Consider the following 72,089-nt stretch of genomic DNA (forward strand, 5'->3'; position numbering starts at 1 on the left):
TTTTACTTGGAACCATAACGTCCCTTTAACAAAGTTTTTTCACTGAATTTCATAGGTTTTTAGTAGCGCAACTTAACCATAACGTCCCTTTAACAAAATGTGTTCATTGAATTTCATAGGTTTTTATTAGTGCAACTTAACCATAACGTCCCTGTAACACATTTTATTTTTACTGAATTTCATAGGTTTTTATTAGTGCAACGTCACCATAACATCCTTTTCGATAGATGAAGACCACTAGCATCTTAGGTCCTCAAAGTGGTAACCCTGGGTGGTAAAAAAAGATTTTTTTTTTAGGAAGGAAAATCTTTTACCAAGATGGCCACCATGGAAAGAGAAGGCGGGGTGTATAAAGAGAACACAACAGGGCATCAGCGGGGGGTGGGGGGGAAAGGAGGGAGACACGGGGCATGAGCGGGGGGTGGGGGGGAACAGTAGGGAGATGTGGGGCATGAGCGGGGGGTGGTGGGGAACAGGGGAGACAAGGGGCAGGGGGCGGGGGGAAAAGTAGGGAGACACGGGGTATGAGCAGGGGGTGGGGGGAACAAAAGAGAGACACAGGCCAAGAACGGGGTGTGGGGGGAACAGTAGGGAGACACGTGGGCATGAGCGGGGGGTGGAAGGGAAAAGGAGGGAGACACGGGGCATGAGCGGGGGGTGGAGGGAACAGGGGAGACATGTGGGCATGAGCGGGGGGTGGGGGGAACAGGGCACACACGGGACATGCACAGGGGGTGGGGGGAAAAGGAGGGAGACACAGGGCATGAGCAGGGGGTGGGGGGAACAAGAGAGGGACACAGGCCATGAGCGGGGGGTGGGGGAACAGTAGGGAGACACAGGGCCATGAGCGGGGGGGGAACAGGGGAGACACGTGGGCATGAGCAGGGGGTGGGCGGAAACAGGGGAGACACGTGGGCATGAGCGGCGGGTGGGGGAAAAGGAGGGGGACACGGGACATGAGCAGGGGTGGGGGGAATAGGGCACACACGGGGCATGAACGGGGGGTGGGGGAACAGGGCACACACGGGGCTTGAGCAGGGGGTGGGGGAACAGGGCACACACGAGGCATGAGCAGGGGTTAGGGGGGAAAAGGAGGGAGACACAGGGCATGAGCGGGGGGTGGGGGAACAGTAGGAAGACACGTGGGCATGAGCGGGGAATGGAGGGGAAAAGGAGGGAGACACGGGGAATGAGCGAGGGGTGGGGGGAACAGGGAAGACACGTGGGCATGAGCGGGGGGTGGAGGGGAAAAGGAGGGAGACACGGGGCATGAGCGGGGGGTGGGGGAACAGGGGAGACATGTGGGCATGAGCGGGGGTGGGGGAGAACAGGGCACACACGGGGCATGCACAGGGGGTGGGGGAAAAGGAGGGAGACACAGGGCATGAGCAGGGGGTGGGGGGCAACAGGAGACACACAGGGCATGAGCGGGGGCTGGGGGGTACACGAGGAAGACACAGGGCATGAGCGGGGGTGGGGAGAACACGAGGGAGACACGGGGCATGAGTGGGAGTGGGGGGAACACGAGGGAGACATGGGGCATGAGCGGGGGTGGGGGGAACACGAGGGAGACACGGGGCATGAGTGGGAGTGGGGGGAACACGAGGGAGACATGGGGCATGAGCGGGGGTGGGGGGAACACGAGGGAGACATGCAGCATGAGCGGGGTGGGGGGAACACGAGGGAGACACAGGGCATGAGCGGGGGTGGGGGAAACATGAGGGAGACACGGGGCATGAGCGGGTGTGTAGCGGTACACACGGAAGACACGGGGCATGAGCGTGGGGTGGGGGGAACACGAGGGAGACACAGGGCATGAGCGGGGTGTGGGGGGGGTACAGGAGGGAGACACAGACCATGAGCGGGGGTGGGGGAACAGTAGGGAGACACGGGGCATGAGCGGGGGAGTGCGGAGAACAGTGGAGACACAGAGCTTGAGCAGGGGGTGGGGGGAACAGGGGAGACACCAGATATGAGCGGGGGGTGGGGGGTAACACAAGGGAGACACAGGGCATGAGTGGGGGGTGGGGGGAACTGGGCAGATACTGGGCATGAGCGGGGGGTCGGGGGTACAGGAGGGAGACACGGGGCATGAGCGGGGCTGGGGGAACAGGAGGGAGACATGGGGCATGAGCGGGGGGTGGGGGGTAACACGAGGGAAACACAGGGCATGAGCAGGGGGTGGGGGGTAACACGAAGGAAACACGGGGCATGAGCAGGGGGTGGGGGAAACACGAGGGAGACACGGGGCATGACCAGGGGTGGGGGGGCAACAGGAGACACACGGGGCATGAGCGGGGGTGGGGGGAACAGTGCAGATACTGGGCATGAGCGGAGGGTGGGGGGTACAGGAGGGAGACACGGGGCATGAGCGGGGGGTGGGGAGGAACAGGAGGGATACACACGGGGCATGAACGGGGTGGGGGTACACGAGGAAGACACAGGGCATGAGTGGGGGGTGGGGGGCAACAGGAGACACACGGGGCATGAGCAGGGGTTGGGGGTACTTGAGGAAGACACAGGGCATGAGTGGGGGGAACCTGAGGGAGACACGGGGCATGAGCGGGGTGTGGGGGTTAACACGAGGGAAACACGGGGCATGAACGGGGGGTAGGGGGAACACGAGGGAGACACGGGGCATGAGCAGGGGGTGAGGGGCAACAAGAGACACACGGGGCATGAGCGGGGGTTGGGGGGTACATGAGGAAGACACGGGGCATGAGCGGGGGGTGGGGGGAACCCGAGGGAGACACAGGGCATGAGCGGGGGGTGGGGGGAACACGAGGGAGACACGGGGCATGAGCGGGGGTGGGGGAAACATGAGGGAGACACGGGGCATGAGCGGGGGTGGGGGGTAACACGAGGGAAACACGGGACATGAGCAGGGGTGGGGGGAACACGAGGGACACACGGGGCATGAGCGGTGCGGGTGTTGGGTCGCAACAGGGCAACAGGAGACACACAGGGCATGAGCGGGGGTTGGGGGAACACGAGGGAGACACAGGGCATGAGCGGGGGCTGGGGGGCAACAGGAGACACACAGGGCATGAGCGGGGGGTGGGGGGGTACAGGAGGGAGACACAGGGCATGGGTGGGAGGTGGGGGGGTACAGGAGGGAGACATGGGGCATGAGCGGGGGTGGGGGGTACAGGAGGGAGACACAGGGCATGAGCGGGGGGTGGGGGAACACGAGGGAGACACAGGGCATGAGCGGGGGGTGGGGGAAAATGAGGGAGACATGGGGCATGAGCGGGGGGTGTGGGGTAACACAAGGGAGACACAGGGCATGAGTGGGGGGTGGGGTGGAACAGGGGAGACACGGGCATGAGCGGGGGTTGGGGGAACAGAGGAAACACGGGGCATGAGCGGAGGGTGGGGGGAACGGGAGGGAGAAACGGGGCATGAGCGGGTGGTGGGGGAAAGGAGGGAGACATGGGGCATCAGCGGGGAGTGGGGGGAATAGGGGAGACAGGGCTTGAGTGGGAGTGGGGGAACAGGGGAGACACAGGGCATGAGTGGGGTGGGGGGTAACACAAGGGAGACACGGGCATAAGCAGGGGGTGGGGGGAACAGGGCAGATACTGGGCATGAGCGGGGAGTGGGGGTACAGGAGGGAGACACGGGACATGAGCGGAGGGTGCGGGGTACAGGAGGGAGACAAGGGGCATGAGCGGGGGGTGGGGGAACAAGAGAGAGACATGGGGCATGAACGGGGGGCAGGGGGAACAGGAGGGAGACACAGGGCTTGAGCGGGGGGTAACACGAGGGAAATGCGGGGCAGGAGCGGGGGTGGGGGAAACACGAGGGAGACACGGGGCATGAGCAGGGGGTGGGGGGTACAGGAGGGAGACACGGGGCATGAGCAGGGGGTGGGGGGAACAAGAGAGAGACATGGGGCATGAGAGGGGGTGGGGGGAACAGGAGGGAGACACAGGGCATGGGCGGGGGGTAACACAAGGGAAACACGGGGCATGAGCGGGGGTGGGGGGAAACACGAGGGAGACACAGGGCATGAGTGGGGGGTGAGGGCCAACAGGAGACACAAGGGGCATGAGTGGGGGGTGGGGGGTACACGAGGAAGACACGTGCATGAGCAGGGAGTGGGGGCAACAGGAGACACACGGGGCATGGGCGGGTGTGGGGGGTACACGAGGAAGTCACGGGGCATGAGCGTGGGGTGGGGGAACACGAGGGAAACACGGGGCATGAGCAGGGGGGTGGGGGTAACACGAGGGAGACGCGGGGATGAGCGTGGGGTGGGGGCAACAGGAGACACACGGGGCATGAGCAGGGGGGTGGGGGAACACGAGGGAGACATTAGAATGTCATCTACATTTTGTATCACTGTGTACTGTCAAGTTGGATGTTTCCCAAGTCCATCTGCAGCACTTGGTTGAAAACCGAGGGTAACTCGCCATACTCCTGGGGCAAACGAGTATGTTTCAACTTGATCCTGCGATAGGTAAACAAGGTCAAATACTGTGACTCTTCATCCAATGGGATTGAAAAGAAAGCATTCTTTAAGTCAATCACTGTTAAATATTTAGCTTTGAACAGAATGTTACACAATATTGTGGCTGGGTTAGAACCAATGGGAACTGTGCCTCAACAATATTGATCAGGAGGCGTATCTCCTTGATAAATCTCCACAACCCCCTGTCACTTTCTTCACTGGGTTCACAGCTGTGTCACATGGGGATTCTGATGGTACTAATATTCCTTGACGCACCAGGGCAGCATATCTTCTTTCAACATGGTGCATTTTCTTACAAAATCTCTGAGCAATTGCAATAGTCTGTTTTGTATTCTTGGAAGTCACGCTAATAATATTTGTACTCCGAAAAGGATTACTCTGGGTCTAATGGCACACCCCTTTGTGCTTTCTGACCATAAAAAGCTGTTAGGAATTCTTGCGTATTTACATCATGAACCCCTGGGGTAGAACATACTATCCTCTGGTCAGTAAATTATACTGTAATGTTTAGTCTGCTCATGAAGTCCCTCCCCAATATGTTAACTTGTTTCTTGCGGGAATACAATAATGGCATGGATATGTCTTGTTCTCCAATGGTAATGGGTAAATAGTATGTAAAAGGAACCATAGTTGTCGTCCCAAAAAATCTGTGTGTGTTCATGGCAATGCCAGACATTGGAAATGTCCCTACTCTAACAGAGGTTCGGGTCACCTCCATGTCTACTACAAAGGAAAATGTTTTGTCACATATAGATACCCAGACTCTCGGTTCCTCTTGTGGGTCTGGTGTAACTTATCGGATGGAACACACCAACTCTTTCTGTGGACTGTCCTCTTGTGGGTATATGTGCAGTCCAGTGTCAGTGAAAGGATTCCTCCCACTACTGTCACACCCCCTATTCTAGGTTTGGGTGTTTGTGGTAATATGTTCACGCTCCATGGTGCCATTGCATTCTGTTTTGCTAGTTCCTGTGTCTGTGTTACTGCTTGATGTAGCTGCATCAGCGCTTTCTGTGTATGTATTTGTGCTTGCTATGTACAGCATTGTTGTGTCTGTCCCCCAAATCTAGGCTGCCCCCCATTAACATCTCCTCCTTACGGGGCCTGAAATCTAAACCCTCTGCTTCTGGGTGAGAACCCTCACCCCGCGAAAAAATTATTATGCTCTCCCCTTCCTGCGAAATTTCCATTCACTGCTTGCTGTGCCTGTTGAACGTTAAACCCCCCCCGCTTGTCAACACTGCCCCTTCCACTGATAATTTTGACCGTTTTTTCTGAACTAATCTTGCTTCGTCAATCTTCCTGTCCTTAATTTTCTTTCTGTCTTTCTCTTGTTTTAACCCGCAATGGTGGACAATCGTCAATTGAATCTCTGCCCACGGCTTTGCTTACATTACCACAATATTTTTCAATTGTCTTTGTACTTCCTCAGGAAGCCCCTGGAATAAAATGTGATAAAATATCATTATATTTTTGTCCCATGGTTCTCTCATTTCCAACCTCCACTTTAATTGAATTTCCTGAATATACAACATCGTCAGACCTTCGTCTGCTCCCATTTTACGAGTCATAAAAGCGTTCATGTCCGAGTCTGGGTACTAAACCCTAAGTGCCCTCCATACGTTGGCTCAACATTTATTAAAGGGTGCTCCATCAGGGTCAGTATTTTGTGCCACCACTCCGGGATAGCACGCCCATGCAAAATTATGTCATCTGATCACTCTTCCAATATATCAGTAAGCAAACGTTTTAAGTCACCTACTGCTAGGATCATCATCCCAGCTGTCATTCTCTCCAATTCATAAAACCATTTACCAACCCCTGATGTCAGTGTTGGCAGTTTACAAACCAAATAATATTTGTTCATTTTTGGCCAGGGAATATATTGAGGCAGTAGCCCTTCTTTCTCTAATAAGGGGAACTGTGTAAACCCAGCACCCTTATCCAGCACAGCCATTCCCTTCATCTTTGTCACTGTGTCTGTCGTAATAATTCTCTTTCGTCCTGGTAGATCGCTTAGTCTGTATATATGCAGCATTTCTCTTCTAAACTATTTGTGCTTTCAGGTGCCTGCGATATGCAACAGGCTCTGGCCTCCTCACTGGTTCTTCCAAATCTAATCAAGCTATCTCTTTCCCTATCCCCATGCTTGCAGATGGGGCTTGAGTGGCCTCCTCCTCTCCATTTTCCTCCTTCTCTTCATCTTCAAATATAGTATCATCACTCTCATCCCCTTCATCATCTTCTCTTTCTTCAAAGTCTATTCTTCCAAGGGATTTCGTCCTATAGATTCCACTCATTACTTCCTCCAATACCTTCCTGCTCCCATCTTGCAGAGATCCTTTCCTACTCCCCATCATGCTGCTGGTACCATCCCTTCTGCTCCTGCAAAGATTGCCAACCCATCTCTGTATGGCCTCTTCTTTTCACTCATCTAGAAGATTATGTTTTTTAAGAATCTCATCCACCTCCTTATGGCACATCTTGAAGCTTCTCTCTATTTCTACCTGCTCTTGTCTCCGGCCTCTCTCTCTATCTGGGAGGGTATGTCCCCTGATAATATCATGGACTACTATTCTTCGCCACTCTCTACTTTTTTTATCTCTTGATGTCTTTCTATGTTCCCCTCTCTTTCTCCCTTTGCTTTTTTCTTTCCCTATCTGCAATTCTTTGTCTCTCCTGCCTTCTTCTCGTCTACTCTCCCTTTCTCTGGATGCCTCTCGCTTCTTCTCTCTTTATCGTTCTTCTTCATTCCTTCTTTCTTTCTTTCTCTCTCCTCTCTTTTCCATTGTCTTTCTCTCTCATCCTGTTCCTTTGGCTCTTCTTCTTTCTCCTGAATTTCTCTAACTTCCCTTTCCCTTTCTTTAAAATCATCCATAACCTTTGCATCTAGTTTGAGCATTACCTGTCCTCCTACCCACTCATTCGGTACTATCGCAAACTCATCCTTATTGCCCTGCCTTTCTTGTTCTCTCTGAAGCTCCTCCTCTGCTTCTGTCAGTCATTGCAGTGCTCATCATGTTCCATGTGCGTGGATGCTGGCCTTTGCTTATTTATTTTTTCACAACGTATAATGTCTTTACTACTATACGCACGGGGCGCATACATGGCTTGGTGCTGCTTTCAATGCCCGCAATGGATGTAATCCATGTGCTTCTGAACGTGGATCACTGCTTGGGGGAGGAGAGGGAGGAGCCATGGGTGTTATGCTTTCTTCATCATGCTGATTAAGCATCCATTCATTCATGGGTAGCTCCTCTGTCGCCTCGCCATACATTTTCACAGTTCCAGAATAGCTAGTCAATTCTGCAACTGTTTTCTTTTATAAATGGCATGTAAATATGTATCCATGTGTTGCAGTTCTGATTTGAAATGATTGCCCTCCTACGGCCAAGGCGTAAACATTTTGCCCGCAGTATCATGAACCCATTGGGTGTGGCACTAAAGAATGTTGTCCTTGTACTGGTGTAATTCTACCCCCAACTCCCCCGTCCCCTCTCCTGCCTCCTTTGCATCAAATAACACAACATTTGCAACTAAATTCCACTATGTTTCCCATTCCTGATACCTTACTCTTTTCTTGCCTACTCTCTCAACTAGTATCCTCATACCCGGCGGCGGTTATATCCATTACTAACTGTCTCCAAGCATCCAGCCCCATATTACTCTGTTCTGGGTCATGACTGACTGATTCTTGCCAGGTCACAGTCTCTGCGTTCATCCATTTCTGGAGATCTGCCCACCACACCCGTATCCCAGGCCCCTTATTTGCTTTCCACCCCATCGCTATCCTGCGTTTTGCCAGTATATAGGCCAGATCTTTTAACTTATTCACATGTCTAACTTTCTTGGGTCTTGCAAAGCCACCCAACAGGCAGGCATTTGGGGGTCCGGTGTCTAGGGTAATATCTGCCAGTGCCAATGCTTGAGCTATCTCATCCCAGAATTGTCTAATCTTCCCACAGGCCCAGAACATGTGTACCAGATCTGCATCGATTAATCCACACTTCGGGCAGGACTGTGCTGCTGCTATTCTTCCAGGGGTCAGGTATGCCCTGTGTGCCACATACAATTGAATCTGCTGCAATCTGGCATTTCTGGACTCCTTCTTGTGATAGGCCATTTCCCTGCCCCAAATCTCATCTGACAATTGTTCTTGCAATTCAGCCTCCCAGCTCTGCCTAACCCGCTCCATCCCACCTCCCCAGCCTGACCATCAATAACTTGTATATTCTCAAGACCTTGTGTCCTCCCTCTGAAATGTCGTAAAGCGTCTCTAGCTTTTCATCTTCTTGTAAACCCTCTTCTACCGTTGGCCATTTCAGCCTAATTTGTGTTAGCAGGCAGGTGTATGCGAGATGTTGTCCCAAATGTATCCCTGTGTCTGCCATCAGTTCCCTAAAGTCTAGAGGCACCCATTCTTTCAGCACATCTCCCACTGTCACCACTCCCTTGGGTTCCCAATGCTTCCTCACATTTAGCCTTGTCTGCTTATCTTCCTCATACAGTGTAACCAGTGGGATCTGTGGACAGTATGTTGCCGCTCTCCCCAGCAGCCAGCAACCACAGCACCACATCGATCTCCTCAACTTCAATAGCAAGGGCGGGCAGGATTCGCGAGGTGCAGTGGTCCATATCACTTCTTTGAGAAAGAACAGAGCTGCCGCTGTCTGCAGCAAACGTGACTCCTGTGTCTGTTCATCAGACAACCATTTGGTCACAAATTGCAGTTTGCTAGCGACGAATTATACCCCAAAATTGGGTGCTTTTATTCCTCCCTGCTCATACAAATTCTGGAGCTTCTGAAATGCCACCCTGCATCTCGAGTCATGCCACAGGAAGCTCCTACATTTCCCGTCCAATCTCCCGAAAAAAGTTTTTGGGATAGCATACGGGACATTGGCATAACAGTGAAGGAGTCTTGGTAGCATCACCATCTTTAACAGAGCTGCTCGCCCCATCATGGACAATGGCAGCCTAGCCCAGAAAGACATGGAGTTCTCGATTTTGTCCACTGCTTTCTGCGTGTTCTGCTTATGCTCGGTTTTAGGATCATGGTATATATCTACCCCCAGGTACCTGAACATGTCAACCTGCCATCTAATCGGTAGTACCGGCAGTGTGCGATTGGGCTGTCCAGCGTATCCTCCCAGAGGAAACAGGCTCGACTTCTGCACGTTGATTGTAATACCTGACAAGGCTGCGTAGCGCTCCAACACATCTAGGATATATTGCAGATTAACCTCTGGCTGCTGCAGATACAGAAGCATGTCATCCGAGTACAGTGAAAGCAAATGCCCACCTCACGGTGTAGCAATAACCGCTTCTATATATTCTTCTCGGAGATAGACCGCCAATGGCTCCAATGCCAAAATAAAGATCATCGGGGACCACGGGCAAACTTGCTTTGTGCCCTTACCCAGCTGCCATTGTTCCGAGACTATTGTGCCTGTTTTAACCCTCGCTATCGGCTTGTTATATAGTAACCACACCCACTTGACATACGTAGGGCCCATGCCAAACCTCTCCAACACTGCTATCAGCCAAGGCCACCTGACTGAGTCAAACGCCTTGACCGCATCCAGCAAGGCCACAGCCATGTGTTGTGTGCTGCCCTGGGTAAAGTCTATTATGTGGTGCAGTCGTCTCAAGTTACTCAAGATATGTCTATGTGGAACATATCCTGTTTGATCCAAGTGTTTTAGCTTGGCAATGTCTGGTTTAAGCCTGTTGGCCAGTAGAGCTGTGAGGATCTTCCCGTCTTGATTCAGCAGTGACAGGGGCCTATATGGGCCACAGTCCTTAGCCGGCTTGCTGGGATTCAAGAGGGGGATAATTATTGACTCTCTAATCGACCCAGGCAGTCAGTCTATGTGCAATGCCTCGTTAAGCATTGCCAGCAATGGGGCTATTAACTCCACTCTATACTCTTTATAGAATTCGCCAGGCAGTCCGTCTGCTCCCAGGACTTTACCTGTCGGCAGCTCTCGTATAACCTGTTCCAGTTCCTCTACAGTTAAGGGGGCCTCCAGTTTAAGTACTTCATCTGCATCTAGCTTGGGGAGATTGATCTGTGACAATGCTTCCTCAATCTCGGACATCGGGCATTCTGTGTTTTCCTCATATAGCTTCCTATAATACTTGTAAAAACATTTATTCACCCCTTCCTGCATCACGCACAGTTTCCCACCGCTCCCCACTATTCCTCTAATCATTTCCCTCTTGGTTTCGCTCTTGTGAAGCCAGGTCAACAGGCGCCCTGGTCTGTCTTATTCTGCATGTTGTCGATCCACATATTTCCTGTAGCTCAGCTTGCTAAGCCTATCCCAGTGTTCCAAGCATTCTTTCTGCAGGCGGGCAACCTCTTGAGCACTATCTTGGGACCTATTCTCTGCTAACTCTGTGGCTTCCAGTTTAGCCTCTGCTTTACTTAGGTCTCTCTCAATCACATCCTGCATCCCTTTAGACTTGCCATAGCTGCCCCTCGCACCACCACTTTAAAGACCTCTCACAATGTGCCCGCTGACTCCACACTACCTGTGTTATGTATAAAATATTCCTTCATCTCTCCCCTCAGAGTCTTGTGAAAGCCTGTATCTTTGAGCGCTTCAACCCTAAGCCTCCATGTGGGGATCCTAGCCTGGGGGGGAAGAAGCTGCCACGCAACCACCAAGAGCGCGTGATCTGAAAGCACTCTCGCCTTATATTCTGCTCTTGTAAACTGCCCCAAAATGTCCTCCCAGTGAACACATAATCGAACCTTGTGTAATGATTCTTGGGAGCAGTGTAAAGGGAGTATACTCTCTCCTGGGGATGTACCGCCCTCCATACGTCAGATAGCTTAAATGCCTGTAGTAACATACTCGGGGCCTTAGCCGCCGGAGCTGGATGCGTGTATTTATCATCTGATCTATCCAGCACAGGGTTAAGTGTACAGTTAAAATCCATCCCAGATCAATGTGCAGTCCCTGTAGGGGCTAATCTTGGAATACAGTGATCAGAAGTATGCTGCTGTGTCCTGATTCGACGCATACGTATTGAGGACACAAATCTCCCTTTTCTCCACCAACCCCTGTGGCACTACCATCCTACCCTCCTCGTCTAGGGAGGTATTAAAGACTCTAAATGGAAAAGTCGGCGCCACTCACATAAGGACCTCCCTGGAGTATGCTGAGTATGGTGAGCCAACCGTCATCCCACTCCACTTCCGTGTCAAGGTATTTAGATTTTCTTTGGTGAGGTGCTTTTGTTGCAATATGACAATATCTATCTTCTGGTGTTTCAAATAGGCCATTACTCTGTTGCGTTTTATGTAACTGTTCAAGCCGCTGACATTCCAAGAAGCTATTTTAAGTTTCCCTGTTTCACTTCGAAGTTCCATCTAATAAAACTCTCCACATGTTGCAAGCCCAGTCACCACCCTGAGTGCATCTGTAGGCCCCCTTTCCCTCATTAACTTCCCCAACTCCCTTCCTCACGACCCCACAACAACAGCCCAGCTCAGTTTCATGTGCTCAGGCCTTCCCACTTTTCACCTCCGACCTTGGATCATGTCCTGGTGCATGAGGCTCGGTGGGCAGATACATAACTGCTAGTATCTGTGCAGTCCAGTGCAAACTTGGGTGTAGGACGTTCCTGCATAGTGCAATCTAAAGTAACCACGAGTTGTTAGCTCCTGATTTAAGCAATGTTTTCCTGAGCTTCATGATGTCAAGCCTCTGCCATCCTGTGATGCTTATGGTTTTTGCCTGTGGTTACTCCTGACTACTTGGATCAGCTTTTTCTCTGGTTGACAAGTTCTGCATGTCCATCCATTTCTGTGCATCCTCAGGATTATCGAAAAAAAAGTGCACGGCCCTTATGGATCACCTTTGTCTTGGCTGGGTACAACAGCATGTATTTCTGATTAGCCGCCCGCAGTCTCCTCTTGACCACTATATAGCTCATTCGCTGCTTCTGAACCTGCAAAGTATAGTCCGGATTTCTGTTATGGTGGCCAACGCCCGTTGGATCGTTCCACCTTTTCAAAAGTGCTCAGGAATCCTTTCTCTATCGCGATAGTTAAAAATTCGGGCTATTATTGGCCTCAGCAGGGCCCCTCGTGGCGGCTTCCTTATCAGTGCACCCTTTTAACCGCGAAGCCTTGACTAAGAGCCGCCGGGGTGATTTCCTGCTGCAGCAGGGTTCCTATGTACTCCGTTAGGTTCACTCCTTCTTCTCGCTCCAGGAACCTGATAATACGTACATTATTGCATCTGGCCCTGCCCTCTGCATCCTCTGCTCTGTCCTCCAGGTTACACACTTGTTGGCGCAGTACCCTGACTTCATCCGTGTTGTCTTTGAGTCCACTTGTGTTCTCCAGCACTGACTTTTCAAGCGTTCCTGTACATTCCGCGAGAGCCCTCACATCTTGTCTGAGCAAAGACATGTCAATGCTGATGATGTCTATTTTGGCCTCTAGAGGCTCCTTTAAAGAGGCTATGGCCGCAAGGATCTGTTGATATCCTTCCACAAGCCTCTGCTCCTTTTGAGGTGTTGAGGTTGCTTGGGGTCCTCTCCACTGAGGGCGCAGTCTTGGTGCATGCTTCCAGGGTAAGCTGTTTCTCTTTACTCTTCTGATGTTTGGATGTCATGACTATTCCGTCTCTTGTCTCCACACTCGTGACAATGTTCTATGACCCTGGAGTGTCAATTCCACTGCTTGCCAATCTTTCAGTGCAGCCAAGTTGGGCGGTGCCCGCACCGCTCACTTCCTGGAAGGCTTAGCATACTTGCCAGGTGCTGCTTATCCCACTAGACGCGCTCACCCGCTGCGCACTTCACTGCATTGTTGTTAGTAGCGGGACAACCCGCTGTGCCAAAAACCGACTGACAAAGGCCCAAAGCGCCCGTCAGATTCCTGTGAGGAGCTCGCCATTATTTAGGACTGCACTTCTTGGTTCACTTGTTCTTTCCTGTGGCAGCTTGGTGTATACGGAGAAGCAGATCACCATAGGCTTGTTGTTGCAGGTCTCTTTAATTTCCCATATACCCAGGAGGTTGTAGCAAAGGGCCCTTCTGGGTGCGGCCAGCTATGCTCCGGAGTTCCATGTTCCCCTCTGGCCGAGTGACAACGGTGTCCTGCTCATGTATCTCCGCCTTGTTTGGGAGCCTGGTGCTTGTCGCATACCTCCCTGCTGCATATCCACTTCCAGGGCCCCCTTCGTCTTGTCAGCCATGGTTTGCCTTCCTTCCCGTCCACCCGATAACAGCCGCAGCTTTGTGTTACCCCTCGTTCACACCAGTAACTCAGGTGTGCTGTTATCTTGTTGCACCAGCAGCCCGGTGGGAGTCCCAATGGGGAGATTGTCCAACCCGCTGGGAGTCACGCTACTGGATGCCTCCTCCTTTATTCCGGCCCAATGGACATGTTTGGGAGCCCTTACCGTGCACGTAGTCGGGTGTGCAGTGTCCAATGCTCTGGCCAGGACACGCCTCCCCTTCCTCCTCCGGGTTGCTGCAGCTCCTAGTCAGGGGCCCCAGTTTGACTCAATCTCTCAGGCCCCCAGCAACATAGGTCTTATCTGCAGCGCTCTGTGGACCTCCTGGTGTCCTTGACTGCACTTGTGCCCAGGCCTTAATTACTGCTCATGCAGTTTGTCTCCCCAGGCTAGGATCTGCATCTCATTCCCCGTGCAGTACCTTTGTCTCAACGTCCTTGCCTTCCAAGCATGCTCCTCACTCCACACGGACTACAGCTAGGCCGGTGATTGTTCCCTGTTGCGCTGCAGTGTCACCCTTCTTTTGTAGTACGCCGCCACACACTTCTTGCACTGCTGTTGGCATTATTGTACCACTTCTCCGTCATTACGGCCAGTTGACACTGTTCTGAGTGTCTCACATCCATCTTCCAAAGTATTGGGCCGTTTCTTTGTCCTCACAATTCCGGCAGCGGGGGGTTTGCGTCCCGCTCCCGACTCACTCCGCTTCCACAAACTCATCCGTGCCTCAGCCTTATCACCCGTCCCTTCGGATAGTGTCCCACTGGGGTGGCTGCCCCACGTCCGCCTCCTCTCCACATACTTTACCTCAGCGGCTCTCGCTTTGTGCTGCCTGTGCCCGGGCCGATGTTAGGCTGTTGTGGTACCGCTCACATCTGAAGTCCTCCGCATACTCACTGCTATCCCTCAGATCAGCCGGATGGCAGACTCACTGTTCTGCTCTTTCTCGTTCATTTATTTAATCCCTCCATTTGCACGCCTTTGTGCACCATATGCGCTCCTCTGTGCAGCAAACTTTAGGTACACCGCCTACCCTAGCTGGTTTTTGTCTGCTGCCCAGGTGCCTCTGCTTGAGTGCTCACACTCTGAAATTGGTGTCCTGGAGCCTCTAATGGTGCACGCTCTGCCTCGTTGGCTCAGACCTCACTTCTGTCTCCTCTGCCAGCACCCCTTGTTCACACTCCCGGGGACACATGGCCAAGGGCGTAGGAGACACATAAAATCTGGGGGGGACAGGGGACAACCTGGGGACTTTGCTTTCTTTATTTATTGTGTTTTAGTCAAAGAACTCGACTTTTCACAACATTAAAATCAAAATAGCAGTACGTATTAAATTACAATAATCATCACTATATAAAACAAGAGAAAAGAAGAAAAGAAAACAGAATACAATTAAAGGATGCAGCAGCAAAGAACATGTCTTTATATGTTGCATTTCTGGATTTGTCATCTGACTATGAGCTCATGGTAAGAGAGAGGAAATAACAATTACTTCCAGTGGGCCACAGGTAGGACGCCAGCTCGTTGAGAGGCAGATCACCTGTAAGTGGATTCCTGCCAAATAAAGGAGTTACTGCCTTTTCTACCAACTGCAAGTTGCTACTTTTTAGTGTGGGGCAAGGAGACGTGTGTGTCTCTTGGAATGGAAGGATGGCGGTTTCAAAGAAAGAGGAAATCTTGCTTATACCTCCGAGTAAGCCCTGTTATTGGACAGAGGGTCCAGGTGTGTGATGTTGCTGCTTTGACGGTCCTCTGGGGGGTGGGGAGTACAGCAAACAAGGAGGATGATCGATCGTAAGCCCACCCCCTTATAAGCACTCCCCAGGTCCGAGGCCGGATGCATCAGGCCCCGGGGGATGCTTAGTAAGTGGGGTGTATGTGGACCCAGGGGGGTGGCCAGAGGTGCAACCCGCTATGTGGGCTGCCCCTCTAGCGCTCCTGTGGGGGCCGGCCCAGCCTCTCACGATGAGTCTGGTCCCTCTTATTCCATCTCATGCTGGCTTTAGAGCCTATCCTTTCTTTGCCTTTGTTATTCTGAATGCAGAGCTGGACTATGTTCCTTTCTCGTTTAACATTTGCTGCAAAGCCTGATCCATTTGATTCTCTCATATGTTACTAGGACGGCAGAGCATGGGTCCTCTGCCCTTTTACACTATTCAAAGAGCCCCTCTGGCCTTTCTTTGCAGCTCCCTTTTCTCACTGCTTGCTTGCTTAATACATACCGCCTTGCTTGAACACTCAACATATTCTCCCTAAGACAGCAATGGCAGCTGCAGTCTGTCTTAACTGCTATTTGTTCCGTGTCTTGAATTGGCCTCTTATTTCCGCTTTACTGTCTGCCGGGGAAAGGCATTTGCCAGTCACTGCCATAATGGTTCTACCTGGCCATAAGAGGGCAACAGCTAGCCAATATTGGAAGAACATGGGCATATTATGCCAGTGGCTGGCAAATGTCTTCCTTATGCCTACACAAGAGACACAACTCTTGCTTTGTTTCTAACAGTAATTCAGTGGATGAAGAAAGGCAAGAGCACACATATTGCTTATAAATGAAGGGGATGATGTCACACTTGGTTAAGACATTTTGATCATGCCAGGAGCTCACTTCCAGCTGCAATTAAGCGATTACCTTTCAGACTTCTGGCTTTAAATAATGTTAGTATCACCTGGAAAGCACAGAGGTTGCTCAGCAGGGTTCCCGGAGCTCGTGGGCATGGATGATTGGAGGGTATTCTTGCCCTGGTTTGGAGCCTGGCCCTTACAGCCATGATGGGGTGAGGGGCATGTAACTTTTGATCATACGCACCCTTTTAGGGTGGGCAGACATTGCCTCCTGCTTTAGCTCACTAACAGCTCTGCTTTGCAACTTTATCACACATACCTGTCAGGTGGCATGTAACTCAATGCTACTAATATTATCAGCCTCGGAAGTCTGGAATCCTTTGCCACATCAACTAGGGTACAAGGCTTGCCACCTGAGACTTACCCATGTCTGAGTCGGCATCTGTCACAGTGTGGGGAAGACACACACAGAAAGAGTAGGGCACGGTGCCCTTGTGGGTTTTTCACACTTCTTCCTCGGGGTGGGCACAATTCACTCCGCAGAGAAAGTGGCACATTCTGGGCAACATTCTCCCACTTTGACAATGTCTCCCAAAGAGCAAAATTGGCCATTTGAAATACCTCTGTCGAATTATTATTGCCCAATCCACACTGATGGGTTTAAGCACCTGTTTAATGTGAGATGGCAATTATGGGCATTTGCCAACACACTCAAGAAGCACAGGACACCCTCTTACCAGCGACATGCCATGCTCACTCATTCTGATCAGGAATTGCCATTTATCTGGGGTCAGGTTAAATGTATTTATTTATTTATTACATGTATAGCATCACGCAAAACCCACAAGCATCAAGGCGCAAAGTAAATGCATAGAGTGGACCACTTCCATTGGCGCAAGTTTTTACTTTTCTGCCACAAAATTGAAGATTTTAGTGTAAAAGGCAGGTGAAATCACATTGCTTTTCCACTGTGGAAGAGTGTAAATACCTAGGAAAATTAGCGATTATTGCCAAAATTGACAATGGCTTCCTCTGGACTCCGCCCGCTTTTACCAGGTTTCATTTCCAAGGAGATCCCAGAGGAATCCCTTTCCTTATTTCCAGCATGAGAATCCATGCTGGCAGTAAGGCTGCATTTGTCTGGTGGAGCGAGAAATACAGGAGGTCCTGGTGTGTCCACTCGGCTCCCAAACTCCACCCAGAAAATGCACGAAAATCCGGCCAATTAGAAAAAGCGGCATTAAGTGTTTTCCACCACTTTTTCTGAACCAATTGACCTGGAAAATGCTGTGTTGCATCGGAAGCTGAATGCATTCACTCCCCATATTATCCCACCAGAAGATTAAGGCAGGTGCTGAACACAGGTGTTACATATTCCTGTGTACAATCTACATTTGGAGCATTAACTCACTGAGCTACCTTACAAATGATATCTCTTCTGGGGGTTTACCGTCTTAACCCCTTAACTGCCATGGGTATTTCTGCCAAGGCCTTTTTTGGTGATTTCGGTATGTCGCCATTCAATCCCTTGTAACTTTTTTGTTACATAAGATATCTTGGCCAAATTTGGCCCCTTTTTTCCCCAAATGTAGGCGGTCGTAACATTTCGGACTTTGCTGGGGATTGTGGGTAATAAATTCTGGGGCGATTCACGCAAGTCAGACCTCTATGGATTCCCACGGGTGTCCTCTTTTCGGAAATGCATGAGGTTCCCTGTTTTCCCTGGTGGCTTCGACACCATAGGCCCAAATCTGTTTCTTGTCCACATGAGCAAAATCTGCTTGGGGTAACCAGTGAGTTAGCCTTTTCCCTTTGCGCCCAGGCAGGTAAACCCACGCATGTGAGGTACCGTTTTTGTTGGGACACCTGTGGGAATGCAGGATGTTAGGATATGTCTTGTTGGTGGCGTGTTTCGGTGCGTGTCCAGAGTGAAATGTCTGAAAATTGTGTTTTTTTCCACCAAATTTCAGGGACATTTCCCTCTCCCCACCCACCGAAACACGCCGCCAACAACAGATGTCCTACCTTCCCGCATTCCCACAGGTGTCCCGACGAAAACGGTACCTCATTTATGTGGGTGCACCTACCTGGGCGCAAAGGGAAAATGCTAACCCACTGATAACCCCAATCTAGCAATCTGCCCCCAGGGAGGGCTACATGAGATGCCCCCATCCATTTGGGGTGGGGGGAGAGGGAAACCCCCTTTCCACTAATAACATCCATGGTGGTTCAGTGGCCCCCCCACACCCACCCAAAACAAGTTATAATTTGTTTTATTTTTGTTTTGCCCCTTTCCTAGGGGCAGATGGGCACATGTGTGTGGCCATCTGCCCCCAGGGGGGCAAAACTTACTTCCCCAGGCTTGGGGGCCAGATCTGCCAATATTTGCAGTGGCCTCTCCCCCCCCCATCCCAAATGGATGGGCGGTATCTCATGTACCCCTTCCTAGGGGCAGAAATCTGCCCCCAGGGAGGGCTACATAAGGTGCCCCCACCCACTCAGGGTGGGGGGAGAGAGCCACCTCCCTTTCAAACACAAAAAATCTGGTGGTCTAGTGGGTCCCCCTGGTCCCCCTACCCAAAACAAGATATAATATATTTTTTGTTTTGCCCCTTCCCTAGGGGCAGATGGGCACATGTGTGTGGCCATCTGCCCCCAAGGGCGGCAAAACGTACTGCCCCAGGCTTGAGGGGTGGCTCTGCCAATATTTGCAGTGGCTTCCCCACCCCAAATGGATGGGGGGCATCTCATGTACCCATTCCTAGGGGCAGGAATCTGCCCCCAGGGAGGGCTACATAAGGTGTCCCCATCCACTCAGGGTGGGGGGAGAGGGCCACCCCCCTTTCAAACACAAATAATCCTGGTGGTCTAGTGGGTCCCCCCGGTCCCCGCACCCCCACCCAAAACAAGATATAATATATTTTTTTTGTTTTGCCCCTTCGCTAGGGGCAGATGGGCACATGTGTGTGGCCATCTGCCCCCAAGGGCGGCAAAACGTACTGCCCCAGGTTTGAGGGGTGGCTCTGCCAATATTTGCAGTGGCCTCCCCCTCCCACCCCAAATGGATGGGGGGCATCTCATGTACCCCTTCCTAGGGGCAGAAATCTGCCCCCAGGGAGGGCTACATAGGTGCCCCCATCCACTTAGGGTTGGGGGAGAGGGCCACCCCCTTGCGAAAATCCCCGGTGGCTAGTGGCCCCACCCGCACGCACCCCCACCCAAAACTACATTTAAAAATATAGATTTTTTTGTTTGTTTGCCCCCTTCCCTGGGGGCAGATGATCACCCATCTGCCCCCAGGGTATTGCCCCCATGCTTTGGGGGCAGGGGGGAGCCCTCCCCCCACTTCAAAAACAGATCCCTGTATGACACACCAAACATATTTTGGGGGGGATAAATGACATTACATCCCCCCACTTACAATTGTGGGGGAGATTTGTCCCCCCTGGCCCCCCATGTCCTACGCCCATGCACATGGCCAGTTCATGCCCGCTCCTCTCCTGCGGCTCACAAGTGTTTCGCTGTGCCTGGAGTCCCGAAGTCTGATCCATAGTGGCAACACAACCCGAATTCATTCCACGCTCTCATCCACCGTCGTTTTCCTTCTTTGTGGCTCAGTCCTACTATGAACCATCAGTACTCCGCGACATTCTCTTTGTTCTTCGCTGCCATTTTGGTGCTCGCTTGTTCGGGTCACAACTCGGACTTCAGACTGCTTGAGTTCCTCGATCAGAGCACCTCAAGTACTCGTACTCACACGTTGCACAGCTGTGCTCACCAAGTTCCCCCACGCGGTGTTGCAATTTCCAGGTTGTAGGCTTACAAAAACCTAATTTCTGGTGTAATAGCATGTAAGGATCACAGGAGATCTGAGAGAAACGTCCTATTACATGGCTGTGTAGCCACGCCCCCACTCCCTCCAGATCTTTATGTTGGTCTGGCACCAACTTCCTGCACGTCGAACACTTAAGTAAACAGAGAGCTGGTAGCCGATTTCTTTACTCGGCTGGTTCCCTCCTATGGTACCGCTTCTCCTTTTCTCTTTGTCTTGAGCCAGACCTCCTCAAATTCTGGAAGCTCCTCAAGACTTTCCTTTTCACCTCCTCCTTCCACCACACCTCCTTTGCTAATCCCCACAGTTGCAGAGATTGGTGTCCCGGGCCCTAATGTGTTCACCAGGGTCCTTGCCTCCCACGCCCAATCGCCATCAGCCTCTGCCCACTCCCAGCACTTGCTTTGGGCACCCACTGGCCTGTGCTATCACAGGTCTGCACTTATTTATTGGCAGTTGACCACTCTTACCGAGTGATCTCTGCTAGGCACTTAACAGCTGCTTGCACCTTACTCCCTGGCACTTCTCTCTGTGGTACTCCTAGCCCTTACCTCCCCCTCCCTCATCCCTTCTCTCTCCCTGCACTTGCACATTCTGAATGCTCACAAGGCCTAGTAGGGCCACCTCTCTCTTTCATTGTTATAGTTGCCTTTCATTCCCATGTTCCCTCCGTGTTGCCCTGTTGGTGCTTTGAAACACAATTTACTTGATGTATAAGCATGTTACAAATGCACAATAAATAAAATAAATAAATGGCAGTGTTTCCCATGATAATACATCACAATTTAACTTACCAACACTTACCAGATTTGATATTTAAATTCAAACTCTCCCTCATTTACCTCCCTTTCACACTCTTCCACAACAATACTATTTTTGCACCTAATACTTCTTCGTCTCTTTCTGAGACCACGGCTCCTTCGTCACGCAATGTTTCAGAGCAGCACCACAAACGCCACCCAACCTGAACAGCCCCACATCGCTGTTCCCTCCAAACCTTCCAAGTGACACCACAACCACCTCTCACCCCAAGAAGCCCCACCTCACTGCCCTTACACCAGCCCACACTCCTCGGTCCACACCACAACTTCATGTCTCCTGCAATAAACACCAAATACAAAACAATTTCACTTTTCACAAAACCTAAACCGTCTTACAACATGAGGCTGGTGTCAGCAACTACTACACAAATAAATACACTACGGCCGTCTTCCCAAATCCTGGTGAGGTTATCCTTTTTTTGTATTACTACCATGTAACAAGGTGCATTAGATTTACATTTACATTACAGGGTGTACCTTGTGTTCTTTCCTGGGCCTTCCCAGAAACTATCTTATCATCTTCAGTCATTTCACTTCATCACATTTCCCCAACATACAAAACAATCCCTTCCCCTCGTTTTGCAGGCCTATGTCATAATCCGTGGATCCATTGAGGGTCTTCGGTATCTGGTCTACCCTAACAGCCAGTTGCCGTCCACCCTAAGGGGCGTCCAGCACAGATCGGACAGGAATTTTCTCCAAGAGGGCTCCTTTCGACCTTTTCTCTGTTATGTGTGATTCTCTGCCCTCCACAGGTCACCTCTGTAGTATTCAGTACACAAATGGCAGGGAGGCCTCAACAATTGGAGGATTCTAACAAACCATCACCTCTGCTACCATCTGTAAAGACGGCCTGGGAAGTCCTCAAAATTTCACAGAGGTTCTGGTGTTAGACCAAGCCAAACACAATAATGGATCTAGACAAAGTATAAGGCAAACCACTTGGGTGTCAGCTTAGCTACTGTCTGAGCTATGCACAGATCTGTATTTTCTTATTTAAGCACTTTTAGTTTTCATGAAGTCTTGAGGTTTTTCATTTACTTAGAAGCGTGCCGCGGCATCCATTTTGGAAAAGATGGCTGCCCATAACTATTGCGTTTCTATGTTGATGAGCTATAGTTACGTGTCGTTCATGTTGCATTTAGCTTATACATTGTTTATGTTCATATTCTTCATGTCTTAAAGGATGCCAGGTTAGTATTCTTCACGTATAAATGCATAATTATCCTAGTGTGCGGTTTCTTAATGGTGAGTGCATATTTCGTTTGTGTCTAATGCATACACATGTAATGTTGCAATGTTAGCTTGGTTTTGCTCATGTCATCTTTACTCCATAGTGTGTTCACCTGCTCTTGTACCTGCCTGGCATAAGGGCAGTACAGTTGTCTTAGTGAGTAACGCTTCTCACCTGTGCAGTATTGGATCATGCGAGGGGCAGTAGCCAAAGATGATGTGTCCATCTGCCTCTCAACAGGAACATAAATGGTTTGGAGATGATTGCTGGTTCATTTGTGATCATCTTATTTGTAAGCAGGTTTTGCCATTACATTGTACATTTTCTCATGTGTACAACTGTGCAGCAGTGTGCTATGTCAACAAGCTGAGTAGCACTCGCTCTTGGTCTCTTTCAGAACGTGCTGCGAATTTGGAGGATTTTTGCAACCGGTTTCACATCAGGTTTCAGGTAGATTACCTCCTGGGGGCCCTCAGCTGGGCAGTCAACTGGTGCCTGTGCCAGTGTCGGATGTAAGTGACTGCCACCTCTCTGTTCCCCCATTATCAGGAGTAATAGCAGTCTAATCATTAGGACCGCTTTATTTGTCACCTCAATACTTGCTCCTGAGATTTTTCTGTTGAAGGCCAAATCCATTTGGCTAGATGACAGCAGATTTTTCTATCTTTAGGGTCCAGCCAGGCACTATGCATTTTCACCATTCACACTTAAATTGCACACCCTTAGTCAGGACCAGTTGCAGGGCACAATGCTATTCCTAGTGACTCTCTTCTGAAGGACTCAATTACTGTGTCCACTGGCTCAGCAAATGACTGTAGTGTCCCCAGTTCTACTCCTGGTTTTCTGAGAGCTTCTCCTGGACCCTATGTTTCAACCACAGCCGATGGTCGTGGAGAGGTCCCTTTACTTCAAGGCATGCCTGGTTTCAATGAAAGGTGTTCGCATTTGAGCATTTCTTAAGAGGCGTTTTCCATTACATGGTACATTTTCTCTTATGTAGAACTGCACGGCAGTGTGCTAGGTCAACAAACTGAGTAGCACTCGCTCTTGGTCCCTGTCAGAACGGGTGGTGAATTTGGGGGATTTTTGCAACCGGTTTCAGGTCAGGTTTCAGGCAGATTACCTCCTGGTAGCCCTCAACTGGGCAGTCAACTGGTGCCAGTGTTTGGAGGGGAGTGACTGCTGCCTCTCTGTTCCCCGATCTTCAGAAGTAATGGCAGTATAATCGTTCGGACCACTTTGTGGGTCACCTCAATCCATGCTCCTGAGATTTTTCTGTTGAAGGCCAGATCCATTTGTCTAGGTGACAGCAGATTTTTCTATCTTTAGGGTCCAGCCAGGCACTATGCATTTTCACCATTCATACAGAAATTGCACACCCTTAGTCAGGCCCAGTTGCAGGGCACAATGCAATTCCTAGTGACTCTCTTTTAGAAGGCTCAATTACTGCGTCCACTTGCTCAGCAAATGACTGTAGTGTCCCCAGTTCTGCTCGCGGTTTTCTGAGAGCTTCTCCTGGACCATAAGCTTCAACCGCAGCCCATGGTCCTGGAGGGGTCCCTTTACTTGAAGGCATGCCTGGTTTCAGTGAAAGCTATTGGCCTTTGGGCATTTCTGGAGAGGCTTTAGTTCTTATCAGGAAATCCTGGGACCCAATTAAAATGGCCTATGACACAGCCTAGAGAGTGTGGTATGAATGGTGCGGTTGGAGGGGTTTGGATTTTTCTCATGCAGGATTGTTGGTGGTGGTAAATTATTTGGCAAGCTTAACCCATATGCTTTCTTAACATGCTATTAATACCTACTACTCTGCTTTTTCAGCTAGACATGTGCTGGTGGAGGGTTTTTCTTTGGGGGAACACCTACTGGTTAGTAGATTTAAAGGCATCAGGCTATCCAGTCCTCCTCCTTCTTGTAAGTATTCCTTTCTTTGGAATATGAACCAGTTTCTGTCCATGTTCAGGAGCTGTCCGGTCAATTCAGGCCTGTCCTCTCAAGGCCTGACAGCCAATCATCCTCCAGCACATTGAAGCCAACAGCACCTACTGGTCAGTAGATTTAAAGGCATCATGCTGTCTATTCCTCCTCCTTCTTGCAAGTATTCCTTTATTTGGAATGTGAACCAGTTTCTGTTCATGTTCAGGAGATGGCTGGTCAATTCAGACCTGTCCTCTCAAGACCTGACAGCCAATCGTCCTCCAGCATATCGAGGCCAATAGCCTTCTTCAGTCCTACTGTCTGACTTCAGACCCAGATGCAGCACAGAAACGGCTATCACAAAGGTGATCGACGACGGCCTAAAAATACTCGACGATAACTGTCCTTGCCTCCTAGTTCTCCTTTACCTCTCAGCAGCATTCAACACAGCAGACCACCAGACACTCATCAATAATTTACATTGCCGTGTGGGGATATGCAAGAGCGTCCTCAGCTAGTTCAAATTTTATCTTTCTAATCACCAACAGTTCATACAACTGGATTCCTCCAGATCACCAACTCTACCTGCAGAGTCACACAAGCATCCATCCTGTCCCCTGTGATCTTCACTGTTTACATGGAACTGCTCAGAACCCTCCTCATTCTACACAACATCCACATCCACCAATATGCACCTGACATGCGCATCTACCTCAAGATATCATCAATCGAACACAACCACAGGCTGAAAGCCAGCCTTATATTGATCCAGTCCGGGATGGCCAGTGCTTACCTGAAGCTCAACCCCATCAAGACTGAATTCCTACTGCTGACCAACAACATGAACATCCTGACTCGGCCCTCTCGTATGAACCTAGAGGACTTCACACCACAGCTGGACACCTGCGCCAAATTCCTTGGGTCCAACATCGACAGACACCTCTCCTCCAGACAGCACATAACAAGGAAGAAAAAAACGGTTGGGTACCAACTTTCTCCACTGCGGAAAATCAAGCCCTTCATCCCAGAAAACCACTCGAGATCTGCTGTCCAAGCCTTGGTCCTCTTCCACCTGGATGGTGGCAATGCCCATTTGGAAGGCCTTCCGGTGACTACCTTGACACCCCTGAGATGTGTCCTGTATGCTGCAGCATGACACATCAAAGCACTCCACAAATTCAACCATATCACACAGACCTTCACTGAACTTCACTGCTCCCACTGCAAGCCTGTATCATCTTAATTCCTGTTGCATCATCTGCAAGGCTATCATCCTGAAGTCCCCAAGCTTGCTCAGCATCTCTGAAGGTCTGCGATCCACCACAAGTAAGGAAATGATCAGACTTGAACGCTGGCGGTGCAGGAAGAAAAGAACTAGAAGGCAGGCCTTCTTTGTCTATGCTCCAATAACCTAGTACCACCTCCCCATCAACATAAAGATTTCCCCATCGCTTCTACAGTTCAGGAAAGAGGTCAATACCTTCCGCTTCAAGTAATGGGTCCTCCTTAACACCTAGGTCTACACACCATCCACTCAACAACCCTACCAAAGACTCTGTGATCTGTTCCTCACTGTCTCTTCCCCTGGGTGCTTGTAAATCCCTGTTGCCAATTGCCCGCCCTCGCCCTCCCCTGTTAGCTCACTGCTCCCTTGTTCTCTGTTTCATTGTGTTGTTCCCCCAATGATTGTAAAGTGCTATGTTGCTTCCCAAAGCTTGGTCCGTGCTCGATAAATACCCCAATAATAATAATAATAATAATAATAATAATAATAATAACAAGAAGGTTATGCTGAAGTGCCTAATTTCCTTTAGGAGAGGGTCAGAGGTTAGGGCTTTGCATCTGCCTGGGAGGTACTTTTCCTCAGAGGGGGTCAGGTTTCATGTCCATTGCAGGACTACTCTGTTATTTCTTTCCCTTTCTTTCCAGATTTCCCCCTGCTCTGCATGGTTCGGTGGTTTTGTGCTTATGAAACCAGGACGGCTGGCCAATGAGGGTCTGCAGATCAATTGTCATTTCAGTTTACAAGCCTTTACTTCTGTCTTTTCTCCCCCATCGGCTAGGAGGTTGCATTGGGTTATGGGACAACCTGGTATAGATATGTCATTTGTAGACATACTTGTAGACAATTGACTTATTTGGTTCACAGAGACATATGGAGGGCTCCAGAGGGAGGAGATATGAGATATAATGCTGCTCTAAGAGAGGAATGGAATGCTCTGGTAATTAAGAATCATATCGTTTCCCTATTGAAAAGTTCTGGGCATGCCTCCGGTGGACGGCAAGAAATATATAACAACGAAATAGCCCCTTGAAAATGTGAGAAAAACCGCAGTTTGAGAAAGTTGTTGAGACTAAACTTGAATCTGTTTTCTTATACAGTTTGTAAACAGAAGGTCTGTGTAAAGTAAAGGAACTTGATTAAAGGTATAAAGTACAAGATCAATCTTAATGAGAATCAACGGATAGTGAGAATATTGATAAAGAACAATACTTGCTGTTTATGGTCCATACTCAATGGTAACAACATAGCTGAGGAACATGACTTAAGCTCTTCAATATCTGCTGTATCATGGAAAAGGTATATTGGGGCAAAATTCAAACTGCCTGTTGGATTCCACAACCTAAAATCTGAGATTTTGACGCATCACTATGTTGACAACATGATTTTCTCAATGGAGGACATAGTTGATGTTATCAAAACCTTGAAGCCCTCAAAAGTAGCAGGCCCGGTTGGCTTGCCTTCTTGAATACTCAAAGATGATCCGATCTTTTGGGCAGCTATTTATCCACCAAAATTATAAACATTCTGGCAACAAATTCTATTCCCAAATCGTGGCTTAACGCGATTATAGTTCCTATATTTAAAAAGGTGCCCAGAAAGATGCTTCGAACTTTAGGCCGATTGCCTTAATGGACGCATCGGCTAAATTATTTTGCGATCTTGCTATTAAAGAAGGTGCAAACCTTCATTGATCTCACCAACATATACTCAAAATTTCAAACAAGGTTTAGGAAGAATATAGGAACCTCCCTTAATGCAATTTTAATATCTCACATATTTGCCAAATCAAAAAAACTAATATGGGACCGATATATATATTGCAGCCCTTGATCTTACAAGTGCTTTTTACTCTGTGATTAGAAAAGTGTTATGGGTTAAACTTCTACATCTTGGGTTTCCAAAAAGGTTGATACAACTAATTGCTATGCTCTACAATAACGCAACTTTTCAAGTAAGAGTAAATAAAGAAGGGACTCTCACTCCACCCATTGTCACAGAAACAGGTGTAAAACAAGGCTGCAATTTCGCAGCCACTTTAATTAACCTGTACCTCTGTGATATGGATAAGTTGTGGAATGGTTTGGGTTCGTTTTCCGGCAAGACTTGGGTGTCTTAAGATACACTGGTTATGTTTTTCTGATGATATTGTTCTGTTTGATAGGACTCCATATGGACTACAGAACAAGTTAAACATATTTTCTGAATATGCGGCTCAACACAATCTGGAGGCTAACCCAAAAAGTCCCAAATTATTATTTTTCATAATAACAAAAGGATGAAATCTTATTTGTGGAATATTGCAGGAGCGAGATTAGAACAATCAAATACTATTAGATACTTAGGGTATCCTTTGGGCGGATGTAAATTCGTACAAATCCTGCGAGGGTTATTTGAAATCTAAAGCATGTCCCCTGGCATCAATGATGAAGGTTATATATGAGAAATATTGTACATTTTCGATATTACCCCTCATTGAATTTTATTTATTAAATGTGGAACCTATCATTCTTTTCAGTTTGGATATGTGTCTGTTGAATGTAGAGCCAATACTGAATAGGATTCAGGGGAATTTGTGGAAACGGACCCTGGGCTTGGCTGCCTCGATGCCTAATTCAATTGTCCGTCATGAATTGGGATTATCAACCTCAGCAGCCAGGTGGATTTGGTGACAACTATGTAGATATGCAATAATATTGATTCCTCCGAGAGACTCACTCTTTCAAGACATCAATGTGCTAATGATGGGTGGTTCATTACATTCTTTGGAACTATTCAGAAAAATAATTGACAAAACTCTAGAAACTATTGGTGTTTCCATTGAAGACCTTACAATTGGTGTGTTTAGAAACAAACAGAAATGATATGATTGGGATTGGTCTATGACCTTGGATGACAACAAAGACTATTCTACACATATGGAATACACATTGAGACCACGAAAGAGGGGGTCTCGCTCTTTATGCATCATTAAATGTCCATGTAACAAAGTCAGAAACATCTATGTGCGATTTAAGCTAAATCAGTTTCCTACTTTGGAGCACATGCAAAGGTGGGATCAGGTCCTTTCCTTAAAAGGTGACCTGAGGGGTCGATTTTGTGAATGTAAAAAACAGGTAGAATCTGTAAAACTTCTGTTGGTTTACTGTCCTCTATTTGAGGGTGATAGACGTACTCTTTTGGTAGAATATTTTCCAGAGGAAACTGATATAGCAAGAATTGTCTTCTGGAAACGGAGTATGTGTGGGAATAGTATGCGGTTATTTTGGCACTGTCTCGTCTACTATTTAAAATTGAGGGTGCATTGAGAAAGAAAAATATGAGTTTACTCACGGCTCAAGACACTGTAGAGTAATGAATGCTGTACAATAGTTATGAATTAGATGTAATAGGAGAATTATTTTAAGTTATATATAAAATCTGTTTACTTCTGCCATTGGTTTGCTGTTAAAAGCTATGTGTAAATATCGATGATGAGAAGAGATATGTAAACACTGATAGTATTTTAGGAAATGTGTTAATATTCTGGAATATCTGTTTTCTATTAGTGAAATTTAATTGTGAACTAAACAAAATCTTTGTTGTAAAAGTTTATAATGAACATGTAAACTATAAACAACTTTTAAATAAAAAAAAAAAGATATGTCATTTCTGGAACACATTTGGCCAGGGGTACTTTGACGCCCAAAGCTTTTTGCAGTGGGGCCAGGCTTGAGGACATTCTTAGGGAGGTCAGCCGGCTGGTCTAATGCTAGTACTTTCTATCCGTTCTATGTTAAGCCTTTGTGCACGTGCCTCGTTTTGTTCTGGGCAGGCTTTGAACATGTTTGATAAAGAAGCCTCCATGCCATAGAATGTGGATTATTCCTAGTTTATGACTGAGAGTCGGGATCCTATTAATGGCACAGAGGTGAACATTATCCCTTCCCTGGCGCCCTTCCTAATCGTTTTTTGGTTATGTTTTCAAGCAGATGGTTTCTTCTCAGGTCACCCATTGTTCTGCGACCTACGGTGGTATCGCCTGGTAGTCTTCTGCTTTGTGGGTGTGTCTGGCTGATCTCCTGTTCTTTTTTTCACAGCACCTTGGAAAAGTCTTGATGGTATTTCATATGAAAAGAGGACAAGTTTCACGAACACGGGCTTACTATAAGATTACCTGTTAAAGGACTGGTCAGATGACATCTCGTAATGTGAACGAGTGTTGATGCATATGCAGTTTTCTTCTGTTATTTTTCTTACTGCTCTTTTGAGAAAATAAAGAAAGTGATATGCATAACATTTGTGTCGATCCATACCAATAATAGAATCCCGACTTTCTGCCCCAAGCCAGGAATAATCAACATTCCAGCTGTAGCCTCGCATGCAATTGTCCAATTCCTTTCCCTTCCCCTCCTCACCTGAGTGGTAATCCTCCAATTCGTCTGTATTGAGACGCCGACGTGCGCAGAAATCTCTTCTTGTGGATGAAGAAACTTGCCTACCACGAGAGGAAGCCACAGTGAATGCTTGAAACAAGCAGTCCTGGGACTCCTCTCCCGTAGTAGGCGACAAGGGAAAAAGCCTTCTTGGCACAAAAAACCCTTGCGAGGCAGGAGGTCGAGACAGAAGTCCTTCTTGGGAAAGTACGAGAGACCAACAGTCGAAGAAGTGAAGATGGACGGCCACTGCGGGCTGAGGTGGCGGAGCAGAGCCGAAGGCGACGGAGACCAGGAAGCGCTCTCACAAAAAGGGCAGCTCAAGCACGGGAACCAGGAGAAAGAGAGGGAGAGAGAGAGACTGAGGAGCAGGGGAGAGCCGCCGGAACTGAAAGAGAAACTGACCCAGAACCAGAAAGGTAAAGAGAAAGAGAAGCGGAAGAACAAGAGGTATCGCAAGGAGCGATAAGGCGAAAAGACAGAGCGGCCAAGCCGCAAGGCGGAAAACTAGCGTCTCACCCAAAAGGTTGAAGCGGAAGCTGCAGGGGTTGCAACGCATTGATCGCTGGGAGAGGAGGACTTATATACTTCCCAGCGATCGCCATGTTGAAGGAAGACTGGACCGTGACTGCACGCAAACAACACAACGTGCTGGAATTACGGTCGGCGCCGGAGCCTCCATCGCGGAAGTACCCGCCAATCGGCTGGGCGGCGCATGACAGCAATGCATATTCTTGTCATCATTTGACTAGGTGCTGCTATCATATGCCAAGTGCTGTCTAATATACCTATGTAAGAATATCATATGAACAGGAAACAATATGGTATACCTCTCCTCGGCATACAAGGGCAGATGAGTATTAATCCTGGTACACAAAGCTGTACTAGGAACCTACTAAGGGGACTAGATTTTATGAGTCCTACAACTCTCTTTTTTGTCAATTCTAGGATTGTATCCTTTATTAGTACCCCAGAAAGGGGGGAGGGCGGCCTCCTAGCCAATGAGGAGGCTTGGAGAAGGGGCTTTACCACATGGTACAGACCACCTCCGAGCCTCCTCAGAGCGGGAGGCTGCCGTCTTCCCTCTCTGGTTTGCCACGTAAATGCACTTCCCCTACGCCCCTGCATCCTATCTCCCACTCCCTCCCCCTTTTCTACACATTTTGGCCCTCCCACTCCCTCTCCACTAACCTTCAGCTTCCTTGTTGGTTACCGGTGCCAGGAACTGTAGTATTACCGGCTCAGCTCTGATGTCCATAGGGCCATCATGAAAAGGGAAAAGGGATTACATTTTCCCCCATCCATGGCGGCCTTCTTTTTTTAAAAGTTTTGAAACGACAAATCTGTTGTTTCACAACTGAAACACTATTAGTATCCCGGTACAACATGCCAGAATACTAATAGCTACAAACCGCTCGCTGGGGAGGTGGGCATTACCGCATCATGTAACTATGGCCCTGGGGCATTACCTGATGCGGTAATGGGCCCCCAGTTCAGGGTTTATTGCTTAAGTATTCCTTCTGCCTTACAGTTCAGTCTTAAGATCAATCTGACTGAGCTGGGTCATGAGTGAGTGGAAGATGGTGGTGTCAGCTGGTCTGGGGAGTGAGAAATTAGGCACCCACCCTAGCATTGACCACCCTCCCTTGCCTTCTTCTGGGTTTGGGAGGCTACAGAGAAATCAAGTGTCTTTCCAGTGGTTCCCAGACAGAGCAAAAGGTTGGACTGTGGTAGCGGTACCACAGCAAGGGAAGAGAAGTCCTCAAACACATGACACCTCTCGCTCTAATGCTCTTTTGTTACCTTTCTGCTGGAACATCCCTTGGTGGACTTACTCCCTATGCTCTTTTCCAACGTAGTCACAGTGCCCACTCCACTCTTTTTCACACCTTCTCCCAGAGCAGCAAATGGGTGGCTGATCAAGCACTAGGGACAATGGGTGGGTAGCTGTGCTACCACATCTTTTCCCTCCCTGTAGCCCTCAACAAATTCCAGTTTGAGGTTGCGCTGCATGGGGAGGAACAACTGGTGGGGAGTATGGTAAGCAAACACACAGCTGAAAGGGTTGTCACTGAGACTACGGACCAAAGCCAGAGGTCATATATTGGATCCAAAGGAATGAATTCCTGAAAAGACCTCTTGTGCTCCGACAGTTAGCATCCAATCTTCCCACTAAACTCTGATTTTAAAATCTGTCCACAACAATAGTGGACAGAGTATATAGTACCACCAGACAGATCCAATCATCCCAGGAGGACTTTGTGACTCAACAGCCTTTCACATGCTACATGCACAAGATTTGGAAAGCCAGGAAAGGTGGCATTAATATCTATTGAGGAAGAGAAGGCCTTTGACAATATTAGATAAGCTTATATTTTACAGGCCTTAATGAGGTTTGATTATAATTTGATATGTATTAAACGGATTAAAAACAGTTTCAAGTATCTAGCAGCCTGGGAGACCATGGGATGGATATTTTAATAGTATGTTCATTTGCCTTATGAAGAGGCTCCTGGCAGGGTTGCCCATTATATACATAGATGTCTGCAGTCGCCTTGGAACCCATAGAATGCAGAGATGCCGGCCTAGATGTTAAAGATATTCAAATGGGCATGTTTTATAATACATTATTCTTGCACAACAAGCATATATTTTCATAGTTGGTCAGAAATTTCCCTGCACAAACACAAGTGACTTGAGTTTTAGGTGATTTGTAAAGACCAAAATTCGAAAGGTTTGTCTGCAGAACATCCTCATTGCTTAAAGGGGGGCATGTGGCTTTATCGCTCAGTCATTCTCGGCAGCCTTCACAGATGCAGGTCATAGGTGAAATAATATGATATGATATGGCATTTGTAACACGCCTATACACAAGTGTTTCAAGGTGCAACGAGGCAGGGAGGGGGGACACAGGGAAGACAGACAACGATCCTACTAGGCCAGGTGTCATTCAGATCGCGCAAGTGCATGGGTAGAAGGGAAGGGAAAGTGCAAGGGGAAAGGGAGAGGGGAAAGTGCAGTACAGGGGTAGTAGAATAACAAGATAAATAATAAGGGCCAGCTTGTGGCAAGTGCAAGGTAAGTGCAGACAAGTGCTGTGAAGGGGGGCTGTAGGGATACAGAGACAGTCCCACAGTGCAGGGGTTGCCAGGGAGGCAGTGCAAGGGGAGAGTGGCTGGGCCAAGGACCGAGATCGGTGAGAGTGACCCAGTTGCAGATTCAGTGCAGTTTAAGTCAGGAATTTAGCAGGGGAGAGGGGGAGAGAAAGCAGAAGCAAAGAGGAAGGTTTTGAGGTGCTTCCAGAACCGGAGATGGTTCTCCTCAATTTAGAGATGGCAGCTCAAGGTAGACCACGGATATTTAGACAAAGGTTAATAAACTGGAGTGAAGATAAATTAGTTGTAGGAAGGAGGTTAGGCAGTGGTAGTGAGTGACAGGGACCCAGTCAGAAAGTAAGATTTAGGGTTCGCTTTGCTACACCTGTGAGGAACATTCACTGGTTTGGAGTGGGTGAACAACACAAGTATAATCACCAGAGTTAATTGGGGGTGAGTGATGCACTAGTCAGTGTCTGTCTCTTGAAGGGAGTGGACGAGGCATGTGTCATCGGCTGATGTCTTGGGGGATGAGCGGGAGGAGCGGCTTGTGGGAGAGTCAGGCTTCCCTTATTTTTCTAGGAGAGCGCAGCAGAGATTTTGGGAGAATGGTGGCACGCCAGTCAGTGTCCATCTCTTAAAGAGAGGTGATGAGACCTGTGCCGTCGGGTGACAGCTGGAAGAAGGGGCAAGTGGAACCAGGAATCCCTGAGGGCAGATTCTGGGACAGTCAAGTTCACACGATTTAGTTGTGAGGGAGTAGCTTACCTCCACTAGTCTGCACAAGTATCCCTTTTATCTCTTGTACAGTGCTATGGGAATTGTGCAAAATGATTATAGCTACAGTAAGACAGGTACCACAGCAGTCCACGGGGCAACAATTGACCTGCAGACCAGTGGTCAGAGCATTGACTACATGGTGGTCACAGCACATTGTATGGCATTTTCACCCTCTAGCAGCCAAGAGAGGTCCCACAGAGACTCAGGGGGGTAGCAGGGATATGCAGTGCAGCACCGAGCAATACTGTGCATGCAGGGGATTCGGAGTAGAAACCACAGGGGGGATTGATATCTGGGAGAAGGTGGAGGCACAGTGGCAAAGACTTTATCATTTGAACGTATGCTTGGTTGCAGCACACAATAGATCAAATGTCCTTGCTGCCTTGAAAAATGGCAAGACAATGCAGGTCCCCCGTTTGCGAATGTGCTTCACTTTGTCGTCACATGGCTTATCAGCAATTGTGACCCTGTGAGGGAAAGGGTTGCTGTGGCCCAGAAGATTTGCTCACATTTCATCCAAAAATCTGCTTCACCATCTGCATATACACTACAGTTTAACAATGCACAACCTGAAGTCTTCAGTGACCACCTGTTGGAACCCTACTTTGCACATGTTATGAGCAGTACAATACCATCAGCGAAATCTGCAACACTGACAGCAAAGACATTTTTAACAGTGTGTCAGTGCCAGATGCTATGTAATGTTTGCTCTTTGCTATGATGTTTTGAGGAGGCCATCAAGTGGGTTAGTCATCACAAATGTATCCTTGAGTGAGGTTATCCCTCTGCTGTATCTGCTTGAGCTCAACCTGACCCACTTGGCAAGGGCATATGGCTTAAAAGATTATGCTGATGTGGCACAGCTGGTGAGGGTCATGCTTTCAATCTTGCATGGTGATCCACAGGTAGTTTGATTTCAAGATAACATTGAATACGTGCTGGCTTCCTTCGTGGAGCCACATTTCCAAGTAAAAATGGACACTTTCCATCTGCAAGTCTCAGGAGAAAGACAGCATGCACCATGGGGAGTAAACACTGCACAAATGTACAAGAATGTGTTGCCACAGGACTTGCAACATCAATTGGAGATCGCATGCAGAAGCTGGAACAACACCAACCAGCCCATATGTTCTCAAGTACATTGCGCATGTCAAGCTCACAATACACAGCAGCAATGGGGAGTACATCACAGACACCTGTCGAAAGTTCTGTGAGCAGTGGGTGTAGCATATACAGAGCAGAATCTGTGGGAAACCCTCCTCAGTGACTCAAGCGCCTTGACCAGACAGGAACAGACAGCAGACCATAAGCCGCACAGATGCCTTGAATACCAGAAATAAAAAAAATAAAAAAAGAAGGGGAAAATCTCAAAACTTACGCAGGGTTGGACAGAAAACTTCAAAACTTCAAAACTTCAAGAAACGTCAAGACTTTTTCGCTTTGCAAAATCATTGATTTGATAAATGCAAATAAAAAAATAACAAAAAAAATATATATATCTATATACTGGACACTTTATTGATGGAGAATGATGATGACCCATTATAGTATGCATTATAGTATGCATACAGCAATCGGCCTATGCAGGTTGCTTTAGACTCGCTGGCTGGGGCTTCTGTCTCTAACTGCAGGAGATGCGCTGCAGTGCCGCATGTTGAACAATGGACATTTAATAAAAATAAGCAGGGACTTCATTGCAGAAGACTAAGGAATGACATCCATCCATAGCTAACTCATCCGCTGGAATGATGATGATTTTGTCACCTGGTATATACCAGACACACAAATAGTGGATAAAGGTTTTTCATGGTTCTTGTGGTTGGGAAAGGGATATCTGTAGTGGTGACTGTGACTGAGAGGCACTGACCAGTTGCTGTCATACACTTGCCATTGACTACTGTGCAAGTAATGCTTTCAAAACCTTGTATTATCTCATGGTCGCATCAAGGTTCTTGGTTTTTGTTATCAGGCACAGTCCCCCACCAAAGTTCTTGTGCTTTTTCACAGTGTGCAGCCACCCACCACCAAGGTTCTCTGGCTCTTTCGCAGGATGCAACCACCCACCAAGATTGTCTGGCTCTTTCACAGGGAGCTGCCACCCATAAAGATTTTCTGGCTCTTACACACCTTGCAGCTGTCCACTAAATGTCTCAATGCTACCACAGTTTAGTACCTGGCAGGGGCATGGTTCCGGCCTCCCCCGCCGGATAATCAGTTAAGTGTTCCCTGCGTCCCCATCCCCCAACCCCTACCCCCCTTTTCCACATATTTAGCCCCCCTCCGACCACTGACACACTTACCTTGTACCGATGTCCCTCACCGGCGCCAGGAACAGCAGTGTTCCCGCCGCATCATTTTGTAGTTTTTTTTTTAGGTTAACTTAAAAAGAAAACACTATTAGTATCCCAGTACTTCTCTCTGGCTTCTAACAGGCCCGGGGCATTACCTGCCCCAGTAATGCCCACCCTACAAGGGTAATATTGCTTAAGTATTTAATAAAGTTCTGATGCTCACTCAAAGACTGCTGACACTCTTGAGGGTGAGGAGTCTCCTTGTGAGGCTTTTCCCTCCCATATGACTGCCTCATTCCTTCCCAGTTGCAAAATGCCTAAAGGACGGAAAGGTAGAGGAGCACCATATCACATGCTAGAAAAACCAGGTGGTGGAGTTGGCCTTATTACCAAGACCGTCTTTTAGGGAAATCCAGACCCTTTCCCCCCTCTGCCAGGATTTGAAATGACATCCCTTCCTCCTTGCACCCCTTATTAACCCTGCCACCAAGCTGCTACTTCTAGGCGATTTTAATCTAAGTAAGCTTCAATGACATTGCTGACTCCAGACCCACTGACCTCTCCTGTACTCTCGAGGCAATTAATTTGATCCAGCAGGTTAACTCACTCACCCACTCAAAAGGATGCACCCTAGACTGGCACCTTACGTTAAATACCTTAGTTAATATCATGCCTATCTCCCCAGTTCCATGGTCTGACCACTCTATCATTGAGTTCTGCCTGTCCCACGCCCATCCTACCAGCAAGCCAGCAATGGTCCTCCCACCCATCCTTTCCCGCAACTGTGGGGAGGAATGGTATCACAAGTATGACACTGACACAAAAGGTACAATTTGTAAAACCTTTATTATAGTTTCTGGGTTTGGCAAAACTCCTACTTAGCCCTATAACTAGGACGGGAATAGTCTCAACCATCAAATAATCAATAAAAACAGTCCTAGTTGAGTCTGTCAAATCAAAATAGCCTATCCTAACAAAACCTAATGTCTGCCCCATCTCTTGTACAAAAAGAGTCTAAAGGAGAATACATATGCAAAGGAAAATCAGTGTTCAAATATAAAGAATAAATGTGGCTGAGTCAGCTCTCCTCCCCACGTTAGACAGCACAGAGTAAGGTGTTCCCCGTAGGCAGGATGACACACTCTGGCTCAGGTTTGTAACAAAGGTAGTTCAAAACATGGATCGAGGCCTGCCTCCACATTAAAGTCTCACTTTCCAACTTCCAAAACACAGTTCAACAAAAAGTTCACACCGGTCCCCCTCTGTCAGGCTCAGACCACTTAAAGCAAAAGTTCACATCGGTCTCCCTCAGTCGGGCTCAGACCTTTCAAAGCAGAAGTTCAAAAACACTTGCAGGTGCTCCCTTCGGCAAGCTTAATTCATATCCTTTAGGGGTTCCCTTCCCCAAACATATTACACTTCGGTCTCCCTCAGTCGGGCTCAGACCATTTCCTGACGTCGAAGACATTCGAATGGGCGTGGCTTTCTCTGCAGATCTCCACAGGACCACTTTGACTTTTACAGTTCATTCACTTTAGCGCTACAAACATTTCACCTTTCACAGAGGCTTTCGAGTGGGCTACTTCCTTTCGCCGGACAACTCTGTTACTCAGTATCGCTGGTTTCACAGCTATCCTTATTTCAAAGTTCATTCACAGGACTGCCTTTCTTCACATCTCATCCCCACGCACTCAGCCTTAAATTGCAATAAATGTTCCAACTTCAATCTTTCCTTAACACACACCGGTCTTTCATGCCGCTTGCCAACTCGCCACCTGTGTGTGTTTCTTTCTTGTCTTTACAGTTTTTCAATTCACGAGTTATGGTTAGTTCCACAGACATGACCTCCCCTCCCTAACGCAGACGTTTACCTGGAAGGGTTGCTGGCATCCCTGAAACACAATACAGCCTGCTTGTCTGGGGTGTGGTCTTCTCCACATGTCTTTTGAGCCTTTTGGAGGCAACAACCTCCTAGGGTCATCGACCCATTGCACTCGTCCCTTAGTCCATCACTCTGCTCCAGTAGGTTTGCATTCAACCCGGAAGTTCTGCTCTTATTCGTGTTTCACCTTGCTCAAAGTGTGTCTCTAAGTTCTGCCTTTTATCTATGTGAGGAGAGCTAATTGCGATCAGATGTATGCACTTAAAGTCAAGTGCCTGGCTTTGCCTGACCCAATTAGCGGAACATGTCCAATGCAATATGTAAGGATTAGCCTTTTTTGTCTCAGTCCCCCTCTTCCTCGGCCCAGTGTTTGTGTAGAAAGGGGGAGGAGGGAGTTGGGACATCAGAGAATCCTAAAAGATAGATGGGTTAGGTGTACAGGAAAGGGGGGAATACCATGTCTCACCATTGGTTGCCTCTCCCCCACTCCACGAAGACCCCTCACCCAGGTGATCCTCCCGCACTGGTCCACCCCCAGGATCTGGATCCAAAGGCGATGGCCGAGAGGAGAGTGGTGAGCAGTGGTTATAAAGGCAGAGACTTCAGTGACAGCATTTTCTGTGGAGTATTTTTAAAGGTCTTTCCAGGATTTTAGAGTGGTGGGGCAGGAGCGAAACTGGTCTGTAGCAAGGGGGAATGTTGGGTTCAGCTGTGTGTTTCTTAAAAATAGAAATAATATTTTGTAGCAGCGAGGGGAGCTATGTGTAGAAAGGGAGGGATTGGAGATGCTAGCAAAGGAAAAGACGGTGACACATGCATGCTTTTTAATCGTTTGTGGTGCAAAGGGATCAATGGGAGCATATGAAGTGTTGGCTGAGTGGAGGATGAGTATGAGCTCAGTGGAAAGGTTAGAAAGAAATGGAATAGTGAGGAAAGGGTCAAGGCCATTTGCAGGGCATGTGAGCAAAGGGAGGAAATAAGGTAAGAATTTTAAGAGGGTTTGCAGAGTCAGGTGCACGGGGGAAGCCTAGATAGATGTTGTAGGCTATAAGAACAGATGGGGAGGGATCTCTGCACCAGCAGCATAGGTGGAGGTGCATGGTTGTGCTCAGCTGTTGAGTGGCTGGGGATATCCATGACTGAGAGCTGTGGCAAGAGAGGGAGAAGGATCAAGCAGGTTAGTGATAATTGAAAGGGGTAGCCAGTGCATTGTTGAAATCAACAAAGGTAAGCTTTCTAGAGAGAGCCAGTGGGGAAGAGAGGGTTTAGACAGAGTACTTGTCTTGGTCCATGTTTTAGACCAAGGAGTCATGTTTGAATTTTCTGATGGTAATAGATGAAGGAGGGCTGAGTGAGAGTGGGGGGATGGAGATGGGGAAGTGGCTGAGTTAGTGACCAGAAGGAAATGAGTTGATAGAGAGAGCACTCGAGGTAAGACCGGAGGATATGTGATGAGACCATGAAAGTTCCCTTGTGTGTGGGTGGAGTCCAGCTGTTGCTGATGGGCCTTAGAACTATCGTAGAGGTTGAGGTCACCAATTATGGTGCTAAGGGCATCAGATAGAGATGTATGTTACCAAGTGAGTGGTAGCTGTAGAGGATGGCATGTGGGGTTGTAGCAAGAAGTTAAACAGAGGAATTGTTGAAAGAAGTGGGAGTGAAGTCAGAGGGGGAAGAAAGGCTTATGGTGCGACCCTGGGGATCATTACGTGGGTGGTAGCACATGAGGGGGTAGATGAGGTTGGAGTGGGTAGGGTGTGAAGGAGAGGAAGGGCCAGGGTAATGTTTATAGGGAGAGTGGGGGATGGGGATGAGGAGAGAGGGGGTGGTAAAGGTGGGTGGTGAGTCAGCGTGTTGGGTAGGCAAGAGGTACTAGGCCAAAAGACCTTTTTCTTTTTTTTTGGGAAGGAAAAAAGACCAATTTAGAAAGACCGCTCCGTGACCGCAGGAAGTGTCTGATGCTGGAAATGCATTGGAGGGACAGAGCCTCCATGTCCTTGTCCTGTACTCCCTTATGATGTGTGTTCTGTGTTGTTTTCTGCACAGGAGTCCAGTTGGGACTCCTGGTAGTGCGGCTCTTCCTCTCTTTGGTCATAGTGAACAGAGACCCTTGGGATACCCTTACAGCACCCATGGGTGGGGGTACAACGCTGTACTGGTAGTGTATGTTTTTGGGCACCTGTGTGTTGCACACAGAGCAGGGTATGGGCTGGTGGCAGCTCCATGCTTAATTTAATAGGTGCTCTGAGTATCCTCCATTTTGGGATACCCAGGCCCTGCCATAGGAATCAGAGGATTCCTGATAGAAGGCAAGATGCCCCCTGTGGCCTCTTGGCTTCTAATGCCTGTTACCTTGTTTTCCCAAAGTCATGGGAAGCACTGACGCTGCCCCTTCCCCTGACTGGCTGTTGGGTGGAAGAACCATACATGGTATTGTGGGGAAGTCCAGGCCAGACTGGCTGGAGCCTTCCCAGTGACTGTATGTTGTGGGTACACCCTTGGGGTGGGACCTGAGTGAATAGAGTGTGTGACCAATATGTTATGGTTGACTGGTTTCTGTGTGTGTGAGACACAATGAATGGGACAGCCCTTCCTGAAACTGACATGAATGCAGTGTGGTGTGCTGAAAGGCTGAGAGCAGGCCCCAGTCCACATTCCTTGCTATGGGTGTCTGGGTGGAAGTGAATAGCCTGAATGCCTGTGAGCCCGATAGGCTGCATGCCTGCATGAATGCCCTTCTGTGTGATTGGCTGACTGAGCCTGGCTCAAGAAGTGTGAATGATGGACAGATGTGTATATCTGAGGACCTCTCACTTACCAATTTGTTCAGAAGCTGAAGTTGAAACTTGAAGTGTATCCTTGAAGCCCATCTGGAAGAAGAAGAATTGCTGCTGCATTTCCTTTGACGAAAACTAAAAGCTGTTGAGTCTGTCAAGGACTGATCTGAGAGAGGACCTTTCTAGGTGACCTTTCCCCGAGCTACGAGGGACCATTCTGCAAATCCTGCTGATCTTCATCGAGGCACCCTGGAATCCAGTCCCGAAGGGTTGTCGACCGGTTAAGGGGTCTGCCGAGAATCTTGAAGTAAAGCACCAGGACCTTGATCCCATCGAAGTCCATTGCCCTCAACCGGGGTTCAGAGGATTTCCATAACCGATGGAAGCCAGTCAAGTTGTGTCACACAGAAGCGGGGACACCTTGACGCCGTGCTGCTCGACGACTGGAGTGCAACGCTCCACCTTTGCCTAAGAACAGTTGAACAAAGGGCTCCCTTGTCATCACAGTCGAAGGCTTTGCCCCGTCGGAGAAAGTCAAGGTCATCAGATACCAAGGAAAGTCTGCTGGTGGGTTTCCCGCCACCAGACACTGACAAAAACATCCCGAGGACACTGACGAAGTGAAGGTCCGAAGTCCAGACCATGGTCGAGCCCCGATCACCAAAGCTATCCCGAGGTACGTGCTGAGGCTGCAGCACCGACCTACCAGAGGACCGCAGAAGCATCTCCCAAAACCTGACACCCACTGCTGGGCCTACATCCATCACTGAGTCTTCTTTGCGGCACCAAACACTTTCCTTCAAGGTGAGGTGGCCCACACACCTCATCTTGCCAGGATTTTCTCGAACAATCGTCAAAGAGCACCGTGAAGATCCAAGCTGATGTCTCAACGCCAGTGTTCCACTTTTCTTTGAGGAATCTCGATGCCCTGTGGCTCCTGCTTTAAAGGGAGTCCACCCTCGAGGGATCCGTCAATTAACTGTTGAAGAAACCCTTCTATCTCAGGTATATTGGATTAGTTGAACTTTTTGACCACGAAACAAGACTGATGAAACATTAATGGACTGGGTGTGTTAATACTTTTATTACAGGTTGCCCAGGTGGGGGAATCCTTAATCAGAATTGTATCTAAGTAGCAAAAGAAGCAGTCTGCCATTGTTTAACCTAATCTGCCTTTCTTCCTTATGATCTATGCTGTTACACCTTGCTGCATGATTTGAATGTCATTATAACTGTCAGCAGTTGATGCATTTTGAAGGAATCTAAAGCTAAGTGTGGTGCCACATAGACATTGTATATATTCGCTGTATTAAAATTACCAGAGTACACAGTGTGTTATTAATTGTGTATATATCTCTGAACCCTATTTTTATATAGAAAAACTGTGTTAGCACATAACAAAATGTGTGGACATTCCTTTGTGGGGGCTGGGGGACTCACTGTACTTAAAACCCAGCTACATCACCTCCTGAGAGCTCAAGCCTTGGTTGCTCGTCCATAGCTACCATATAGAGAACCCTGACTGGGGTGCTTTGTGCCTCTACTCTGCCATATAGAGGGCAGAAGTACAGATACCCCCCTCCAGTCTTTACAGAGCAGTCTATCTAAATCAAACTGTCATGCCCCTGCCGCACATGAGTGCACGCAGGGGCTGACAGGCTCTGTGAGCCGCAGCGGACTCGTCGCTGGAGTGAGAGGTAAGCATTGTACTGTATGTGTGTGTGAGCATGTGTGTGTATGTGTCTGTTTGGGTATTTGTGGGGATGATGCGTGTTTAGAGATGGGAAGGGGGTGGTGGGTGGGTAAATGGGGACCTCAGGGGGTTAAACCCGCATTTAATGAGAGAATGAGCAGGAGAGATTGGGGTTGGAGAAGGAGGGGTCAGTATGTAATATTTACGCATTTTAAAGCCAACCCAAAAACGGCCTTTTTTGTGTTTGGGCTTTAAAATGCAGAAATGTGACATAGAACCGGGTAAAGGTAGCAGAAGGTGAGAGGAAAAGAGTGGACAGTGACAAGAAGATGCAAGAAAGACAGGGCATGTTGTCGTGAGGGGAGTAAGAGTATAGCAGTGAGAAGGGGAGTATTTGGTGGACCTGAAGAAGCACAGGGATGAAGAGATTACCTCGCTGTCCAGTCAAGTAGGCCTATAGTGACCAAACATAAGAATACGTCTTTAGGCTGGTAGCATCGACAACAAAAATACACAGTTTAGCCCATACCGGCCAACAGTTGTGATCAGTGCTACTCTTGTTGGGGTTAGAAGTACTCAGGGATTGTGTGTGGTGGTGCTGTATGTAGAGGGTCAGGAGGTAGTAATAGTAGAGGTCAGGGCAGAGTATGTGGGCAGAATGGGCAGATGAAGGGACGCTAGGACCTTACAAGGCAAAACGGTACAAATATATGATGGTGATGGGACGCATAGGGCCAAGAATTTAAGTTTTGGCACGTGACCTTGCTGGCCAATCACTGTGGAGCCTGCCCTTACAATGGCCACATGATGTGAAAAAAAAAACGACAGGAGTGGAATATTTATTTATTTATTAATTTATAGGAGCGCACATAGCCCATGGGCGTTCCGGCGCTAGTTACATGGAAAGAGCATATATATCAAGTGCAGGTTACAAGATACTGCATATTATATACAAGGTGGTGGAAAAATAATTTCAAGCAGTAAGTGACATTCATTGAAAAAGTGGGTCTTCTTCTGTTTCCAGAATGGTCTGTATGAAGGCTCAGCTCTCAAGGCTGGAGGGAGAGAATTCCACAGTGTCACTGCAATGACCGGAAAGCTGAGGCCTCCAGCTTTAGTGCGCTTGAACCTGGGGATAGCGAGGTGATTGGAGTAGTCCGGTGGTGGTTGGGCAGGCGATCCTCTGGGAAAGGTAGATGGGGACAGTGTTAGAGAGGCAATGGTGAGAGATTCTTTGACAGGTGCCATTGTGCCCTTTTTCTTGCGTCTGAGATGTGGTCGATGTGTTGAGGCCAAGGACCACCCATAGGGCATTGTTTTGACTGAGATACAACTTATTTATGTTTTTCTCAAAGGTGCCCCCAAAGTGCGTGTTGCAGTACTCCAGTTTGGCACTGATAAGTGAGCGAGTGACTGAGAGGCAGTTTTTGTGGAAAGGAAGGGTCTGCTGGCATTAATGAGTTCAGTGGCATATGCTGATGAGGAAGCAATTGCGCTGATGTGAAGTGTCACATGATGGGAGGTATCAAAATAGACGCATAGTGCTCTGACGGCAGGAGAGATGTGAATGATGTCATTGTCAATAGAGAAAGAGCAATAGGACAGTCTCAGTTTGGCGAGGTGCACAGGGTTACCTACAAGCAGAAGCTCTGTTTTATGGTCATTGAGGCACAGGCAGTGGGTGGTCATCCTTTATTGAGCAATCGCGTAGATGGTGTTGACGTTCTGTGCTTTGTTGCCGATGAGGGGAAGGAGAATCTGTGTGTTATCATCATAGTTCGTATACTTGATATGGAGAGAGCCGAAGAGTGGCTTAGTATACAGTGTAGAGTAGGAGAGACACATCAGCCCTGAAGGCTGTGGAGGCTGTAGGGGAGTGGTTGGAGGCGAAGTGTGTGCTCTTTCAGTGTGGGTGAAGATCTGGAGATCCATCTGGAATATCAGACCACCAAGCATGGAAAGTACTACAGATGATGGAAAATATACCAAAATGTCGCCTCCACAATTCCGACAGCCGGAAATGTGGACATATATATGTGGGGGGGTATGGGATCTAATACAAGTATGGGGAACTGCGGGGGTCTCCCCCCACATATGCATGTGGTGTAAAGGGGATTGAAAAAAAGTCACCATTTTCGGCCAAAGTACATAGATCCCAGATGATGTGCCTAGAATAAGCCATTATTCGTTTTACTATTAGATGACACTTGTTGGACCATGACTTTTTCCTAGTGTTTGGCGAGAATGTGACTATCAGACATGGATGGGGAATTGCATAGCATCTCACTGAGTTTTTTTTAAGACTACCGTAACAAAAGCAGATCTTAAGAATGAGTTGTTCACTGTGGAAGAAAGTAAACATTTGGCTTGTATTTTCTTATGTATATTTTGGATTTGTAGTGCCAATTCTGGTCTTTGGACCCATCCAAGAAGGTATAGGGAACAAGAAATGCCAGATATTAACTATTCACCAAACCTTGTTCATGCCGTTGTCCCAAGGCACAGATTAAATACAATTGTACTTAAAAAACAAGTTCCAGAAAAAGAAGGTTGATTCAGACATGTCAGGGGAGGGAGTGGTACCCCAGATGGCAATGCAGCAGCAGATACACAAGGGATGAATGGATCAATCAAATATCTGCATTAGTAGTCTACAAAAAAAATGAATTTCCATCCCTGTGAAATTGATAGGAAATGCTTGTGAGACGATAGCAGTCACCACTGCGGCACACCTGTGGGAAATATGTGCAGAGAAGGGTCGGTAATCATCCTTCTGTGCATTACGCCTTGCCCTGTGCCTGTTAGAAAAAGGCACAGGGGAATGTTTCCATTTTGAAGCAACTGTAATATGCACATTGCTTATAAATGCCCAATGCATGTTGCAATGCCAGAACGTGTGCAATATAGCATAGGGGTGGTAAAAATGTATCGGAATAGGAATGGGACAGGAGCATCTAAAGTGCACATGCATGATGCTCTCTTTCTAATTCCCCTGGGTGCAACATTTGTTTAAGAAAGTGAAGGGGATATGGTTGTGCATCTCCATCACTTCTTGAAAACACTTTCCTGGGCTTCCACCCACAGTTTGGGGCTCAAACATATGTTTACCTCCACTGTTTGGTGGAAATTGAATGATATGATACCTCTTATTCCCAGGCAATATGCAAACCCTCTACCTATGGGGTACTTAAATCATGGAACATTTTGAAAATGCTACATGAAGTGAAAACCCCATACTAATTATAAATATGGGTGCTTAAAAACAGGCAGTATTTAAAACACTAGAGTTTTGTGGACAGAAGCAAAAACAGGCGTTGTCCAAAGTACACAATGATCAGTGGAACTGCATTTTGTATCATCTTTGCATCCCTCGGCGCAGATTTCCTATAAATCGACGTGTGATGAGTTGAGAGAACAGTACATGCGATTGGGAGACCAAACTTAGCAAACATAGCAACTGTTAATGGTACCATAAGGAATCAGGCGAAGAGATTTAAAACAAAATACAGATATAGAGGGGGTTCTGAGAGTACTGAATGTCAGTTTTAGTTAATGTATTAACTATAAAAGACTGAACAAAAAAATGACCAATTTAACTACAAACATTCATAAACTATTATTGAGACCCCAGTTCTTCTACACTGGATAGCGCCATGTTGATATGCTTCTATACTATACAAAATGTGGCTCTTTAAAGGGGACCGTTTTTAGAACAACTACAGATTCCAAGGGTGCACATGCCGGTGGCAAGATCTTCTTAAACAATGAAGCTGCATTCGCACCTGGGGAAGGGCCATCAGCCAATCAGGTGGCTGGAACAGCAAGCGAGAATAGACATTCTCTGCCCGCTGCTTCCAGCCAACCTAGGCCTTTACCATTTTTTAAATGTATTTAATGTGGGGAGGCAACAGGGAACTGCTCTCTGTTGCCTTACCACCCCACCCTCGTCCCAAAATCTTGCAATCCCCTTTCCCACTGACTCCCTCCATCCCCACATACCTACGTGACATGAGCTCTGTCCTCCAGTCCCAGTGCTCCCCCCATCTCCCGGCGGCCGACATAGACATGGAAAAGGGACTTGGTCGCTTTTCTATTTAGTCCCAGCCATTTTTCTCTGGAGAATAGTGCTGCTTTCCCAGCCGATCTACCATAGAAAAATAATGTAAGCCATTACCTCCTCATATGCACCCCGAAGTGCGAATGGCATTCATGCCCCCTCAGGAGGGTGGACATGGCCTCACGGCGTCCCGGTCACAGAGAGAAAATACTTTAACAACATGGCTCCCATGGAATCGGAAAGGTTGGGCTCCATATGGTGGCCAGAGCAGGGACGGGAGCAGCAGCAGCTGCGGCAGCGAGTCCCGTCCCTGCAGAAAACAGGTAAGTGGGATTGGGAGAGGTATGTTTTTTTAAAACAGGGTGGGGTGAGGGGAAAATGGTGGCGGTGGAACCGGCCATCAAGCGGCATAGAACATGGTCTTTCACTGGTAGTATGAGCCCGCGTTCCTTGACACCTGATTGACTGGCTCCCCGGCCCAGGGTGCTAATAGATGTTATGGGCCATGAAGCAGACTTAAAGGCCTGAGTGCAGCAAGGGCATTCAATGAACTATGAGGGACCATAATGTCCAGTACGGTCTATGGTCCAGGTCCATAAAGTTATTATAAACACCTCTAGAGCTAGCTCTTTCATGAGAAAGAAAAATACATCAAGAGGACATACATGGTGGATGCAAATAATGTCTTTATATGCCTAAATAACAGGCAAGTGTGCATTCTCTACTTACTGGGAGTAATGCTCATTCCACTTTTGCCATTTACATTGTACAAACTTGTTCATAGCAAATAAATCAGCCTTGGCCATCCTGGAGAATTGGCTGAAGGTATGTATGCCCAGACCTGTTGCCAGTATAAAAATCCACCTGGGCATCATGGGAATTGTATGTGGGTTTGCTGTTCGTTGCTGGTGGCCTTGAAATGAGGCATATTGAACAAGCTGTGGCCTATTCATGTTCGAGCATGCTGCAGCTTGTCCACTGACAACACTGCACGAATGTTCCCAGGATTATAATACAGTGTATTTAGACATTGAACTGAACAAATATGATTGCAGATTGTGAAAGTGCAGCCAAATATAAGGTAAGCACAGAGACGCCTGTTCTCTGCACTACCATCATGTCAAAAACGCGCCTCGCATATTGTGCGATGCAGATGCCTGCCATTCCACACAGGTTTGATGCCTCCGAGAGAGACATTACAAGTGGACACCGTGTCCGGAAATTTGATTATCCCCCTTAACAAAAGGCTGTTAATTTCAGCTGCCTCTCGTTCCTTTCATTTGGTTATAAATGAGAGGCTTCAATGTGGTTACTTGAGTGGAGCACCAAAGCCTGCAGCCCTTCATATTTAATTATGGCAGAGTCCTTGTGCAAAATTACTCTAAGGAACATTTTAAAAATACTGCAGTGTGTGTGTGCTTTCTTTTAGGATGTCATGTTTATTATGGCTCAAAACAGAATGTATTTTTCAGAACAAATCAGATTTTTTTAAAGTGTAAACAACTGCATATACAGAGTGGAACCAAATATTTTCTTTAAAAAAAAGTCAAGCTTGCTATTGATAAGTAGTTTAGAAATGTTGTGAAGGCGAACATTATTGTTGGGGGGGAGGGTGGAGCTGGCCATGGGACATCGTACCAGCTCCCCCGTTGGATGCTATGGGACACCAGCATCAGGAGGCTCGGGGCCTCGGAGGTTGCAAGGGTGGGGGCTGGCCATGGACATCGCACCAGCCCCACCCTACAGTGTTATGGGACACCAGCACTGGGTAGGCTTCAGAGCCTCAGTGAGTGGCACGACTGGCCGTGCTACTTCATACAATCCTGCCCTGCATGCCGTGCAGGGAACCCCATGGCAACGTGGCCTACGTGACATGTATCTTCAGGGTAGGCCTGCAGGCCACAATAAAGGACACACACTGGTTACTCTGTCATGGTGCCCACAGCCGTGTCCTGCACGTGCCTGCAGGATTCCCTTTTATTGGTTTGGGCCATGACGATATCATGGCCCATCTTAAAAGGGCAATACATGGGGGAGGGACCCAACCCCTTAAAGGGGCGATACACCACAGAGGTTTCACTACACAACATCCCTCCTTTTTCATAGGGAACAAATTTCTTGTCATATAACATAAATAATTTTTCCGCACCCTCCTTTCTCAATGCAGAACAACGTTACTTCTGAGGTGAGGTACCATCTTTACCAGGACGTGCTATTAGCACCTCTGGTCTCACCTAATTGTCTACTAATCGGTGACGGGCAAAGGAGGGAGGGCACCTCCCCGATGGATGGTTGTCAGATGGACCGCATACTATCAACCCTTTATTAGCCTGGGGTGCGGACCTGCCATCATTGCATGACGCTCACGGGTAATCCCTTGGTACCAAATAGATTATCCCTCCACATGCAGGAGCACAGCTTCACGTTGCTGTCCTTTATTGAGACCCCTTTCAGCCTCTACATACTATGCAGGTCTACAGCATCAAACCCCAATGTACAGAGTCCTTTTACAGCTACGGTAGGACTTACTGGAGATCAGTTTGTCACCCATGAGCGACCATTGCGGACCGATGCAATGACGATATAGTTCCCCGCCGGCAAAGCCGCACCTGGCCGGTACCAGGGGCCACATCGGCACCGTCCCTTGACGTGGGCAGGGCAGCGACCCACATACCTCTGGGTGTCCAGGCTGCTCCATTTCCTTGTCTATTTCCTTCCATGGACCAGGAGGGCGCACAAGCACTCGCCGTGAACTGCAACCCAGTGCCTGCCAGATGTGCTGCTTCTTGGTGTTGGTCCCGTTTTGTGACAGGGTGGCATGGGGGCGGCACCAGCAGCTGGCAGTTCAGGGGCCTTGGTGGTTCGATGTCAAGACCACCTGTTCAGACAGGGTGCCTGCAGTCCGTCAGGGTGGCTTCCGTGTCAGGCCACTTGTTGCCTTGAATTCTGTTGTGGTGACATGCCGCTGCCTTGGGTGTGCAGAGTCCTGCACCAGGCCATGAGGCTATGCCCCCCCCCAGGTCCTTGTCCTTGGGCCAGGGTGTGCAGTGGCATACTTGTCACTGTTATGTTGCACATCTATTGCAGCGTTGCACATCCACTTTCTGTTTCCCTTCTTTCATTCTTCGCTCCGCTCTGGAGCATTCCCTTTTTTCGCCGCGGGGCGGAATGGCCACAGTGCAGCTGCGGCTTTCCCTAACGTGGCTTGTGCCCCTGTCTCTCCACTCTGCCCTGGCCCATGGTGGTGGCAGGCACGCGGGGGAGGGGCAGCTCCTTTTCCCTGCGGCGGATACCGCGTGTGTAGCCGCTTCAAGTTGAGTGGGGGAGGGGCAGCTCCTCTTCGTTGCGGCTGTGGCCGCAGGACACACTTCTTCCCCTCTGAGGTGGGGAGGGCGGGTAGCTCACCTCTCTCTCGGCAAGCAATGCCTCTTTTGGGGTACTTCCTTGTTGCGGCGGACGCCGCTTCTCCTTCACGGCGGGTGGGGGCAGGGCAGCTGTGGCTTTCCCCACTGCGGTTCATGCCGCTTTCCCTCCGTCCCGGCCCGTGGTGCAGGTATGCGGGGGAGGGGCAGCTCAGATCTCCATGCGGCGGAGGCTGCAGGGCAGGCTTCCTCATCTGGGGGAAAAGAGAGAGGGAAGGGCGGGCAGCTCACCACTTTCCCGGCTAGCCGGCTTCCTTGCTTATTTTTTTTTTCCGTTGTGGGCGACGCCGCTTATGTTTCACGGCGGGTGTTCAAAAAGCAGCTCCCTCCTTTCGTACGGCGGTTGCTGCGCAGCTTCCCCCTTTTCAGCGGTTGTTGTGAAGGCCAACATTATTGTTGGGGGGGGTGGAGCAAGCCATGGGATATCGTACCAGCTCTCCCGTTGGATGCTATGGGACACCAGCATCAGGAGGCTCGGGGCCTCGGAGGTTGCAATGGCGGGGGCTGGCCATGGACATCGCACCAGCCCCACCCTACAGTGCTATAGGACACCAGCACTGGGTAGGCTTCAGAGCCTCAGTGAGTGGCCGTGCCACTTCATACGATCCTGCCCTGCATCCCGTGCAGGGAACCCCATGGCAACGTGGCTTGCAGGCCCTGTATCTTCAGGGCGGGCCTGCACGCCACAATAAAGGACACACACCAGTTACTCTGTCATGGTGCCCGCAGCCGTGTCCTGCACGTGCCTGCAGGACTCCCTTTTATTGGTTTGAGCCATGACGACATCATGGCCCATCTTAAAAGGGCAATACATGGGGGAGGGCCCCAACCCCTTAAAGGGGCGATACACCACAGAGGTTTCACTACACAACAATTATGAATTAAACTATTATTAAACATGAAACAAACATAAAAAACTAAATTAAAACAGTTTTTATTCTGACCTTACCTCGCCCTCTTTTTTTTTGGATTGGTGTTAATGTGTGAAGGTGTTGATATGTTAATAGTGTTTTGTTTGTCTATTGCTTTTGTATGTGAGCTTGTTTGACCTTAAAATGGGAACGTGACTTGTAGTTTGGTGGGAAACGTGGTATGAGGATTAGGGCTGTGCAAAACCGCAGGACTTTGCGTTCATGAACTTTGAACGCTTGACCAAGTTGCAGACCTTTTTGCCTTCGCCATTATAGTCCGGCAAAATACACGTGTTTAAATACGGAAAATATGCCAGAGCGGATCAAATGAATCATTCGGATTCTTTCATCCACAAGGAAGTGGTCAATCTGACTGCCAGGCCAAGCACGAGATCAAAACAGGAAGTGGATATGTACACTCGCTAGCCTGCTTCTGAACTTCAGAGAACGGCGCGCTCGCCACTGGCACACTTTTCAAAGGAGGGGATTTGGGTTGTGACAAATCATGTCAGTAAGTATTGCTTTTCAGGGATTTTCTTATGCACCCTCCTCTTTCATTTGATGGGATGTGTTCTTCAGTTACAGCTTTTGAAGCACTCTTTATCACTCAGGCCAATAATCGGATATGTCTTTTTGCAAGACCTAATTAGAACTTACATTCATTACAACTACTTGGTTATTATTGGTGAACATTTTTTAGTTTTTTCAACTTTTTGGGAGGGGTGGATGGCTGTGCTGGAGGAGGCAGAGGCCAGGAAAAGGTTAATATAATTGTATCTTGCCTTTGGAATGCATGTCTTGTGTGTGGGAACACAGGGTAGAACAGAAGAGAGTAGGTAGAAGGAGAGAGGCGAGGGCAGGTTGGTCCTAGAAGGGTGAGGAGGAAGGTGAGGAGGGTGAAATTGAGCTGCTCAAATTGGAAGCAATGTTGTTTGTTCAGCATTTATTTGTTAAATGGGCTGGCAGCGTAGCCTAGGTGAGGACTCAGAGGTTTGAAATTAAAGTACAACATTTTAAAAATCACAGGATGGTGTAAAACAATAAAACTTATAACAAGACTTTTCTTATAACATTTTAGGTAAACCATTTACTTCTTATAATAATTGTGAACGTTTCGAAAAATGTGTAAAACTATATGCAATGTATCAGACCGTTTACATTCTTTCAGTTTTGGATATTTGATTAGCAATTGACTTGTATGACAAATGTAAAGAAGGTGAGATTGTGTTTTTCATATATTATTTCTTATTCACTTTAGGTTTATTTTCAAAAATAATTGTCAGTATTGTTACTTTTGTTTTGCAATATTTTAGTTTTCCTGTAATCATGTTTTATTCACAATGTATTCACATTGATTATTATTAGAGTCATTTCTAGGGGGGCTGAAGGGGCTATAACCTGGGTCTTCTGGTTGCAGCCCCTGATAGAAGCTCAGGGCCCACCACCAAAAGGCTAGCTAACCCCGAGTCCCGACAGTCCCAACAGTAGCATAGCCCCAGATCTTTTCCAGACCTAGCAACACCCATGGTTTGGAGGAGGAGGAGCGCGAGAAACTTAGAAAGAAACCCGCAGCGTTTTTAAATACAACAACGTTGTATTTATGTTTGCGGTAGCTTCAGCTTGGAGCCCAGGCTCCCCAGCCCGGAAAACTTAGAAAAAAACTGCAGTTAGTGCTTATTAAAAAGAAATTAGCACTTACTGAGATGCAGCTGCAGCTTTCCTGCCAGCAGTCTCTGGTCTCCGTCCTCTGGCACCAACAAAGCAAAAGCCACCCAGTGGTAGCTTTTGTTTACTACAGCTGCTTGGCTTTTGCTTCATTAGTGCCGCAAAGGCAAGCACAGGAGGCATCCATTTCACAAAATGGATGCCTCCTAGTGCTTCCCATTTTAAAGTTTGAGCTTCATTTGCTCAATACTTTACATAATATTTCTGAGCGCACCATCCCTTTAAGCATTAAGTCCCAAGCTGGGAGGGGGGGTATTACTGCTTCAGGTAATGCCGCAGGGCCCATAGTTACACGCCTGAGCAAAGCAAGGGCCGTGATGCAGGGCTCTTGGCATTACCTGAAGCAGTAATGCCCCCACCAACTTGGGGCTTATTGCTATTAGTACTCCGGGCTGTAAGAATAGGGTATTAATAGTGGCTTTCTTTAAGGTGCAAAACACTGTCTGCATTTAGCAATGGAAAAAAATGAAAAAAAGATTAAAAAACGAAGAAAAAAGAAAACAAAGAAGATGGCCACCATGGAACTGCCCTTTCCATGTTGGCCATTAAAATTTGATTACAAAAAAAATGAAACAAAGAAAATGGCCTCCGGGAAAAGTGAAAGAACATTGAGGGATGCAGAACGACATCAGGTAAGGCGTTGTCGGACAGGTAACAACCCAGCGACGGCCAATTAGATTGATTGTTACAATCTGATTGTCCCTTGCCAATTAGAATATCCAACAACAAACACATGTAGTAATGCCACAGATAATCACCATTATATGTTTTGTGCAATGACCCCCATGAGCATTCAACAGGCACTATTCTGACCACAGATGTTGGGATTAGTAGTCTAAAGCAACTGAAAAGCAATTGGGCTGAGTGATTAATGTTTCAAAACAATGAGTGAAGGAATGATGTGCAATGGATCAAGAAAAGCAATCAACGGCTTCCTACATCTTTGAGTGACAACAAAAGAGATGCAAAGAAAAGACAGATCAGCTGAGACTCGCAGTATCGGCCACTGTCAATGTCTCTGGCTGTGGAAATCGTCATGGCACTTAGGTGCCTCCACCCAGTGGCTATGACCACTTTACTGCAGTGATTTGTAAACATGCTAGCAATGGGGTTATTAGACTTTGGTATGTCAACCCAGTTGTAACGATGGCCTGGAAAACACAAGATTCATGCAGCAGATCAAGAGCCAGAAAAACAACTCAAGAACGGAAATAGCCGAATGGAAAGGCAAAACCCAACTTTATTAAAATCCAAAATAATGCAGGGACAGCATACAAGCAAAGGGTCGTAGCTTTCAAGAGCTCTCACGCAAAACATCACCTTTTGAGGCAAACCATCCTCAGTTTCTACTCACCATTCGCATATTTTTTCTCCTTCGGACACTCGGATCGCCACCTCCGTTACTCCCTTTTCAAACCGTGGTTCGTTCTGCTCTTCGTAGAAGTGGGAGAGGATTCTTATATAAACTTAAGGGACCCGTCACACCCTCCTTGCAAGGATATTTTTGTCAGTTAGTGCATTTAGAAGTTGAATTTAGAAGTGTGCCCAGTAGCCTCGCTGTGAAATGTTGAATCTAGGTCTGTGCCCAATAACCTTGCTGTGAACAGTTGAATCTAGAAGTGTGCCCAATGGGCTCGCTGTGAAAAGTTGAATCTAGAAGTGTGTCCAATAGCCTCGCTGTGAAAAGTTGAATCTAGAAGTGTGCAAAATAGCCTCGCTGTGAAAAGTTGAATCTAGAAGTGTGCCCAATAGCCTCGCTGTGAAGGTTGAATATAGAAGTGTGTCCAATATCCTAATAGTCTAATAGCGTGCCCGGCCGAACCAACCGATCTCCCTAATAACCTCTCTGTGCAAAGTGGTTTTTAGATTTATGCCTAATACCCTCCCTGCATAAAGTTGAATTGAGAAAGGCCTACTTGCGCGACATATATAGTATGGTTTGAATTGAAGGGAACGTTTGAAAGAGCATATAACCCACCATACGCTTACCCTCTTCTTTACACTACCACTCAACTAGAACACAGAGATACTATGACACCATTCGGTATAACTGTTCTCATACCAACATCTGCCGCACACTCCCCATCATTCTAAATAAACACTGCTGGTTACTCACCCCCCAGCCAGGCGTTCTCAGGCCTAACGCAGCCACTTTCAGTCTGGATAAATCCTTCCAGAACGAACACATACTCCTGATCTCTCAACCACCACACCTACCGCTAAGAAGCAGCAATTACACGAATACCGCACCTGCTGCACACATATCTGGTGCTCACACGCACCTTTGACTCTCTCTACTCTCTCTACTGATCTGAACTTCGGTTCCCAAGGGCATTCAACCTACCAGCACCTTCAGACCATACCAATGGTATATAAGGTGCTATATAAATGCAAAATAACAATAACAATAACAGACATCACACTACAATCTTAGTTACAAAAACCTATGGGGTGAGGGGAATGGTTAAGGGAATTGACTATATACAGATTCCATATGGGTTACATTTCTAATTAGATAATAATCTGATGGCTCCTCCTGAGACCACCTCTAAATTGATAATAATAAATACATGTCATTGCTACAATATATAATTTGTTGGCGCAACACATACTGGGTGGTCTAGCATCAGGGGTTTCAATTGGTTGGCATTCTACTGACCAACCTTGGACAACTGACAGGTCCTCAAGACATGAGTCAGACAGGAGTAGTGGGAGAGAGGTTCGCTAACTACTTTCCTTTAGATTAAAAAAGATACCATTCCTTATTCCTATGCCACGAGCCACTTCTTTGTTTCTTTGTAATTCATTTTGTATGGTGCCTCCTTTTCTGGGAATATTCATAAGGAGTTAGGCAGGTGTCCTATCAGCGTTAATTGCTAATTAATAGACAGTGTCCTTCATTTATGCGTCACGTGTGATGAGACCACATTTGGAATTATTTTACCCTGTGTTTATGAGGATGTTAGCTAATTTTAGCATGAGTGTTATGGTTTTCTGTACAAATGGGGGCACTCTTGATTCATTCCCTATGAAGTCTTTGGGCTTATAATTATCCTGCACCTGGCTTACAAAGGCTGCTTGTTCTTCTAATTGATCTTAAGAACATATGGCTTGTGCCTTGGGAATTGGGATCTTGTGATCTCTCTGAGCCGTCTGGACCCTCCTTAGCATCTCAGTAACCTTGGCTGGGTCTGCATAGCTACTGTCTGAGCTCTACATGGGTCTGTATTTCAGTGAATTCAGCAATTAGAGATCTCGTGAATCCTTGTGGCCGTTCCTTTGCTTCAAGCGTACTGCGGCTTCCATTTTGGAAAAGATTGCTGCCCATTACTATTGTGTTTCTAGGTTAGTGAGCTATAAACGTGTCTCGTTCATGTTGCATTCAGTTTATACATTGCTTTTGTTAGTATTCTTCATGTCTAAATGGATGCAGTTAATATTCTTTGTGTATAAATGCATATTTGACCTAGTGTTCATGTTCTTCTTGTTGAGTTCATATTTGTTTTGTGTCTATTTCATGCATGTGTGTTGTTTCACTGTGAGTTTGTTTATTTTCACCATCGTTTGTTTAGATCATATTCATATTCTGCTGTACCTGTCTGGGATATGGGCGATATGGCTGCCTCAGTGAGTAATGTTTCTCACCTGTGAGATATTGGGGTGGGGGAGGGGCAGTAGCTATGTAGAACGTATTCATCTGTCTCTCAACTTTCCCCCTCTGGTTGAGTCCTCAACCACACCCTTGTTCATGCTCCCCCCAGATAAGGTATTTTGGAGGTCCATATTTTAGTAACCCCCTAAAAGTGCCGGTACGTCTTATGTGTTAGTTCACACTCCAGGTCATATAGCAGCACTCCCCATTGGAATTACAATATACCCATTGTTTGATGACATTTTGGGGGTTTTGGGGATAAGTACATTTTGATCCTGTAGGGATAATAGCGCTTTCCCTTGTATGGATATGAGGTAGGTCATCTGTTTGGGTATACTCATGTGCATGCGCATTCAGGTCTATTGCTATTTCCACTCCAACTCTGCCTTTGGCTGCCTTTTTGCAACTGTTTAATGCTATTCTTAAAACCGAGAAGGCCAGTAGTATGACTACTACTATGGCTATTAGTATCTAAAATGTGATATCTAGCCAGGTGGATTATTCAAGATACAAGATAACTAAACCAGAGATCATTTTCAGGTTCATCCACCTCCTCCACCATTTTTGTGTCTAATTCTGTTAAGGTGGCTATGGCCTCTGTGAGGGTTCCATTTTCCCCACTGTGAGCGGGTGTGTATGTGCAGCCAGAAGTCCCAATTTTCGCACACACGCCACCCTCCATGACCTTTATTAAATCGAGGACATACCTATTCTGGGGGCTCATAAGCCTTATGGCCCTCAGATCCTCTTTTAAGGTGTTGAAGCCTTTCACAGTTGCATTTATTGTTTGCAACAACTCCCATTATTATTTGTAACCACTTTGCATTCATAGATGCCTGTAAATCAGGAGCAAAGAGGGATGTAAATAACATTGCTGACCTACTAAACAACATATGTTAGTCCTGTATATCATCATAGGCCTTTATTGATTTACTACTAGATTTACTACTAGAGCTGGTGTACTGTCATGACTCCTGCCCCTGGCCTTGGCCATCAGGCCATCAGGACTGCACCAGGAACCTCCATCAGGCCCTCAAGGGCCTTGTCATGTCCCCCAGTCTCTCTTGGAGTCAGTCCTGGCGCCTTTGGCGCCAGGCTCATGTGGAACGCCAGTGAATTGGGGCCCATAATGGCATTTTTACAACATGGATGCTCCCACATGGCTCAGTTGCATAACTGAGCCATGCGGTCTAGCAATTTAGGTGTGGCCAGGCCTAGGGGCACCTGGGATACCTGCAGGCTATATAAGCCACGCCCAAGTTGCAGAACACGCTTCGCGTTGCTCTGCTAGTCGCAGCATGGCGTTTGCAGCGGTCTGCTGGAATCTTCCTCCGCACGCCGGATCCGATTATCTGCAAGAACAAGGATAAGATACCATTAGCATTCACTTACCTTCTAGCGAGCCCTGCACTTGTACTCCGCTCCAGTAACCCGAACATCCAGCATCTTGGCGAACCTCGCTCCATCAAGGAAACCACAACCTGGGGAAAAAAGAGACAGAGAAGCAGCATTAGTAAGTGTTTATTCTTCACATCTAAAAACAGCAAAGGCGCTCGCTTACCTGCATTCAACTCGTTTTGGGTCCACGACCATTCCGGGCCTTCTACAGCCTGAAAGAAGGAAAGAAAGGACTGATTACTACTCAGAGTGCCAGTAGGCGGTTCACTCAACACTACTCACCGCTCTCCATCTTCTCGGCACATACAGTCCGGATCAGCATCGCGGCCTGCAAGAAAGACAATAAACAGGTTAGCACAAGAAAGGCACATAGTGCCGCGCTCCGCGCTTCACTTACCATCTCGTGCACAACTCAGGCAGCACGACATCACAAGAACTTCATCCGCACCTATGAACAAAGGAAAGACATTGATAGAGACAATTGCAAAATAAAGGACAAACTGTCAAAGCAAGACTTACCTGACAAACGGAGTCGCATCAGGTCTGGACTCTGAAGGGCCCGCACCAGTGAAGAAACTAGGCAGCGACGTGCCCATCCCCAACGCACCCCTGCACTGAGCGGCAGGACGGAGAGCGCACCTTATCAAAAAGCAAGGTGAGAAGTGCATTGAGGGGTCATTGGGCCCATGAGGGAGGTGGGTTCCGGGTTGGAGGAGACAATCAAGCTAAACCTAACTCCTGTGTTTTCAGACCTGGTCTTCAGCCAAACAAGAGTCCAAGGGAAGGGGTCCAAGGGTGGAAGCAGTCCAGACTGGGTGGCGCCCCAATGGATACCAGCTGAGTGTTACAGAACGTGAAGTCTCACAAAACACAATCCACCTGGGCATCATGGAAACCTCAGAAACTGACCAGTTAGCTCAGCTGTTGGGGCAGTTACACGCAGAAGTGCATTCAGCCAGGCAGGAGACCAATGCATTGCGGAGGGAATTGATAGTGTCAAAGGAACGCACTAACGAGCTAGGTAGACAGCTTCTCCAATCACAGGCCGGACAAGCTCCATTGCTGGGAACGTTTCATCAATGCCAACACCACTGATCAATCCCATACAAATCGCTCTTCCATGGGGCAGTTCCGTTAGCCCCACTGGAACGTTTCACGGGGGACCCTAGGAAATATGCCACCTTCATGAACCAGTGTCATCTCCATTTCCTTTGCAGACCTGGAGCCTTCCCTAATGATTAGTCGCGGGTTGCCTTCGTGTTGTCTTATTTGAGTGGCAGTGCTGCAGACTGGTCTGTACCTTTTATCAGTCAGGATGACCCTCTGTTACGTGATTTTGGGGGTTTCCAGCAAGAGATGTAAAAGCTGTTCGCCCATCGTACTCATGGACAGGCAGTAGATAACAAACTCTTGTCTCTTCGTCAAGGAAACCAAGACTTATTAACATATATAGCGACCTTTAACAGGCTAGTGGTCGAAGCAGGGTGGCCGGAGCAGAAGAGGACCATGCTATTTCATCGAGGCCTACGGGGAGAGCTAAAGGATGTACCTGCCCAAGTGGTGGATCCGCCGTAAGACTGTGGGGAGTTCATCAACCTTGTGATTCAACTTGATCACAGGTTGCAAGACCGAAGGGCAGATCGGAGCAGGCCAGACATTCGCCCTATGTTCGTCCGGTCCAAAGACCAGGTTCCACGGGTCACAGGCAACTCAGTGGAACCGATGCAACTGGGAAGGGTGCGATCACCATTAACCAAAGCTGAAAGAGATAAGAGAAGAGAACAGCAGTTATGCCTATACTGCGGAAAAGCAGGTCATTTCCTCAAGGAGTGTCCAGTAAAGCCACCAAAGAGAACCGTGGGAGCCACGGATAAGGAAACCACGAACAAAGAGTCGGAAAACTACCAAGCCCGGCAAATGTAGGCGTAGATTTGTCAAGCAAAGAAAGTCAACTACAGACCTCCCATTTTGCATTGCCCGTGATTCTAATCAACCACCAACAACCGTCTAAGATGCATACTGTAGAAGCATACATCGACAGCGGAGCAGTTCGGAATTATATGAACCAGGTTCTTGCAGCAATGATGGGGCTCTCTCTACGCCCTAAGTCGACCACCAAGACAGTGACCACCGTAGATGGTACAGAAATTGCTTCCGGCCCAGTATACCAGCGCACGACAGTTCTAACCCTTCTGTGTCAGGATGGCCACCAGGAATCTATTGCTTTCGACCTCATCAAGGCACCTCAGTTCCGGTTGATCCTTGGGATGCCGTGGTTGGTTGCACACAATCCGCTTATAGATTGGCGTGCTCGAGAACTGGTCTTTTCTAAAGGCTGTACCCACACTTGCTATTAGATTGAAAGAAAGTCAACAACTGCCAGCCCATCAGTCCGTGCAACCGCAGCAATAACCCTGGCTGTGATAGGTACTCTACCGAGTGAATATCAGGACTTTCAAGATGTGTTTCAAAAGGAACAAGCTAACACCTTGCCGCCACACAGGCACTATGATTGCCAAATCGATCTGGTACCAGGAGCCCAAATCCCTTGTGGTTGAATCTATGCACTTACGGAATCAGAAGACCAACATTTGAAAGCCTTCCTTGAACAATACCTGTCTAATGGTTTTATTCGCCCCTCAAAGTCACCAGCAGCATCTCTGCTATTCTTCATGCCGAAGATGGAAGGAGATTTGAGGACTTGCATTGACTTCCGTGCTCTGAACTAAATCACCGTTAAAAATTGTTACCGCCTGCCACTTATTCTGTAATTGTTAGACCAAGTCAAAGATGCCCAAATCTATACGAAATTGGACCTTAGAGGAGCATATCATCTCGTCTGAGTTAAAAAGGGAGATGAATGGAAGACAGTGTTTCGCACCAAATATGGCCTGTACGAATACCAGGTAATGCCATTTGGCCTTTGCAATGCCCCCGCTGCATTCCAGTATTTCATGAACGATGTCCTGAGAGAGCTGATTGATGTCTGTGCTCTGGTCTACATAGACGATATCCTGGTATACTCGGCCTCGAAACAAGGCCACGTCAAGCATGTTCATCCCGGCCTTGTGAAACTCTGCCTGCATCACCTCTATGTCAAAGTCGAAAAATGTTCATTTTATGTCACCGAGGTGGAGTTCCTTGGCTTCATCCTCACTCCAAAGGGAATCCGAATGGATGCACATAAGACTGATGCCATTCTGAACTGGCCAGCCCCAAATTCATTTAAAGGAATCCAGAGCATGTTGGGCTTTGCAAATTTTTACCGCCGATTTATTACAGGATTTTCTCAAATAGTGCATCCAATCACATTGTTATTGAGAAAGTACAACAAGAAGTTCCAGTGGACGGAAGAGGCAGAAAAGGCCTTCCAAGAACTCTAGATGAGATTCAATTCTGCCCTGATCTTAGGACACCCTCGTCCGGATCTGCCGTATGTGGTGGAAACGACGCCTCCAGCATGGCAATGGGTGCAGTTCTCTCGCAAAGGGACCCACAAACCAGCCAGCTGCACCCTGTAGCGTTCTGGTTCCATAGGTTTTCACCACCTGAACTCAATTACGCTATCACGGACAAGGAGCTCCTAGCCATTAAATCAGCCTTCAAGGCCTGGCAACACTATCTTCTCGGTGCCAGGCACACTATCACCGTGATAACAGACCACCAATATCTGCAATACCTAAAAACTGCAAAGGCCCAATCCTCACGACAGTTACACTGGGCCCTTTTCTTCACGGAATATGATTATGTGATCACTTTTCGACCCAGAGTCAAAAACGGAAAAGCCGATGCCCTTCCCCGCATGGGTACGGATGAACTGGTATACACGACCCCCGATCCTGTGGCTATCACTCCGAGTGACAAGCTCCTGGGTATTACAACCACGATGACTCAGGACGAGTTGCGGCAGGAAATACGACACGAGATGACTCCCGAGTTGCTACAAGAATGGGATTCGCAGGGAGAACCCTATACAATCAAGGACCAACTACCATACTTCGAAAACCGTTTGTTTTTACCCAAGAAAGAGCTTAAGGTTCAGCTCATCTCAGGGTATCATGACTCCTTAGTTGAGGGCCACCCTGGAATTGAACAAGAGTCCAAGGGAAGGGGTTCAAGGGCGGAAGCAGTCCAGTCTGGGTGGCGCTCCCGTGGATACCAGGTGAGCGTTACATGTACTATGGAACATTTGCCTCCCCTATTCGGGGCCAAATGCATAAAAGCCTTGGTACCACAAGCTCAATAGTGCTCTATCAGTACTGCTGTTCCTACTTTCATGCCTGGTACATCAAAAATGCCTCCGCCCCCAGTATTGTTTCCAACTTGTATTGTACCATTATTTCGGAAGCACAGGGTACTATTTTTCAGGGATAGTATATGTACTGGTCCCCCCTCATTTTTGACCAAGGTAAGCAATTTTGTAATTTTAGGCCACTTGCCGAGACCTGCTATATTTGCATTTAGCATGACTTCCTCAAACATCTCTTGGAGTACTAGTGCCTTCCAAACCACCAATCCTTTGGCCCATCCTTCAGGTGTAAGTAGAGTTCCTTTTATCTTTAAATGGCCTCTCAACATCTGGGTATTTTACTCCCTTTCTTGTCGTTGCACTGCTCCATTTGCCTCCGATGGCATATATGTTATCACCTTCTGCTGTGTCTCGCCCTTTTTCATAGTCTTCAATTCTTGTATGTAATTATCCTCCCATGGGACTTTGCTTTGTTCACCCACTCTATTGACGCTGTCTGACCCTGGAATTGTCCTCTTGTCGCGCAAAGTGCAAGGTGCATTAGGCAATGTGCTGTCTCTTTGGGTACGTCTGTTGCTATAAAAACTCTGGAAGCGCTCATGGTTTACAGGCTAAGACATTTCTCGTCACTCGGCTCATGTGCTGATACCACAAATTATTAGTGATCTGAGAGGAATTGATAATATACATGTTCAAATGCTCAAAGCCATTCAGTAAATTTCTTTTCAGTCTCTTCATCTGTGTAGCTACTACAGGAAACCCTTGGGTTACCATTTCACCTGTCATCATGATAGGAGTTAGGAGTTATATTGCTGTATACTGGCCTGGTTACATTTAAAGGACCAATTCTCTCAGCGCCATGAGGATAATAAAATAAAGACTACAAAATGTAAACATTTTTGCAATAAGCATAATTGCTAGTGTGTCAACCTTTTGCAAATAATTAGATGTGCTATTTCTCCTAAGTGGTAAAAGTGAATATCTAATAGTATAACAAATTCCCAGCCCCATCACCCCATCACATTGTTTACCCACAGTCCCCAGCATCCTTGCACTTACCCAGAGCCATGCTGCCCTAGCTGCACTTACTCAGAGCAATGCTGCCCTGATTTCACTTCACCCCTTCCCTCTCCCTGCCACTTCCCCCTCCTCCCATCCCGCTGCACTTAACGTTGTCGCACTTGCATGATCTGAATGATACAAGGCCTAGTAAGATTGGTTGTCTTGTCATCCCTCTATCTTCCCTCACTTGTCTTATCACACCTAGAAACACTTGTGTACAGGCATGTTATAAATGACATATCATATCATATCATTGTTTTCACCAAAAGAAAGTTCTTTTCGGTTGCTTCAAAGTGTATGTTCACAGGAAAAAATGCATTTATGTGGCAAAAAATCTTCTTTCAAAAATAAAATATGCTTTTATATTGAATATATTGAATGGTAACACTGTGAGGCTCATGTTGAACACTCCTAAAAAGAATAATCATTCATAAAATAGGATAAGACTATCAAAAATATGATTGTCAAAGGAAAAATTTGTTACACTTTTTCCAAAGTATGAACGTCTCTTTCTGTTTTGTGCAAGTGTCCCTGTAGAAATGTTTGCTCAAGTATTTGTGTGTCTTTTTATTCTTCTTTCTGGCGATTAGCCCTAGACGTGGACCTTCATGCTCTGGGTTGGCAGGCAGGGGGGTCTCTCCTTTATAGACTTTGACATCACCTAGCTGCAACCAGGCATACCTTCCTTGGAGCTTCACTGCTGTACAGCTACCTGCTTCCACTACAAACGGTCAATTGAAATTTTTGCATGTGCCACCGTCTAGTAAAGTTTCTGCAAAGCACTAAATCTCTGGGTAATAAACCTAACGGCTTGAGCACGGCTGAAAGATCAATATTTTTGTCTGCTTCATCGCTCTACTTTGCTCCTGCCACACTCAAAGCTGTCGAGACAAACATTTAACACTCTCTGTCATAGCTATCGAATAATCATGCATTTCACTTCCTAACACATTAGCTACATTTTGTGCATCAGTGAGAGGTTGAGTGGGAGCAGCAAGGGGTGTGTGCTTTTGGCATCTGATCACTAGCAGATGAGGCATCAGGTGATGGTCAGAGCCAGGCTGATTGTGAAATGCAACTAGGGCTAAGGGAAGGCAATGGAGCCAACCTTTTTTCAGTGTCACTTTTAGCTTGGCAATGCACTTCTTTAGAAGGCCATTGAGGGGTTCCCAAATTCTGTTTTCCTGTGGGTGGTAAGTGGACAATAATTTTGAATTAATACCCAACAAAATAGTTATGTGCTCAAATACTTCATTTACAAAGTGCGGTCCATTATCAAATCCGAGTTCTTCGTATACTCCCCACCTTGGGAAGACCTCACATATGAGGAACTTCGCAGCACATGTGGCATCCGGATGTGTGCATGTACCTGCTTTAATCCATCGGGATAAGGAACAAAAAACTACTACCAAATTTGCAACGGCATATATCTATAGCCATTGCAAATTTGGATCATATCTACATAGTCAATATGCAAATGTTGAAATGGTCCAGTAGGATGGGGTTTTGCTCCTCTCACTGTTTGCAAAGTATGTCCAAATCAGACAATTCATAATACATTCTGCAACATGTTCTGCCAAATTTGGAATAAACCAACTCTCTGAGATCGTTACTGCAAGACATTCTCTTTATGTATGTGGTGGGTAATGTAATTGGTTTAATGCTAATTTAAGCAGACCTAAAGGCATAAAGGTTTTTCCTGTCTTGTCCTGCTGCCACATTGCATCTGTGGGGGACAATGAACACCCCTTCAATTCCATAATTCCTGCTCTTCTGGTGATGCTCTTCCCTGTATTTCTACAATTTGGACTATGGGTAGTGTATTAAAACCCTCTTTCATCACCACGTTGCGTGCATGTGTATATATATTCAGTGTAGTCACAAATTCAGATATTTAAGGAAAATATGCTGCTCCTTTTGCTTCATTACTGTGAAAAATCAAATCTACCTCTGGTGTGCGCTGAGCAATTCACTACGGCAATGGGTGATGGTAGTTGCATTGAATCTATGAGCCTGCCCAATAATGGTGCATGCTGTACTGGTGTGGTGTCTGCACATAAGAAACCACGCCTCAACCAACGTGACAGTCCTGTGTGTACTGTTGATGTCACATAGGCAAAGTTGGAATACACCATTACTGCCTCGTCTTCATCAGCTTCAAGTGTCAAAATCAGCACTGCCAATTCTGCTGCTTGTGCCGAAAAATGCACTGGTAATCTCGCACTTGTCACTGGGCCTCATTACGAGTCCGGTGGTAACCGCGGCGGTAAAACCACCTGGTTACCGCAGGACTCGTATTACCATTCCGCCTCCATGATTCCCGGAATTACAACCCTGGTTTTCTGGGAATCACAGAGACGGAATGGTGTTAATCCCCATTCCCATCGAGTCCTATGGGACTCGATGGGAATGGGGATTATGGAAACACCGGCAGCATCTCGTAATGCTGCCGGTGTTTCCTCGTCCGCCAGCAGGCGGGCGGTGTTAAACCCGCCAGGTCAGACCTGGCGGGAACATCACCTCCCACCCGCAGGAGTTGTGATCGCCCGGCATGGAAACAACGGTGGCGGCGGGTTTACCACCACCGTTGTTTCCATACCGGGCTATTTGTAATGAGGCCCACTGTCTCAGAGCTGTCTTTCAGTGTTGCTTTTAGCCCTGCTGTCCCACTGTGCCATTTGCCCATGCTTTGGTGTATTGACGAGGACCTGTCAATGAAGAGGATGGTCCCCCCCCCATAGGGCATTTTATTTGACATGTGGTATCTCATCGTAGTATTCAGTGTATTTAGTGCCATTGTGCATGTAATTCCCCTCCTCCACTGATTCTGCTACAAATGTAGCTGGGTTCACTATTCTGCATCTAACAATTTTGATTGATGAGTTGAATATAATCACTTCATACCTGTAGGCTCTCTGTGATGTCAGTGTGATTTTAGGTTTTTCATGGATTGCATATAGGGCATGCTCCAGGTATAATGTAACTGTGCATCCCATTGTGATGCTGGCAGACTTCTCAATTGCAAAGGCAGCTGCTGCCAATGCAATGGCCTTTCATTACAGGGTCTAATATCCCACTGTAAAATGCTAATGGTTTGTGCCCCATGGTAGTTTTCTGTGTAAGGATAGCTGTCATCACTACTCCGTTTGGATGGGGAAAAAAAATATTCTGCATTATAATCAGGGATCCCTAACACAGGTGCTGTGCTTATTGCTCTCTCGCCTGTCCAGACTATGTCATTGTTGTCTTTCTGTGCTTCCTTGAGTCCCTTTGAAAATAGTCTGACAAATGGGATGTAGGCAAAGACCCACACGCTGCAAACATTGCAAAGACCTAGAAATGGCTGTAATACCTTCACTGTCTCTGGTCTGGATGTCTTCATGATGGCTTCTGCTCTTTCAGGTGTCATTTTCCTTCCTTCATTTGATATTAGATGACCTATGTATAAAACATCTTCCTGGCTATATTGCATTTTCTCTTTGTCCACCTTGTATCCCTTCTCTGCCAATACAGTCATCAGCGTTACTGAGTCTCTCCTGCACTCTTCCTCTGTTTTTCTGCGCACTAAAATGCCATTTACATATTGTATTATTGTGCTGTCAGCCTGTACGTTCCTAAAATCCATCTGAAGCACTTGGTTGAAGACTGAAGGTAATTTGCAGTACCTGTTTTGAGCTTTATCCTGTGATAGGTATACAAGGTCAAATCTTGAGAATCTTCATGGAGTGGGATAGAAAAAAGGCATTCTTTAAATCAAACACTGAAAAATATTTAGCATTGGGTGGGATATTACACAATATTGTGGCTGGGTTTGGGACCAATGGAAACTTGGTCTCAACTATATTTTTCAGGGGGCCCAAATCCTGAATACATTTCCACAACCCCCCTGTTGCCTTTTTCACTGGGGATACAGCCGTGTTGTATGGGGATTCTGACGGTACTACTATTCCCTGTCACATAGGGGGCAGAAATGGTCTTATAAATACCTTCATCAGCTTCATTCGACATGGGGTACTGTCTAACTTGAGGTAAAATAGCTCCCTGCTTTAATTTAATGCTGACTGACCCTACTCCTTTTAATAGACCAACGTTGCATGTGCTGGTCATCCACAATGTGCCTGGTACTAATGTCAAATCTTCCTGCAGAAAAAACTGTAACTTTTTCACTAGTGACATTCTCTGAGGTATCTCCCTGTTTTCAACTTTTAACTAATAGGTAAGGCTTATGTTGAACAACACTTCATCATCTGAGTCACTGTCTGTATGAAGATCTTCATCTGTTAAATCAGTAAGTCTATGCCATTCATCAAGAGCTATCACTGTCCTCCAGTGTATCCCTTCCTCATCAACTCCATGTAAAATTACTTTGTCCTCCCTCAATATTGTTGCTCCTAACTCAATTGTAATTATCTGCCTTACCTCCACGTCAGTGGGTACTTCTGGTTGAAACAACATTTCAGTAGGTAATCGCAATAGTTTGCCCTGTATTCTTGAAAGCCATACTAACAATATGTGTACTCCATAAAGGAATACCTCTGGGTCTAATGGCATGTGCCTTTGTGTTTCCTGGCCATAAAATGCTGCACATATACACAATGAATCCCTGGTATGGAGCATATTATTCCCTGGTCAGTAAATTATATTGTCATGTTTAATTTGTGCATCTAATCTCTCCCTAATATGTTAACTGGTGTCTTGCGGGAACACAATAATGGCATGGAAAGGTCATGTTCTCCTATGGTGATGGGTAATTCGTCAGTAAAAGGAACCATAGTTGTCACCCCAGAAAATCCTTGTGCATTCATGTCCTAACACAGGATCAAGTTGCCCCTGTATCTACTAAAAAGGAAAATATTTTGTCACCTATGGTTACACCACCTCTCGGTTCCTCTTGTGGGTCTGGTGTAACAGATAGGATGTAACACATCAAGTCTTCCTGTGGGCTGTCCTATTGTGGGTCTATGTCCAGTCCTGTGCTGTTAAAATGATTTCCCCCTGCTACTGACACTCCCCCTATTCTGGGTGTGGTTACTTGTGGCAATATGTTCACGTTCCATGGTGTTGCTGCATTCTGTTGTGCTGTTGCCTATGTCTGTATTGGTATTTGCTGTGTCTACATCAGGGCTCTCTGTGTGTGCATTGGTGCCTGCTGTGTTTGAGGTGGCATCCTTTGCTGTATCTGCTGTATCACTGGGGCTTGTGTCTGATACTATGTGTGATCTTGGGTATGATATTCAGGTGACTCTGTGATTTAATGGTGGGGCTGTCCCCCTCTTGGCTTCGCTGCTTGCCAGTTCTGCTGCATCCCTCCCCTACTTCAGCATTGTCATGAAATGTACCCAATCTTCCTGCATATCCAACATCGCTGTGGCTGTCCCCAAATCTAGGTTGTCCCCCATTAAAACCTTCTCCCTGCAGAGCCTGAAGTCTGGACCATCTGCTCTTAGGTACAAATCCTCGCCCTTGTGGGAAATAATGATACTCTCTCCTTCCTGCAACATTTCCATTACCTGTGGGTTGTGCCTGCTGTGCTCCTTGTACATTAAACCCATCTCTTCCACTTGTCAATACTGCGCCTTATTATATATATTTGTTGTCCATTTGTTAGGTGCTTATACAGTAAGTGAATTCTGTTTCAAAGCGCCCATAGGAAACAGGGAGGGAACATGGGATTGAAAACAATAAATTCAGAAAAGGTAAAGACAAACCTACTATGCCTTGTGAGTATTCATAACATGCAAGTGCAGCGAGAAGAGGAGAAGTGGGGATGGGGGTAGGTTCTGGAATGTCCGTGCTCGTGCGTGAGAAGCAGATGATGTGCATGGTATGGTAAGTGCTATGCGGCCTAGAAAACCTCCACTTCCACTGAAAACTTAATTTTTTCTGAGCTAACTTTGCTTCTTCTATCTTTCTGTCCTCAAATGTCTTTCTGTCTTTCTCTTGGTTCAACCGACAATTGTGAAGAATGGTCAGCTGAATCTCTGCCCTATTGCCACAATCTTTTTCAACTGCATTTGCACTGCTTCAGGCAGCCCTGGGATAGAATGTGATGCAAGATCATGATTTTTTTTTATCCCACAGTTCTCTCGTTTCTAGCCTCAATTCTTCTTGAATTTCCTGAATATACATGGTCGGAGCATCGTCCGCTCTCATTTTACAAGTCATAATAGTGCTCATGTCTGATGAGTCTGGGTACTGAACCATAAATACCCTCCATACATTAGCTTGACAATTATTAAAGGGTGCCCCAAAATGGTCAGTGTTTTGTACCATCACTCCAGGATAGCCCGCCCATGTCCAAATGTCATCTAACCTCCACTAATATGCAGCGAGCAAGCTTTTTATATCACCTACTGCTAAGGCCATCCCAGCTGTCATTCTCTCCAATTCTTAAATCCATTCTTAAATCCATTTGCCCTATTTCAGTGTTGGCAATTTACAAACCAAATTATGTGTGTTCATTAGTGGCCACAGAATATAGTGTGGCAGTCCTCCCCCTTTCACTAATAAGGGGAACTGTGTAAACTCAGCGTCCGGTTTGAATGCAGCCACGACCTTCGTCTTTGTCACTGCACCTGTCATGCTAATTCTCTTCAGTTCTGGTAAATTTCTCAACCTATTTACATACAATGTTTTGTCCTCTAAGCTCCTTGATCACATTTTTGGGTGTTTAGGATATTGGCTGCATTCTGGCCTCCTTACTGGTTTTTCCAAGTCTGACCACGCTATTTCTTTCCCATGCCCCTTGCTTGTAGACTAGGTTAGTGCAGTCTCTTCCTCTTCACTTTCCTCTCTGTATTCATCTTCAAACAAAGTATCATCACTTTTATTTCCTTCATCATCTTCCCTGTCTTCAAGTCTAGTCTCCCAAGGGGACTCAACCTATAACTTCCTTTGTCCACCTTGCAGAGAACCTTTTCTACTCCCCATCATGCTGTTAGTACCACCCCTTCTGCTCCTATACAAGTTACTAAACTTCCTTCGTATGGCCCCTTCTTCTCCTTCATCTGGAAGACTATGTTTCGGAAGGATTTCATCTATTCCTTGCAGTGTCTTTCTAAGCTCCTTTATCTTTCTTTCTGTCCCCGTCTCTGGTCCCTCTCCTTGTCTGGGAGCGTTTGTCCTCTAATTACATCATCAACTTCCCTTCTCCATCTTTGTCTGCTACTTTATATTTCTTGTTGTCTTTCTCTGTCCCCCTCTTCCTCCCTTTGTATTTCTCTTTCCCTTTCTGCATCTATGTGTCTCTCCTTTTATCTTCTCCCTTTCCCTGTCTGCCTCTCACCTCTTCTATCCTTCTGGTTCTTCTTCATTCCTCCTTTCCTCTCCTCTCTTCTTTCTTTCTCACTCTCTTTATTTCTCTTCCTGCTCCTTTTTCTCTTGTTCTTCTTTCTCCTGTCTTCCTCTCACTTCCCGTTCCATTTCTATACAGTCATCCATACCCTTCCTTTATTTGTCCTCCTACCCATTCATTCGGCACAATCATCATCCCGTCCTTATTGCCCTTTCTTCCTTTCTCTCTCTGAAGCTCCTCCTCTACTTCTGTCAGTTTTAACAGTAAATCGGGGTGCTCATCATGTTCCACGTGTGTGGACACTGGTCTTTGTTTATTTATCTTTTCACCATTTGTAAGGGTCTTCAGTATCGAGTCTCCCCTCAATCGCCAGCCTACCACCACCCTATGGTGTATCCTGGGGGGACCAGACAGGAGCTTTCTCCAAGGGGGCTACTGTCGACCTTTCTCTGTTCACGCATGATACCGCTCTCCACAGGTCCCCTCGTAGTCTTCGTGCCACGGCAGGTAAACCCTGACAATGCGACTAAGGCTAGCTAACCATCACCTCTGCTACCATCTGTAAGGATGGTCTGGAAATCCCCAGATTCATACAGAGGATTGTTGGAGTGGTCAGGAAAGGTCCCCATGAGTAAGGGTGGTTTATGTTGCATGTGCCATATTGATGAATGGGGGTGCGGCGAACTGAGCATGACGTTGCAACTTCATATGTTTCCAGTGTAGATTATTATGAATGGGCTATGTTACTGTAGTGTTACTTTTTGTTTAGAACGGATGCATATTAACTTACACGTGCGGAGAAAGATAAAATGTTAAAACCACCAAATGAAACATAAACACAATTTACACACAGGGTGCTCTGAAGTACGTGAAACGTGGAAAGTGAGAGCCGGAGAAGGTTTTTAATGCTCATGCAAGGAAGAGGGCTGGTCATAGAGAACCCACTGTGAAGAAAATATGACAGGGAATTTGTGAATCTAAATGTAGTGGGCTTTTTATAAATGGATTCAAACACGGCAGCCAGGGTTGTTTGCAAAGTAAACTTTGACTTTTGAGAAACTGATTCTGTGGGATTTCAGAGGCCATGGCATGGGTAAATAAATAACTTCAACCTACACGGTCAGCTCATCTAAAGGAGCCGGCCATGGAGTTTATGGTCTGATAAGAATGGCAGATGTAGTCTCCTGAATGCATGGGAGCTTGACAGAGGGGTTTCGCTATTTGTTTTTGGCCAGCAGTAAAAACATAGGGTGAGTCAATGCCCATGGGCTTAAGTAATTGACACCCAGGAGTTTCAATTGTATTTTCAGATGTGCTGTGCGCGATGAAATGGCAGTTATTGAGATTAGAATGTTCCAATGGAACCAGTAACCTGGGGAATGAGATTGTTTTTGCTAATTCATAGAGAACTTGTTTACCTGGCCTTCTACATATCGCTTGAAATATTTATGTGAACTAGGTGCAATCAAAAGTTGAGGTTAAAAAGGCTTAGACTAGTTATTACTAGTAATGAATTATGTGTTCATACAAATGTTTAACTGAATGATGATTCATGGCCTACCAGAAAAACACCTTAAAAGGAGGTGTGTTCTACACATGAGCTGAAGATGGTAGTTAAGATAACAGCTGCCAATGAGAATGTAGGAATTGGAGAAAGATGGTCTTTCTTTGAAGAAATGTTTGCCCAATCACATGTGGCGGGTGAATTGTAAAAAAGTATCTGGGAGTGTTTTAACTGTTGCAAAATTGTATGAAAGATGTCAACTGATGTGGTTTGTTGAGACTGTGGTTAGTTTGGTTCTACAGCACCATCTTAATGCTCCCTGGATGATTGTACAATAAACTTGCTTTACATACAAAACATGCACTCATTTCTCAGGTGGTGGGCACGCTTGGGTTTAGGTGATTAAGGAGCCCGCCCCCACAGGATCAAGTGCCAGAAAAACAACTCTAGAACTGAAATAGCCAAAGTTAAAGGCAAAACCCAGCTTTATTAACATCCAA

Source organism: Ambystoma mexicanum, chromosome 10 (assembly GCF_040938575.1).
Source record: "Ambystoma mexicanum isolate Mex_15411 chromosome 10, UKY_AmexF1_1, whole genome shotgun sequence".
Classification (NCBI taxonomy): domain Eukaryota; kingdom Metazoa; phylum Chordata; class Amphibia; order Caudata; family Ambystomatidae; genus Ambystoma; species Ambystoma mexicanum.